The sequence below is a fragment of the Budorcas taxicolor genome, chromosome 5 (assembly GCF_023091745.1).
Source record: "Budorcas taxicolor isolate Tak-1 chromosome 5, Takin1.1, whole genome shotgun sequence".
NCBI classification, from domain to species: domain Eukaryota; kingdom Metazoa; phylum Chordata; class Mammalia; order Artiodactyla; family Bovidae; genus Budorcas; species Budorcas taxicolor.
In genome coordinates this window covers 47,864,659-47,936,747 of record NC_068914.1, presented here as the reverse complement: position 1 = coordinate 47,936,747, position 72,089 = coordinate 47,864,659, and positions in this window count along the sequence as shown.

Below are 72,089 nucleotides of genomic sequence, written 5' to 3'. Positions count from 1 at the left end.
TTAACTATCTTCATATAGTCCAAGAAACAATAAAATAGAAGACAATATAAGAACCAGACTGGTACTAAGGCATACCTTAAGATACTTGCAAAATTGGAAATAATGTCTCTCAATACTAGGTTTTTGTTTTCAAAAGTACACTTGTTTCTCATAAAAATGCTATTTCACAAGCTTTGTATTGATTAGTCACTGAATCATACCATCTAGTCTTACTCTAACAAAAAAAAATGTGTATGTTTAAGAAAAACACTAATAATAATAGTAATTGTGGGCAGCAATAATATACTGAATATTGTAATAAACAACATATAGTTTATTACTTCTAAAACAGGGATTCAAATTTTTTAAATAAATTTATTTATTTTAATTGGAGGCTAATTACTTTACAATATTGTATTGGTTTTGCCATACATCAACATGTATCCGCCACAGGTATACACGTTTTCCCCATCCTGTACCCGCCTCCCTCACCACTCCCCATACCATCCCTCTGAGTCATCCCAGTGCACCAGCCCCAAGATCCAGTATCATGCATTGAACCTGGCTGGTGACTCATTTCATATATGATAGTATACATGTTTCAATGCCATTCTCCCAAATCATTCCACCCTCTCCCTCTCCCACAGAGTCCAAAAGACTATTCTATACACCTGTGTCTCTTTTGCTGTCTCTCACAATACGTTTACACTATTAAATTTTGACCTGAGAAAAGATATATCAAAACTGGGGGGGGGGGGGGGGAGGGAGCATTAAAACTCTATAATATTGTCAAGCAATATTGTGAATAACTTGCAAATGTGCAAGACTACTCACTAGAGTCCTGTCCAGAGTGCTCTTCTGAGTTATTTCCACTTTCCATTGATTTTTAAGCTATTTTCAGTCTTACATACTATAGAAATGCCATACAAATTATCCTTATCTATAGAAATACAAATAGATTTTATTGTCTCTGGTAGAGATGCAACTGATCATTGCCTTGTGGATATTAACTACTTTTGCATATACTTATAAACTCATTTCAGCATTCTGTATTGCCCAAACATGTGTGTTCTTTAAGTGCTCAATTGAATTGGTTTCAGCATTCTATTGGCCTCCTCACTACTTAATCAATTAAATTGTTGGCAACGGTTATTTTATATGCTTATTTATTTTATGTTTGTGAAAGCCATTATATTATGTTTTTTAAAACTATATTTTCAAATGATATTTTGCCAAACATATACTTCCTTCAAATAAGTCAACAATAGAAAATCTTATAAAATGATACTGAAAAAACAAGTGGTTCTTAGACATGCACAGAAATTGTATCTTCCATGTATTTCATAGTTTAAAACTCAGGATACAAATGCACTTTGGTCAAGGGGGAATGTTAGTAGAAAGGGGAGAGTGAAAGTTAAAGATGTTCAAAAGCAAACAAAGTTGGTTTATGACCTCATCATTTCATGAAAGGACATATTAACAGCAAAAAAATAGAAGATATAAATTTAAAATAAAAATAGGTCTTTAATACACATAGCTTACATTTGTGAGAGCTTATTTCATCACTTTTATTTTCATTACCTCACTGCACACTGGTGAAAACATTATCAAAGTTTAACATTGGGCCAGCACCAAATTTAGAGAAATTGAGATTTAATAAGACACTTTGATGATTCAGGCTGTTTCTGACCTTCTTTAATTAGCAGGTACATATAATTGTATTAGTTGTTTCACACTGCATCATAATATGATTCTCCTCCAGCAGACAGTGAGTTTCAGAAGGCTATTTATTAAAGACTGCTAGCTGTCAAACAAAATCCCTTTTCCCTATCTTCCTTGAAAATAGGTAGAAACTTGGCTGTCTATCTATATTACATTTTCAGTCTCCCTTGCAATTAGAGTTGTCATGTTTACTAAGTTTTCACAGATGCAGGTAAGAAGATACAAAATGTGCTCTTCACTCCAGGCCTCTTCCGTGATCTCTTTTTACTTCTGAACAACTTCAATCTAGTGGTGACTACCTAGCTGTGACAATGTAGTCAGGGATGGTGAGAAGAGGTGAAAAGAACCTGGTTTCTGAAAAGCTATGTTGAACAGATCTTTCTGCTTCTAATTATTACACAAGAGAGGAATAAGTTTTCATCTACTTTAAGCTTCAAGCGGGCTCTCTGAATTATGATCATCTAGTCTTATGGATGTGAGAGTTGGACTATAAAGAAAGCCTAGTGTCAAAGAACTGATGCTTTTGAACTGTGGTGTTGGAGAAGACTCTTCAGAGTCCCTTGGACTGCAAGGAGATCCAACCAGTCCATCCTAAGGAAATCAGTCCTGAATATTCTTTGGAAGGACTGATGCTGAAGCTGAAACTCCAATACTTTGGCCACCTTATGCAAAGAGATGACTCATTGGAAAAGACCCTGATACTGTGAAAGATTGAAGGCAGGAGGAGAAGGGGACGACAGAGGATGAGATGGTTGGATGGCATCACCAACTCAATGGACATGAGTTTGAGTAAGCTCTGGGAGTTGGTGAGGGACAGGGACACCTCATGTGGTGCAGTCCATGGGGTCACAAGAGTCGGACACAACTAAGTGACTGAACTGAACTGAGGTTTATGTTAAATAATAAAAGATGGAACTATATTTTTATCTATTTTAATATCTCAATATGCTGGGGTGATGTTTGGCATATGAATCTACAATTGATGCTTTTCAGATTAATAAATAAATGAAATAATAAGTCACAACTACATGATAAATACATTGGTATGGTTATTTAAGTGAGGTTTTTTTACACAATTTTAAAAATGTTTATGAAAAGATAATGTTCGGTGTAACAGCATTACATGGTCTTGTTATAACTACTAAATAGTATAATGATTATAACCATCCTTTGCCTTAGAAATTATGATGATTATTATTATCATGTTCATTTACAAAAGTAGAAATTGAGGCTTAATATCTCAATTAGTGACTTTGAGAAATTAAGTTAAGTGACTTTCCAAAACTTGAACAGATAGCTATCATGGATATTGAATTTGAACCCCACTATATTAATATTACTATGGGCAGAAATACCTTAGAAGAAATGGAGTAGCCATCATAGTCAACAAAAGAGTCTGAAATGCAGTACTTGGATGCAGTCTCAAAAACGACAGAATGATCTCTGTTCGTTTCCAAGGCAAACCATTCAATATCATGGAAATCCAAGTCTATGCCCTGGTCAGTAATCCTGAAGAAGCTGAAGTTGGACAGTTCTATGAAGACCTATAAGACCTTCTAGAACTAACACTCAAAAAAGATAGGGGACTGCAATGCAAAAGTAAGAACTCAAGAAACACCTGGAGTAACAGTCAAATTTGGCCTTGGAGTACAGAATGAAACAGAGGAAAGTCTAATAAAGTATTACCAAGAGAACACACTGGTCACAGCAAACACCCTCTTCCATCAACACAAGAGAAGACTATACATGAACATCACCAGATGGTAGATACCAAAATCAGATTGATTATATTCTTTGCAGCCAAAGAGGGAGACACTCTATATAGTCAGCAAAAATAAGACCGGGAGCTGACCGTGGCTCAGATCATGAACTCCTTATTGCCAAATTCAGACTGAAATTGAAGAAAGTGGAGAAAACCACTAGACCATTCAGGTACGACCAACATCAAATCCATTATGACTATACAGTAGAAATGAGAAATAGATTTAAGGGAAAATTTTTTTTTTTTTTTTTTTTTAACATAAAGGAGTTTTTTTTTAATTATCTTGACATATTAAGGCACAGTCGAATAGTATATTTTGCTTCTCCTTTCTGAAAGTTTCACAAATTCAAAAGGATGTATTCATTTTTATAAGGATTTTAGCTGGACATCAGTTCAGTTCAGTTCAGTTCAGTTCAGTCGCTCAGTCGTGTCTTTGTGACCCCATGAATCACAGCACGCCACCCTCCCTGTCCATCACCAACTCCCGGAGTTCACTCAGACTCAAGTCCATCAAGTCAGTTAAGGGAAAATTTTAAAATCTGATAGACAGTGCCTGATGAGCTATGGATGGGGGTACTTCACATTGTACAGGAGACAAGAATCAAGAAGATTCCCAAGAAAAAGAAATGCAAAAAAGCAAAATGGCTGTCTGAGGAGGCCTTAGAAATAGCTGTGAAAAGAAGGGAAATGAAAAGCAAAGGAGAAAAGGAAGGATATACCCATTTGAACGCAAAGTTCCAAAGAATAGCAAGAAGAGATAAGAAAGCCTTCCTCAGAAATCAATGCAAAGAAATAGAAGAAAACAATAGAATGGGAAAGACTAGAGATCTCTTTAAGAAAATTAGAGATACCTAGGGAACATTTCATGCAAAGATGGGCTCAATAAAGGACAGAAATGGTAAGGACCTAACAGAAGCAGGAGATATTAAGAAGAGGTGGCAAGAATACACAGAAGAACTGTGCAAAACAGATCTTCATGACCCAGATAATCATGATGATCTGATCACTAATCTAGAGCCAGACATCTTGGAAAGTGACGTCAAGTGGGCCTTAGGAAGCATTACTATGAACAAAGCTAGTGGAGGTGATGGAATTCCAGTTGAGCTTTTTCAAATCCTGAAAGATGATACTGGGAAAGTGCTGCACGCAATATGCCAGCACATTTTGAAAACTCGGCAGTGGCCACAGGACTGGAAAAGGTCAGTTTTCATTCCAATGCCAAAGAAAGCTCAAACTACCACACAATTGCACTCATCTCACATGCTAGTAAAGTAATGCTTAAAATTCTCCAAGCCAGGCTTCAGCAATATGTGAACCATGAACTTCTAGATGGTGAAGCTAGTTTTAGACAAGGCAGAGGAACCACAGATCAAATTGCGAACATCTGCTGGATCTTCAAAAAAGCAAGAGAGTTCTAGAAAAACATCTATTTCTGCTTTATTGACTATGCCAAAGCCTTTGACTGTGTGGATTACAATGAACTGTGGAAAATTCGGAAAGAGATGGGAATGCCAGACCACCTGACCTGCCTCTTGAGAAACCTATATGCAGGTCAGGAAGCAACAGTTAGAACTGGACCTGGAAACACAGACTCTTTCCAAATAGGAAAAGGAGTACCTCAAGGCTGTATATTGTCAACCTGCTTATTTAACTTATATGCAGAGTACATCATGAGAAATGCTGGGCTGAAAGAAACACAAGCTAGAATTAAGATTGCTGGGAGAAATATCAATAACCTCAGATATGCAGATGACATCACCCTCATGGCAGAAAGTGAAGAGGAACTAAAAAGCCTCTTGATGAAAGTGAAAGAGGAGAGTGAAAAAGTTGGCTTAAAGATCAACATTCAGAAAAGATCATGGCATCTGGTCCCATCTCTTCATGGCAAATAGATGGGGAAACAGTGGAAACAGTGGCAGACTTTATTTTTCTGTGCTCCAAAATCACTGCAGATGGTGACTGTAGCCATGAAATTAAAAGACTCTTGCTCTTGGAAGGAAAGTTATGACCAACTTAGACAGCATATTAAAAAGCAGAGACATTACTTTGCCAACAAATGTCCGTCTAATCAAGGCTATGATTTTTCCAGTGGTCATGTATCGTTGTGAGAGTTGGACTATAAAGAAGGCTGAGCACTGAAGAATTGATGCTTTTGAACTGTAGTGTTGGAGAAGACTCTTGAGAGTCCATTGGACTGCAACAAGATCCAACCAGTCCATCCTAAAGGAGATCAGTCCTGGATGTTCATTGGAGGGACTGATGTTGAAGCTGAAACTCCAATACTTTGGCTACCTGATGAGAAGAGCTGACTCATTTGAAAAAACCCTGATGCTGCGAAGGATTGGAGGTAGGATGAGAAGGGGACAACGGAGGATGAGATGGTTGGATGGCATCACTGACTCGATAGACATGGATTTGGGTGGACTCCGGGAGTTGGTGATGGACAGGGAGGCCTGGCATGCTGTGTTCATGGGGTCACAAAGAGTCGGACATGACTAAACCTCTGAATTGAAGTGAACTGAACTGATATTAATATTAATTCATTCAGATGATAATATTTAAGTAGCATATCATATTTACATAAGTGGTTGTTTTAAAATAAGGATTTATATAGAAGCTTAGTCAATCCCAATGTACGTTTCTCTGAAAGGCTGCATTTTTGAGACAAAGAAATTATCAAGATAACTTTTATAATCCAATCTGCTCAAAGTTTTATAAATCGATCTACTCTCCTTCTAGCCCAATTCCCATAGACAATTATTTCAAATCTGTAGCACAGTATAAAATAAAGTACTTTCATCTGGAAACATTTCTGATCCCTTCTTTATGTAATTGTGAAATTTGAGCTTGAATATATGAGGGTCAAAAATGCATCAACTGTTGACAGAGTTAACTTCTTGATAGAGTCTAATTCTCTTATTTCTATGACCAAAGCATTCCAAACCATCACACTGACTCCTCTGCCCACATACTCTTTGGACAATGCTATTCTTTTTTTTGAAATGTATTGGGAATATCTCATGTAGTTTTCTTCTTAGTAACACAGAGCCTGGCTGTTTCACTTCTTTATAAGGGAAATGAAATAAATATCCATCTAACCAGAGACTGTGTATTTAACATTGTTATGCATTGTTTTCACAATGTTTGGAATATACTAGGCATGTTTCTTTGTGCATGTATTCTGTTTTATCTATTGATTATCTTTTTCTTTACTTGCTTGTATATAAGATGTTATATCATGAGTTGAAATAGGCTTTCATTATTTTTCCTGTAAATTATTTTACCTTTATACACTTACCTTCATCATTGCAACATGCATTTGCATATTTTAACTTTCCATGTGAAAGCTTAAGAATATGATTTTAGCACCCTCCATTTGAATCACAGTTTCAGCCGGATTCAGGAGGCTGATTTTGGTTGAGAGCATCCTCAACCAGACAAGTACACAATGGCAAAGGATCACTCCCAAGCTTGTAGAGCCAAGGAGACTTCTATATTTTTCTTGGCTTTAATTATCACTCCCGTAAGCTGTAATATTCTTTACTTTTGGTTGAAACAGCACTCTACAGAGTGTGAAATTCTTTTCTGTTTGAAAATATCCAATAAATGAAATGAATCACTTCCAATCTGCTGTAACAACTGAACACCCACTGATAAGTATAAGCAAGGACCAAATTTATCATCACCAATAGAAAATAGGCTTTTTGAAAGTGAGATTTGAGACATCTAGCCAGTTGCTTACTACCAGCAGTGATCAGCAAAACCAAATCCACTTTCATTTTAAACTCACCGGCATTTTATCTTCCTTGATTGGTATTCAGGTCAATAAAAAAGTATAGTCCTTTTTCTATGTTTGTACTTTATTTATCGCTATAAAATTTAAACACTAAAATATCAAAATAAATTGTTCTCATAGTTATAGTTGTTAATTTCCAGTCCTACTCTCATCTACAATGTCTGATTTTTTTCCCTTCTGTCATATGCTTCCAGTACAAATCAGATCTGAAGATTTGAATAGATTCCAGTTAGTTTCTCCTCCAAAGGCCCAACTCACACAGTCCTGATTTATTTGCCTCATAAGGTAAGACTTATAACAAACAAACTGCACAAAGATATATGCCATACAGGCTGAAATCAGTGCCCAGTGTTTCACTTCTCGATATTACCCCTGGGTTTCAGCAAGTAAGTCCTTTGATTCTCATAACAAGACCACAGTGAATTGCTTTCTGGTTCCATGCTCTGAATTTCAGATCTAAAGAGAAAAGACTATTAAAGAAAGATAATAGGAAGAAGAGAAGAAACTGTATCTCAAAAACTGCTACATATACATTTAGAGTTTTGAGATTTATAGTAAAACTTTTTCATTCTTTACTTTAGCTATCTAAATCATATGACAGAATTTTGTTATAAACAGAGAGATTAAAAAATATTTTTGTTTAGGTCAGTAAATTTACTTTCAAAATACATTTAGCATAGCTGTTTAGCCTAAAAATCAACATTGACCAGGATATCAGATTTCCTCATTTTTTATTAATTCTTATTGAAGGGGCTGGAAGGTTTTTTCCAGCATGATGTTTTCATTTCAAAGTCCAAAAGAAATGATTGACTTATTACTATATTAAAAATAAAGCTATGGTTGACTTATTACTATATTAAAAATTCTGCAATTGTCTGTAATATAGCAGGTAGCCAGCGATATGGCAAAAATGTATGAACACAAGACTGTCATTTACTGATGTTCGATGTTACATTTCTTGTGTGTGCCTGCAATTTTTAAATCTGTAGTTTTCAAAATTATAGGTGTGAAAACCACAAACGAAATCAAATCAGAGAAAAACAACTGTGAAATCAGTTTCTTTTGGTTTGGCTGTCTTGTTTCTACTGATGTTGGAAATGAAAGAAGTTGTGGTGGTTTTATAAATGATAGAATAGCTTATATCTTAAAAACTGAGGTTTTAAAGCTTTTCTTCTTACAGAAAATTTTTTTTAAATTTTCTCCTGTGAGTGGACTTCGCTGTAGAGCAAATCAGCAATCAGAATACTTACAGCAAGCTCTACACATTTTAATGTCATAGGTATTCATAGAGATCATTTCAATAATCATATGTTTTTCATACTATTGTATATTTCTTGTCCTCTGTATTTTTGGAAACAACTGTTTTAACATGGTATATGAAATGGCACAGTATTGCATTTCAGATAGTGTATGAATTTCTAGGGGTAAAGAAAAATGAGGAAAAGATAAATATAAACATTACTAAATGACACCAAAGGGAATGATTTTGTTTTAAACAAGTATATCAAGTGAATATGTAGAACATTTCCATAATAACACTTTCTGATTTCTTAGAATGATAATTCAACCATATATTAGATCAAGTAATTCAATATCAAGAACATTTCAGAGTGGGCAATCCTCTTGCCAGCTAGCTGAGCTGTGTTCTAACAATGGCAGGTACCTTGTTTCCCACCATGTAAGCTTAAATATGCAGATATTCTCTGTATTATGGCCCTTTAGGGTACATGGAGACTTGCCAATTGTGCTATTATGAGAAGAGCCGGGAGCCAATTTCCTTCACACCATATTTTTTAAGATAGAGAGCATTAGACAGAAGCAGTCAAAATGACAAGGCACTAAGTATATGAACAGAATGAACATCCGGTAAAGAAGTGTAAAGGACTGCGACTGCAATAAAAACTGGTGAAAACTGCCAAGTGATTTAGGTGGTGAACTATCTTCGAGTTTTAAACACTTTGAGAGAGGAAGTGTGAATTACTGTTCCAATTCCATGGTATTTTTTGAAAGAAATAAGAATATGACTAAACTGCATTTGCTCTCGAACTACTTTCAAATTTGGTCTGGGTGGAATAAAAATGACATGAAAATGTCAGCTGAGCCTTTGAAGATTTAGGGTATGCTACTCTGAGATTTAGGTGATGGCAGGTATCAGTAACCTAAGCAGTTCATTTTATTCTTCAATTTTATCTTCAAGGGAAACTTCTTTAGACATAACCCATAAGAAGAAGAATTAAGAGCCCTTCTCCTAATAATCATTTTGTCAAAGACCAATTTAGGTAGAAATGCTTATGTAGAATTTCTAAGAGAAGAAGATTTTAGGGAATCAGTTCAAAAACAAAACTCAAGTCCATATCCACAATGCATTCTTCTTTAGCTCATCCATCCAATAAACATTCTGTTATTGTTGGTCATTTTTAGTACAACTGGCACATTTAAACACAGCTGTTTTCTTGAACTCTAACTAATTTTGGAGTTATAGCAAGATGAATTTTCACTTATTGTGATTACTAATTTACAGCAAAGAAGATCAATGGAATTGAGTGACTAATAGAAGTTTCATTGATCTTCTTTGGAAGATCTGATGCTGAAGCTGAAGCTCCAATACTTTGGGCACCTGATGCAAAGATCTGTCTCATTAGAAAAGATGCTGATGCTGGAAAAGATTGAAGGCAGGAGGAGTAGGGGATGACAGAGAATGAGATAATTGGATGACATCACCAACTCAATGGAGATGAGTTTAAGTAAACTCCAGGAGATGAAGAAAAATGATGCCTGGTGTGCTGCAGTCCATGGGGTCATAAAGAGTTGGACACGACTGAGCAACTGAGCAACAACAATAACGCTGGATGAGATGATGTTTTGTAAAAAACAAATTATCACTACTTAGGGTCTCTTTCACCTTTTGGGTCCCTCAGTAGCAAATAAAAATTCAAGGTAAGAGAATAAGACTTGTAGAATGCATAGTCCTTGGATATGAGGACTGTGTTCCTATCCTGTCGCTCAGGCTGGCAAGTAGTGGGAGACCCTGCAGCAATTTTTCAAAGAACATATATAAAGCAAAATAAGATGATACCAAGACGTTAGAAGAGTTGTGTAGAGTTAGTTGATACTGAAAAGTGGCCATTTGGAGTTTGGTATATGAAAAATTTGAAATTAGATTAAGTTGGCTTCCTTGTTACTTTTAAAAATCCTCTTCTCTGTATGCAAGGTCCTCATCATTAAAGTTCTCCCTGAATGCCATACTTCATGGAAAGTGCCTCAGATCCCATAGTCTGCAACTATGTTTACCTCAGTTCCCATAGTCTGTTATTTGTACCTCTCCTGTAAAACTCTCACAGTCTATTGAGCCCTTGAGCCATTTTATTGTTGTTGCTCAGTAGCTCAATACTGTCTGACTCTTTGTGACCCCATGGACTGCAGCACATGAGGTGTCCCTGTCCATCACCATCTGCTAGAGTTTGCTCAAACTCACATCTGTTGAATTGGTGATGCCATCCAAACATCTCATCCTCTGTCGTCCCCTTCTACTTCTACCCTCAACTTTCCCAGCATCAGGGTCTTTTCCAGTGAGTGGGCTCTTCACATCAGGTGGCCATTCACATCTTTCTTTGAGTTCCTAGAGAACAGAGGCCATATCTTGCTACTATTTAATCCACAGTACAGTTTGTACATATATCAACTTCTCAACAATTGTTTAATAAATTTAAATATTGTGTACTTGATCTTTTGCATAAAAATAAATACACTTAGAAAACAAAATAGATTCTATCCTTAAACAATCAAATAAGTATTTTCTAATAATTTTGAAAAAGCAGAATTAATCTCAAGACTTAATCAACTAAAGACAAAAATGTTTCAGCTCTGAAAATAAAAATTAAGATTTAAAAAGAAAAATAACCATTTTTTCAATAACATATTCAGAAAGTATATTTTAATGTATTTTCTTTCAGCCTTTTCTGTTATGCTTATTTCTAAAGAGTAGTCATTATACTTTATGCAATAATATAATATGCATGCTTCCCATGCTACTAGATATTCTTCATAAATATCTTAACAATAGCAGTCTAATCCACCCTATTGGCATAACACAATTGACTTAGCTACATTTCTTGTTAATACTGAGTCTCACTTTCCCTATTATGAAGAACAGTGCTACACACACTGTTATATTAAAAAGTTAAAAACACTATTTTAAATCTTAAGTTTTAGAAACAGGACCTTCAGTTTTTGCTGAAGTGGCAATTAATGGGATAACACTGATGACCTAACAAGACAGAAAAACGGTGGCTAAAGCAGGAGGATGATTTTAAAAAATATTTTGCAGATATATTTACATTGTTGAAATTTTACCTAGAATTCAGAGGCAGGGGAAAATGTCCAAAAAGGAAACACACCCTCAGTTGGCTTAAGCAGGGTATATATTCTACAAGGCTAAGAAACCTGACTGTACACAGCTTTCATACTCAGTACTTGAAGTGGAGTAGGAAACTGGAAAGCAATTTGTGAAGCCTAAGGACAATACCTAATTCGAGTTTGTATACTGAAAAATTACTCAATGTAGGAAAGACTTTTAACAAACCTTTAGTAGGGAACTGGCATTTCAGATTATGGACTAGACCCAGACTTATGGGTCACATCACATGTCTTCTGCTGGTTTGTTGTGTCATTTGAGGGAAGGATTTTTTAACTATTCTGAAGCTATTATTGTAGCACCATATAATAACTATGATTGTCATCTAAGATTGTTGTACATATAAAATAAGCTTGGTACAGGGAGGGGGGAGAGAGGGGGGTTCAGGATGGGGAACATGTGTATACATGTGGCGGATTCCTGTTGATGTATGGCAGAACCAATCCAGTATTGTGAAGTAATTAACCTCCAATTAAAATAAATAAATTTATATTAAAAAAACCTACCAGTAAAAAGTAAATAAATAAAATAAAATAAGCTTATAATTATAATATGAAGTTTGTACAATTCTATTCTAAATATTTTATTCACAGTGATGTGTATGTATATACACATATGTGTGTATATGTCTATTTGTGAATATATTGTATATATTTGAAATATATACTATGGCTCTTCAGGCCATGAAATTTCCCAAGTGAGAATACTGTTGTGGGTCACCGTTCACTTCTCCAGGGGATCGTCCTGGCTCAGGGATCCAAGTGCTGGAGAAACAGCATAGCTTGCTGTTTAAAAGTATGGACTGTGAAGCTAGACTATCTGGGTTTGAAGGCAGCTATCCAACTTATTGTCTGAATAGCTTTGGACAACTTATTTAATTTCTTCGTGCCTTTATTGCATCACTGATAAAATTAAATAGTAATAATACCTATACCTCGTGTTTTATTATAAAGATTAAATAAATTAATGTTTACAAAGTACCTACAACATCTGTCACATAAAAACTCTACATTCATTGTTAAATTGATATAATTTAGTAAAATATTATCCAATAAAATAGACAAAGAATGATCTACACAAATGATGAGTCTGCTACCAATACTCCTCCATTTTAGAAAACCCCTAATCCTTCAGAAATTAAAAGAAAAAAATGGTAATAGTAACAGTAGATTTACCACATAAGCATTGGTCTTCATTTTTGTTTCTGTCACTTGAAATGTTGCCATTACTTAAGATTACATACTTCAAATATATAAGCAAATTGCCCAACATTTCAGAAAACTACAAGAAAAATCTTGAAAGGTAAAATATAATTACTCAGTTGGAATATGGCCAGCATTTTGGGGAAAGTAAGGTATCACTGTCACTAATAGGAAAACTGAATTGTAAAAATCGAACTTAAAAGCAGGACAGTCAGGACAAATAAGGAACACAGGCCAAGTAAGGCATAAAGGAGAAAAAATATGATACAAAGTGAAACTCAAAATTTGGGTATAAATTAGAAAATGTGAGAAACTTCACTGTCTTACAAAAGCAGTAAGTTGAGAGTATATGTTTTTAAATTGACATTTACGAGACTTAAGTATCCCATAAACAGGGAATAGGTTATATTTTACTAGATGGAAACCGTTATTAATTTAGCTTTAGTATTTACGAATATTGCCATATTCACATTTTTAACTGGATAGTTCTTTGTTGTGGAACACCATCTTGCACAATGTAAGATATCTAACAGCATCCTTAGTCGGCACCCACTAGCACCACCCTACTTGTGACAATCAAAAATGTATTCTAGCCTTGCCAGATGTTCTCCTGGAGGGGATAAACTACCCCCAGTTGAGATTCACTGCTTCAACCAATTAGTGAATGAAATAATCTCAGATTTGAATGACAACTGAGAAATCACATAGTTCAGTTCTAACACATTTCCTCCTTTTCACTAGATAAATCAATGTTCATCTAATGCCCCCTTGAATTGTATCTGTGATTAATAACTCACTTTCTCATGCTCAGATTTTACAGTATTGTTAGTAGTTCTTTCTTATATACATTTCACAGGGGAAAATTTTATCTTTTATAGTTCTGTTTTATTTTTGCTATGTCTTCTTTTTTTTTTTCTTAGTATTTATTTATTTATTTAATAACTCAAAGTTTGTACCTTTTGACCATCTTCCTCACCTTAGAAAGTAATTACATTATTATTGAATATATTCTCCATGCTGTACATTTTGTCCTATGACTCATTATTTTGTAACTGCAAGTTGACACCTATCTTCTTATTCCTTTTTCCTCCCCTAGTGGCTCAGACGGTAAAGAAACCACCTGCAATGCAGGAGACCTGGCTTAGATCCCGAGGTTTGGAAGATCCCCTGGAGAATGGAACAGCAACCCACTCTAATATTCTTGCCTGGAGAATTCCACAGACCGAGGAGCCTGGAGGCTACAGTCCATGGGGTCACAGAATCGGACACAACTGAGCAACTAATGCTTTCCTTCCTGAATACCCAAATACTTGTATGTCATAGCTTTTAGCCCCTCCCAGTGTGTCAATAGAGATACTTGTAAACAATTTTCCAGATTAAATATGAGCTGGGGAAAACACACTTAGAAGCATGATTGCACTTTCATCGTTTTTGTTCCAGATTCTACTGTTGTTGTTCAGTTGCTCAGTCCTGTCTGACTCTGTGACACCTTGCACTGCAGCATGCCAGGCTTCCTGGCCCTTCATCATCTCCCAAAGCTTGTTCAAACTCATGTCCAGTGAGCCTGAGCAACTCATGTTCATTGAATTGAAATCATATGACCTTTTTTAGAAGCTTTTATCTAACTGTTCAGTCATATATAATTGGAAGACGAGAATATATACATTCATTCCATTTGCTCTGATACTATATTTACTGTTTATTGTTGTTGCTGTTATTCAGTCACTAAGTCATGTCTGACTCTTCTTGACCCCTGAAATACAGCATGCCAGGCTTCGCTATCCTTCACTACCTCCTACAGTTTGCTCAAACTCCTGTCCATTGAGTTGATGATGCCATCCAACCATCTTGTCCTCTGTTGCCCCCTTCTCCACCTGCCCTCAATCTTTCCCAGTATCAGATTGCTGGGAGATTTTCTAATGAGTTGGCTCTTCACATCAGGTGGCCAAAGTACTGGAGCTTCAGCTTCAGCATCAGTCCTTCCAGTGAGTATTCAGGGTTGATTTCATTTAGGATTGACTGGTTTTATCTCCTCGTTGTCCAAAGGACTCTCAAGAGTCTTCTCCAGCATTCGAACGTATCAATTCTTTGGCACTCAGCCTTCTTTACAGTCCACCTCTCACATCCATACATGACTACTGGAAAAAGCATACCTTTGAATATATTGACATTTGTTGGCAAGTGATGTCCCTGCTTTTTAATACTATGTCTAGGTTTGTCATAGCTTTTCTTCCAAGGAGCAAGTGTGTTTTAATTTTGTGGCTGCAGTCACCCTCCACAGTGATTTTGGAGCCTAAGAATTGTATGTACTCTATATTTTTGGAGCTCTTAAAGGAGAATGAGTTCCAGAGATGACCAATAATTTTATAATAATTAGGAATCTTCATTTATACTTCCCAGCAAAGAAGATAGTCAAAATATTTAACAGTGGGTAGGTCAGAAGCATTGATCAATCAAAACATTGCTTACATTAAATAATGGTCAGGATCGAAAGAGTCTGGATAGACTGAGCGACTTCACTTTCACTTTTCACTCTCGTGCATTGGAGAAGGAAATGGCAACTACTCCAGTGTTCTTGCCTGGAGAATCCCAGGGATGGGGGAGCCTGGTGGGCTACCGTCAGTGGGGTCGCACAGAGTCAGACACGACTGAGGCGACTTAGCAGTAGCAACAGCAACCAATGAAACTGCTATCTGTCATGGAGAACCAGTACAAAAGAACTGTACCAGGCAACTCTCACATGTCGTTTTTAAGACTGATTTCAGGATTCCATATTCAGTTCAGTTCAGTCGCTCAGTCGTGTCCGACTCTATGCGACCCCATGAATCGCAGCACGCCAGGCCTCCCTGTCATCACCAACTCCCAGAGTTCACTCAGACTCATGTCCATTGAGTCAGTGATGCCATCCAGCCATCTCATCCTCTGTGATCCCCTTCTCCTCCTGCCCCCAATCCCTCCCAGCATCAGAGTCTTTTCCAATGAGTCAACTCTTTGCATGAGGTGGCCAAAGTACTGGAGTTTCAGCTTTAGCATCATTCCTTCCAAAGAAATCCCAGGGCTGATCTCCTTCAGAATGGACTGGTTGGATCTCCTTGCAGTCCAAGGGATTCTCAAGAGTCTTCTCCAACACCACAGTTCAAACACGTCAATTCTTCAGCGCTCGGCCTTCTTCACAGTCCAACTCTCACATCCATACATGACCACTGGAAAAACCATAGCCTTGACTAGACAGACCTTAGTCGGCAAAGTAATGTCTCTGCTTTTGAATATACTATCTAGGTGGGTCATAAATTTTCTTCCAAGAAATAAGCGTCTTTTAATTTCATGGCTGCAATCACCATCTGCAGTGATTTTGGAGTCCCCCAAAATAAAGTCTGACACTGTTTCCACTGTTTCCCCATCTATTTCCCATGAAGTGATGGGACCGGATGCCATGATCTTAGTTTTCTGAATGTTGAGCTTTAGGCCAACTTTTTCACTCTCCACTTTTACTTTCATCAAGAGGCTTCTTAGCTCCTCTTCACTTTCTGCCATAAGGGTGGTGTCATCTGCATATCTGAGGTTATTGATATTTCTCCCAGCAATCTTGATTCTAGCTTGTGCTTCTTCCAGCCCAGCGTTTCTCATGATGTACTCTGCATATAAGTTAAATAAGCAGGGTGACAATATACAGCCTTGACAGACTCCGTATTAAGTTTTACCAGTTCTCATTTACTCTTCCAGTCTATCCAGACTCTTTCGATCCTGACCATTATTTAATGCAAGCAATGTAAACCAACTCTTTTAATAGTAACAGATAATTCTTTATCTGACTTTTCCCAGAATGAGGAACCTAGAAACACGCATCTGAAATGTATTAGTTTATATTGCACCATAAATTCCAATCACATGGAAATGCATCATCCTTGTTCTTCTAACTCCAAAGAAAACTATGAACTGCTATGTCAACTATGTGTTTTTCTTAGTGATTTTCCTCTCATGCAGGCCCCTCTGATATAAGACTTCTCAGCAATCTTGGTATCTTCCAACATTTGTCTTCCTATGGTGGTGCAAGTGGTAGACTTTATTAGTCGGAGCTTTGCAGGCTCTCACATTTATCCTTCAACTCATTTTTTTTTAATCTTGTCAGTTTATAGTGCCATAAAATTTATTTTATGCCAGGCTTTCCACAAAATTGATCAACATACTTTTTATAAACAAATCACTACACCGTCTGCTCAAGCAGCACAAATAATGAATTAACAATTAAATATAGAAATTTATATGCTAAGCATTTGATTTTGTAATCTATAACCCTTTAAAGCATTTTATTGCACTTTATATCCTTCCCCCCCAAAAAAAGTGTGTGGATTTTTGTTGGGATTTTTGGGGAAATGCCTACCATAAAATATACTAAAAAAAATTAGTAACATATAAATAGAAAATAAGATCATACAGACAAATTTTAAAGATGAAGGCAAATTTGCTAATCTGAAATCTCCTAAATCTATAAAAAAAATTAATTTTCTTTGTATTTCCAGTGCCTAGCTGGAATAAGTATTTGGTATCTAGAAATGACAAATAAATGTCTACTATATAAAAAATGAGCAATATAATTCTTAATGCCAGAAATACTGATAGCATATCCAACTTTTACTATAAATTTTATTACCTGGAATTTTCATATTTTAGGAAATAAATCCTTAGGAATTTATTTAGAAAGTGCATTTTATAAAATTTGTTCTTAGCAAAATAAATTATTAGTGAATTATGGACTTATAAAACAAATAGATGGTATTAATTTCTCTCAATGATAATATAATTAATTCTAATACTTTGATTAAAATGATAAACTCCATTAAATTAAGGGAATTGTTTGCTATAGATGATCTAGAGGATTGTTCTCCAAACACTGACTGAACAACCCCAGTTTTTAGCAATGTATTTTGTTAGAGTTCAGACATAGTATAAAGAACCTACTTCTTTATATTTTTGCTAGAAAATTTTCTTTCTGTTTTTTCTCTAGAGTTCAAGTTTAATCTGTTAACATGTAACATCTTCTCTAGTTTTATTTTCCTGGGAAGCACAGAATAAGTTCTTATCTCTATTTGCCAAATCTAGCTTATACTCAGAAATACTAGGAGGTAGTGTTGGTGGATACATTTTAAAGATATATATTCAGTCTTAAATCATATCCCTTGAGAATTCTGATATAGCAAACTCGACTTTAGAGCTCTGAAATGTGTATTTGTAAAGGTCACCTTGCTTATACTGATCATCAACCTGGCAATGACTGGTCCATGCTATCAACTTTATATCTTAAGGGTGAGAACAATATATTACTTGGGAAGCGCATTTGGTATTGAAATTAGAAAACTGAAACCATCCTAAGTATACGTAGACCATTTTTGAAAGAGTGGCCAAGATAGAGATTTTAATTGTGGAAATATCTTAAGAAATAAACATTGTTTTTTATTGTAAGCCTGTTGATGAGGTCTTGCTTTCTGAAGAATGAGAAGAGAATGAAATGTAATTTTCATTAATGTTGATTCAACTCAACATGTATTGCTAAAATAAAGTACTCTTCTTCAACAGATGGTTTTTAAGACCTTATTAGAAACTCTATAGGAAAGACCTTTTGGTGACCAAATCTGTATCTAGTTCTTGATGAAAATTTATTTGATAAATAAACCATTACATAGTTGAGTTGTAAAACTCCAGTGGCCTGTTGGAATTCCTCTTTTGAGTCTTGTCTGAGCCGGTGCACACTAAATATACCACAAACATATTAAGTGAAGAATTTGGGTGCATACCGCAGGGAATACCAAACAGTATTTCTTATAGCTAAGATGTATAATTAGTATATATGAGTCCTCCTCTCTTCCCTGACACCAACTGGCTTTACAGAATCAGGCAAGTTACCTTATCACATATATGTTCTTAGCTGCTTTTTATCTGAAAAAGGAAGGAATTTTTAAAAACACATTGATTTATTAAACATATTTTTAAAGTTCTTTGTTAGGCATTCAGTAGATGTGAAATAATTTACAACTAAATAAAAATAGAACCTCTAGAGCAGGATTGTAGTAGAAATTATATGTCATATGTTCAATATTTACAATTGAGGATAAAAAGAAATATATGAAATATAAAGGTATGAAAAAATGCTGTGAAAGTTCTAACAAGAAAGATATTATTTTTGTCTTGGGTTCCAAAGAAGATTTCTTTGTACTACTGCTTGAAGAATAAGTAATATTATCATATGCAAAGTTGAGTGAGATGATTTATGAAGAAGGAATGTTTAAACAAAGAGATAGAATAGAATATCATTTGTTTAGGAAAAAAATTTTTTGGGTAAGCTAAGGCTTACAGAGAGATTATAACCATCTTTGGAGACTTAATATAATAAGGGAGCCCATTAATATATGGCAACCTCATCATCTGGCACTGGGAGACAGTTCCGAAAAACTTTACTTTTTCCAGTAAAAGTAACATGAGTTTAAAAGCCCTGAGATGTTGATTGTGCATGAGAGGAAGGTTGTGTTAATAAATGATTAAGAATGGCTTCAAGAATTTTCAAATACATCAGTGGTTGTCAGGTTTATTCTACTGATTGTTTTATTGACAAATAAAATTTCATCCAGAAACTTTATAAACTATGTATAAATAAAAATTCAGCTACTCTGGTTGAAAGAGAGGAGGAAAGTGAGACCCAGAGCCCCACACGTACCCCATGCTTACTCAGACCATAGAGTGAAAACTATGAGCAGAATGACTGGGAACAGGATGGAGCTATGGAGAGATAACAGATCAGTAAGAGAAGCATGCTCAGGACAAAGGTTAGTGAATTTGCTGGTCACACTGAGGGACCAAATTAACACTCAATTATCAGTGTCTAAGAGGAGACAGTTGGAGTGAGAGCTAAGGGAGAACCTGAGGCAAAGCCCATCATTTGAAAGGGTTGCTGACATCCTAGTGAGAGACACTATTGCCAGAAAAAGTGCACAAAGAGAAGACAAATGGGCAAGGACCAAGTCTTAGGGAATGCAACAATTCAAGTTGTAGGAAGCAGAAAAGAAACAGAGCAGAACAGGAAGAGAATAAGGACAAAGCAGACAAATGTCAGGTCAAAGATGCTTCAATGCAGCTGATGATGCTTATAGAAAATAGAGAATAGCATTTTGTTTGTTGACTGATTTTGTTTGTAAGTTTTTGATAAAAGCATATTCAAAATTGATAGCATTCTTTAAAGTGTAATATGAATAGACACAAAATGGCCTGGTAAAAAGAGATGTATTTAAGAAACAGTCTTGTTTACTAGATTATTCATGAATGAATGGGAATATTCCTTCTGGTTTAAATTTAATGGAAGGAAGCCAGACTATACACTCACCAGTGAAGGCAAAGAGAAGAAAATTGAAAACAGGAGAACAACATTACCATCTTGGTTTGAATCGGATTTATTGAAGTCAAAACCTTTTTTCCCCCATGAGCCTTTTGGAGAGTCTAAAGCGTTGTATCATATATTTAAGGAAATAAAATCAATTTATTAATGGTATTATTACCTGGAAAACTTGCATCACATATTTAACAAAAATATGTTTAAAATAATTTCCAAAGAAGGCCACGACTAAGTGCTGTAAAGAAGAAGAGGAAGAAAAAAAAAGGAAGACTACGAAATGATACCAGATTGGATTAGACCAATGCTGATTACCAGGGTTAAATGATCCCCCAAAGCTTCTAATAGTTATAGGATTATTCCTCACTGTATATTTATATATTGGCAAAGCAAATATTTTCTTTTTATATGTAAAGTATTCCTGTGCATCTACCACTAGACACATACATACACACTCACATGCTCACAAATGCTTGATTTCTATGCCAAATGGCATGCACATTGATTATCATTGTGCACATAATATTTTCTGATAGTTTTATGAATTTTAAGTGTTTCTTTGATGATACACTTTACTAGAGTAGTGATAAAATTGCAGATTGTGAGGAATGTGGGATAATTTCTCTGTATTAGCCAAAGATTTAAAAACTTTGTTGATATTAACTCTTTGTAGTCTTGGTAATAAAACACTGTATGACCACACTTATTAAAGTGGAGATGAGACATATATCTCACACAGCATTTCTAAAATTTAAGTTTGGTAATTTTGAAAGTGCATTTAAATACTTCTGTTGTCAAGAGTGAGAATGTTACATTGCACATCAGTTCTCTCTTAGATCTTTTCTCCCTCAGTTGGAAAATGTGCCATATGATGTATTTCAAAATTAGTTTTATGCCTCCCTTAATAGATGCTGTGTTTATGGAGTAAGTCTTAGTGTTCTGCATTATTCCATGTTGTCCTCAGTGAGTACTTAAACTGCTTTTTCTTAGCACAGTCTACCCATATTAAAGCTATTATAACTAAATGTTTGTCAGTTAATTTTCTTTCCAAAGCAGATTAATACATAGAAGGGACCATAGGGCAGTTTTAGAGAAGAGAATAAAATTATCAAAGAAACCACATATGAAAAGGATTATATAGAAATTACAGACAAATTACCCATATCATAAAAGTTATAGAAATCACTTACTTAAATTATAAAAATATAAGGATGAACGGCAGCTTAATGTTATTAACTCAAATTGGTCTTAAGTTTTACTGATCAGTTAAGAGTATTTAGATATTTCAGAATAAAAATGCTTTCCCTGCGAACTAATTTCACTTCCCTCCATGGCAACAGCTATTTCTTTGTGAGGCAGTGTCTCCTGACCTTGCCTCAGCTCCACCAACCACATCAAGTGTGTGAATGCACTTGGCAACTGCCTAGCTCCACTCTTGGGGACTTTGCATACGTGGCTGCTATAGGTGTTTGTGTTTATGATACTGAACTTTATATATTGAGAACCTATTTGGGAATTGTAATTAATTGTCAAAATATAAGCAAATACAATCAAAAGAGAAATACAATATGTTTTGCTATATGCTTTATCTATGACATAGCAGCTGCATCTGTAAGCTGAGATGTAACACAAGTTGTGTACCATAAGAAAGAACATGTATTAAGTACTCACAAACTCCTTCAGTATAGGCTAGAAAATGAAAGATGGCAGCGTTGATATAACACTAAAAGATACACCTTTTTCTAATTCTTAAAAAAATTATTGTAGTAGAGTTTATGTACAATGTTATATTAGCTTCTGCTGTACAGCAAGGTGGATCAGTTATACATGTATCCATTCTTTTTTTAGAGCATTTTCTCATATAGGTCATTACAAAGTATTAAATAGAGCTCCTTTTGCTATACAGTAGCTCCTTATTAGTTATCTATTTTATATATAGTCAGTGAGTGAAAATCACTCAGCCATATCTGACTCTTTGCAGCCCCCCTGCCAGGCTCCTCTGTTCATTAAATTCTCCAGGCAAGAATACTGGGGTGGGTTGCCATTTCCTTCACCAGGAGATCTTCCCAAACTACGGATTGAACCTGGGTCACCTGTATTACCATCTGAGCCTCCGTTGCTTGAAGAAAATGCAAAAACCACTGCCCACTTGTGTATATATTTTATATATAATGGTTTGTATATGTCGATCCCAATCTCCCAATTTATCCCTCTAACCCTCTAATTTCCTTGATTATCTTATGTGAAACTAATAGAGGTGAAGCATGAAAAGACAACCAGGGAATCATGGGAAATAAAAATTTTTATGAGGTAAGCCCATACAAATATTATGTGTCCCTCCACAGATACTGAACTATTTCCTATCCCATGTTTTTGCACATACTTCGCATCCCTCAACCTGTAATGTTCTTCCTTCATTCTGAGGCCTGACTCTCCTACTTAGTCTTCCAAGCATGAAACAATTATCACACTCTCTGAAAAATAGTTCCTAATTGTGCCCTATTTATTTTACCAAAATAGCAATGGCCTACAACCTAGCTTTATCCTTGAACATGACTCTCTTACGTCTATCAAGCTGTGTCATCATTACCTGTAAATCTCCTGTTCCAATACTGAGTATCTTAGGAGTAAAACAAGGGTTGTTATGCAAAACAACCGATCAAGTTCTTGAAATACAGTAGAAGCCAAGTAAACATTCAGTGAATGATTAAAATAAATTTCCATTAATTTTTCAGTTTCTCATCTGAGCATGATGTGATGGTCTAGTTGATATCTAAGGTGCTTCCGAACTCAAAAATATAGACCAAAAATACAGGTCAAAAATTCTAACCTCAATATCTCCATTAACACTGCTGCTGCTGCTACTGCTGCTAAGTCGCTTCAGTCATGTCTGACTCTGTGCGACCCCATAGATGGCAGCCCACCAGGCTCCCCCATCCCTGGGATTCTCCAGGCAAGAACACTGGAGTGGGTTGCCATTTCCATTAACACCATAGATGACCTTTTCTGAAAATTTTATCATTTTGCTCTGAGACTACTCTTCTTTTTTGTCCCTCAAAAGGGATCCTTTTTTGCTTTTTCACATTGAATTCCAGTATCCAATTTCTTAAAAAAAAAAAAAAAAAGAAAGAAAGAAAAGAAAAGCTTAATTTGCAGTTGCTTCCTGCTCTCTCCCTATCTTTCAACTACAAATTCTTTATCCATTATCTCAATCCTATATTCCCAGTCCTTGATACAGATTGTCAGCAAGAAGTTACGTTTCGGTAGTGCAGTTTTGGAATCCTGTCCTGCTTTTGAATTCTGACTCTAAGTAGGGATCATGTTTAGTGGCTACCTCAGAGTTTTTATGAAAATCAAATGAGATCATGCACATAAAGTGCATAGCGTGGGGTCTAGTATAAAATGAGAGTTCAAGAAAAGAATATGAATGTCTGCTTCTACCTGGCATGCACTTTTTAAACTGTTTTAGATAGAACCCACAGTTGTAAATGAACTTTAGTGTTATCTACTGGAGAAGTAAATGGCAACCCACTCCAATATTCTTACATGGAAAACCCCATGCACAGAAGGGCTTGGTGGGCTATAGTCCATGCAGTCACAAAAAGTCTGACACAACTTAGCTGCTGAACAACAACAACAAAATAGTTGTGGCAGTTGAGTCTGGAAATAATCTTAGGCACTCTCTTAACTGTTCTTAATGTTTCTTCAAAGGGTCACCTGATTAATGGTTCAGTTCAAGTAATCTGGTAAAAGGAAAAACAAAATCTATTAGCTGACTTGATTTATCTAAAGCTCATTTTAGAAAGGAAGCAATATTTGTGTGACATGATCTCAAAAGACACAGTCTATTTTTAAGTATACTTTCTTAAACTGATAATAGTTTGAGTAGCTTGAACTTCAGAGTAATAGTTTGAATTCAGAGGAGATGGGCAGTATTTTTTTTTTTAAGTCTTGAAGATTAATAGTTGATGGGAAGACATAATATCTAAAACCTAGGGCAGAGCTTCTTTAGTCAACTTAAGATTCATGTTTGGAATGAGCGATATTTCTTTAAATGAAAGTTTATTAACCTATCTTCATTGCAAATAAGAAGAAATTATAAAAATAACACCCTGAAAAAGACTTCCAAATCCTTTAAAGCTATATCTTCCCTTTTTATTAAAAAATTCATGATGGAATTATACTAAATACATTTTAATGTATCACTTCAGAAACATATTTCAGTATATCACTTGAGAAATGGCAAGAGAATTTATAACTTAATCCATTATGCCAGCACAGGCTCAACTTTCCTAAAATTTGAACATGAAAAACTATGTTTTGTCAAACACAAAATACAATAAAAACATCCTGCAGAGTTGAGCACTAGGGAATAATGTCTATTCAGTGCAGGTTTTCACTTTCATTTTAAACATATTCTCCATTCCTCCCTGCAACTCTAGTACTTCTTTTCCATGTTGTCAAACATAGAGGCAGATATAGTATAGCTGTAATGTTTCAGAACTTTTATAATAAAATATGTTATATTAGACATTTTTCTCCAAAATATCATTAAATTTGATGCAGAATTGCTATGGGCTTAATACAAATTCAGAAAGCAAAAGGAAAACATATTACTCCATGTACTGCTCCATCAACTGTCAACTATGGGCAAGAAAGCTAATGGCAAAATGCCTTTTTCTTTCCGAACTAAACTCACTTCACTTAGAAAAATATTCTGACTCTCTCAATACTTTAAACTTTTTTCGTGTGTTTATTAGAATGCTTCAATAGTGAACATTAGTTTTTTCCTATCCTATTGAGATTTTCATAATTCAAAATAAATTAGAATGCTTACTTAAATTTATTTTGAATTATGAAAATCTCAATCTCAATAGGATAGGAAAAAACTAACGTTCACTATTGAATGTTCAAAAAAGCTATAGTTAAGAGAGATGTTAATAGATAACTATTTAGAAAACAAATGATATAGAACAGTCTTTTGGACTCTGTGGGAGAGGGAGAGGGTGGGATGATTTGAGAGAATGGCATTGAAACATGTATAATATCATATAAGAAATGAATCGCCAGTCTAGGTTTGAGGCAGGATACAGGATGCTTGGGGCTGGTGCACTGGGATGACCCAGAGGGATGGTATGGGGAGGGAGGTGGGAGGGGGGTTCAGGACTGGGAACATGTGTACACCCGTGGCAGATTCATGTTGATGTATGGCAAAACCAATACAATATTGTTAAGTAAAAAAAAATAAATAAAAAGCAAATGAAAACAAACGTTTCATGTTCAAAAAGGTTTTGGAAACTCTGGGTCAAAGCAACTTCTCAAAGAAGCTTTTTTTCTGTACAGCTAGTTTCCATTTATTTGTTCATGAACCAAATAACTATTGATTGAGTGTTTATTGCATTTTCTCTTCAGCTTACATTCTTATATGGCCAAGAGACAGCAGTAGACCAAGAAATTATGTTAAATGTTGAGTGAAAGGCAGATGATATAATGGGAAAGGAAGTGGGGAATTTTGTAGTCACAGGATCTCTATGGTGATGTGACTTAGGAGTTAAGACTTGAGTGATGTTAGTGACCCAGCCAGGAAAACAGTTGAGAAAAAACCTCTACTAAAGGAAGCAGAGGCAAGAAACGGGAAGTGCATCTGTGTTGTAGAAATAGAATGGCGAGTACTACTGTTAGAGAAGAACAGCACAGAGGGAGTAAAAGATGACATTGCAGAAGGACACAGATCATTTAAGACATTATAGGCCATGATAAGATGCTTAGATTTTATTAGAAAAGCAACACAAGGGGACTTCCCTCACAGTCCAGTGGCTGAGACTCTGGGCTTCCACTGCAAGGGTGATGGCTTTCATTTCTGGTGTGGAACTAAGATCCTGTATGCAGCACATCCAATAAATAAATACTAAAAGCAGTACAAAGCAAATGGCTAGTGACGATAATGGATAATAATGAAGGTAAGCTCTGTTAGGGCAAGCGAGTTAGCCACAGAGCCTAGAAGGAGACCTAGCCCTTAGTAAGAACACTATAATTTTTCTTGAATTAAGACCCAAAAAGAGATGATTCTTAACTAGAAAATAGAGATTTAATATAAAACAAAAACAGGAATATCCAATTTGTCAGTGGTTCATCACTTACAAACAATTCATGAACTATTAAAATTTAAAAAGAAATATAGAAAATGGTTTCAGTGAGGACTTATTCTGAATATATTGGTACAGTTTATAGGTGACTTTAGTCCTGGGTTTATAAAATTATTAAGGGTCTACAGAGGTTGCTTTTACATTTCAGATTTATTTCACTACATTTTATTGGTGAGTTAAATTTTATGATGCATTTTTACGTACTTAGTAAGTCTCAAAATTCTTAGGATATTTACTTTGTATATGACAAGGGTCTACTCCATTTGCAGATGGGTATTCAAGTAAATGAGACATTCTCAAGAACACAAGCGGTCCCTAAAAGAGAATTTCTTAGGAAAGATATGTTTTATTTTAAGTCAAACTTTCCCAAGTTACTTCATTATAACATCTTTTATATCAACTACATAGTTTGCTGTAAAATATTTTTGAAAATGTACATATTTATATGGCAATTTTCATGAAAGCAATTTACTATGTAAATATGTAAAATGGAGGTAAAGAAAATATCTAATTGCACATTAATACCCTTCCATATTTGGTTTAAACATCTTTAGCTAAAATTACAATATAATCACATATACATAAATGTTTCATTAACCACCAATTATAGCATAACTATTATGTTTATGATGAAAGTGATATATGAAAGTATAATATATTTTAACTCCTAATATAATTTTAACAAGTATAATTTTAACTCATAACTTCATATGTTTAATGTTTATTCAGGAGACACAGTAATTTTTTAACCAATAAGAAATATATGTTTAGTGAAAACATTTAAGTGTTTAGAGAGGCAAAATTAATATTTATTTTTTATACATGCTCTGGTTTTGATAGATAAATATCATATCGATTCTATTAATTTCTAACCACCAGCATCTGCCTTAAAAAAATTAGATTAAAAATTACATAAATGTTGACCATGTTAGACTTAAATAGTTTAACCTTTGGATTAGTGTTAGTCCACTAATCAGGACTATAAACTGCAATTATCAATTTTAATTACCTGAAACTTTTTCAAGAACTGAGATAAACAATAAGGTTGCCATGTTCACTGAATTCAGAAGGTCCATTATGAAGTCAAAATCCTAGAAAGAAAAGAAAGAAAGTAAAGTTGCTCAGTCATGTCCAACTCTTCGTGATCCCATGGACAGCATATCAAGCTCCTCTGTCCATGGGATTTTCCAGGCAAGAGTACTGGAGTGGGTTGCCATTTCCTTCTCCACAAGATGCTAAAGCATTATTAAAATAATCATGAACCTAATGACACAAAATTTTAATCCCGAATATTTGAGTTCCATTTAATATCCTTAGAGTTTCATTGGTAGGAAACACCAGGTAGGTCTTTTACCTACCAATACTGCTTAAACTTTTTTTATAGCTAGCTGTGTCATTTGAACACAGCAGATAATTGTAACACTGATGGATCCTGAAAGTGAGTGACATAAAGTCTTGGAAATATGAAAAGTAATCCCTACTTTACTTTACAGTACACTAAACTTTACTATTATAAAGTTTAAAATAAAATGTCTTACGTGCTTTGCATATTCTAGATGCTCAATTTATTTCATATTATTAAATAAAACAACTAGCTAACAGAACTTAAGATTTTCTTAAATAGTTTCTTGAGTGTTGAAGAGCACACCTCTTTGTGATGCTTCCTATGGAATCATTCCTGGGGAAAATGGAATTTTTATAGAGTTTCTAGTGCTTACTCTCACTCTTTTACATACATACATCAGTTCAGTGACTCAGTCATGTCCGACTCTTTGCAACCCCATGAATCGCAGAACGCCAGGCCTCCCTGTCCATCACCATCTCCTGGAGTTCACTCAAACTCATGTCCATTGAGTCAGTGATGCCATCCAGCCATCTCATCCTCTATCGTCCCCTTCTCCTCCTGCCCCCAATCCCTCCCAGCATCAGAGTCTTTATCAATGAGTCAACTCTTCACATGAGGTGGCCAAAGTATTGGAGTTTCAGCTTTAGCATCATTCGTTCCAGAGAACACCCAGGGCTGATCTCCTTTAGAATGGACTGGTTGGATCTCCTTGCAGTCCAAGGGACTCTCAAGAGTCTTCTCCAACACCACAGTTCAAAAGCATCAATTCTTTGGTGCTCAGCTTTCTTCACAGTTCAACTCTCACATCCATACATGACCACTGGAAAAACAAGAGCCTTGACTAGATGGACCTTTGTTGGCAAAGTAATGTCTCTGCTTTTGAATATACTATGAGGTTGGTCATAACTTTTCTTCCAAGGAGTAAGGGTCTTTTAATTTCATGGCTGCAATCACCATCTGCAGTGATTTTGGAACCCCCCAAAAATAAAGTCTGACACTGTTTTCCCTGTTTCCCCATCTATTTCCCATGAAGTGATGGGACCAGATGCCATGATCTTCTTTTCCTGAATGTTGAACTTTAAACCAACTTTTTCACTCTCCTCTTTTACTTTCATCAAGAGGCTTTTTAGCTCCTCTTCACTTTCTGCCATAAGGGTGGTGTCATCTGCATATCTGAGGTTATTGATATTTCTCCCAACAGTCTTGATTCCAGCTTGTGTTTCTTCCAGCCCAGCATTTCTCATGATGTACTCTGCATAGAAGTTAAATAAGCAGGGTGGCAATATACAGCCTTGACGTAATCTGTTCCCTATTTGGAACCAGTCTGTTGTTCCATGTCTAGTTCTAAGTGTTGCTTCCTGACCTGCATACAGATTTTTCAAGAGGCAGGTCAGGTGGTCTGGTATTCCCATCTCTTTCAGAATTTTCCACAGTTTCTTGTGATCCACACAGTCAAAGGCTTTGTCATAGTCAATAAAGCAGAAATAGATGTTTTTCTGGAACTCTCTTGCTTTTTCGATGATCCAGTGGATGTTTGCAATTTGATCTCTGGTTCCTCTGCCTTTTCTAAAACCAGCTTGAACATCTGGAATGTCACAGTTCACGTATTGCTGAAGCCTGGCTTGGAGAATTTTGAGCTTTACTTTATTAGCGTGTGAGATGAGTGCAATTGTGCGGTAGTTTGAGCATTCTTTAGCACATACATACATATATGTACGAGCAAACACATTTATCTATATAATATATCCACATAATTGTGTCTATCATATCTATTATATATAGATAGATATGTGCTTAGTCACTTAGTCATGTCTGACTTAGCAACCCTATGGACCCTAACCTGCCTCGCTCCTCTGTCCATGAAATTCTCCAGGCAAGAGTACTAGAGTGGGTTGTCATGCCCTTCTCCAATAGATAGATATAGCTCTCTCTATATATATAAAGTGAACTGAAGTCACTCAGTCATGTCCGACTCTTTGCAACCCCATGGACTGTAGCCTACCAGGCTATATATATAATATGTGTTATATATATATATATATATATATATATATATAATCTAGTGTATCATATATATCCATTATATCCATATATCCATATATGTTATGTGCATACACACACAAACATACATACATACATATATATATATATATATGTTAGGTAGTTAGAATAGGAAAATGAGTCCAAAATGGCAGTGGCTAAAAGACAAAGAAAGAAAAAATCCCGTAAAAACAGAGCAGAAGAAAATCCACGTGCCAGAGTGAGAACTTCAGGTGAAACAAACATGCCTGCCCTCTTCTTGGCTAGCCCAGTTTGCATAGGGTAGGCTCAATGAGGGAAGGAGACAAATGTATACAAGAGGAAGCCAAGACAGACTGAAGCCTCTACTCTGGGGCCGGCCTGCCCTCATACCTCAAGGCTGTGCTTTCCCTTGCTTGCTGAATAAAGCTGAGTTGTAACCAAGCTGTAACACTGCTCCAGCATTTCAAATCTTTGCTGCAGTGAGACAGAACCAAGGATATTACACACTCCCGCAACATACCTGGTGCCATATCCCAAATGTAACCTGGCTGAAACAACCTCAGCTCGGGCCAAGTGAGGCAGAAACCAAGCATAGAAGAAGTCCAACTTGGTGAAAGCTCCGTGGTGGAAGCTGAATTTGAAGGAACCCCAGCACAGTGGAAGGGATAAGAACCTAGTGGGATGGAATCGGGACAACAGAAACAAACTCAGCAGAATGCTCATGCGGCTCAGTCTCGGATTCCAGAAGACCTCCAGTTAAGGTATGAGCTTCTTGTGCCTATAGCCCTATGGAACATGGCCAACAAAATCTTAATTCCTTTTCAATCTCGTATTTCTTGTTTCCTTGCACCCCCTGCAAACAGGCAAGGGGCCGTGGGTGCATTGCGGGACCCTGACAGGGGCTTCTCCCCAGGGTGTCCTGAAGTCTCCACTGTCACCTGCGCCTTAGTAGCTGTTGCCCAAGTGGCTGAGGATTCTTCTGTCCTTAACCTCCTTTGTGGCAAGGATCAGCCCAATGAAAATTGTAGGCACAGGTCAGGCATTTAGCAGTTTTTCCAGCAAGTTATGAAAGAAATTCCTCGGTACATTTTTCTCACTGCTTTTTCCTCCATCCTTCAGCTCCCTTCTCCATCTATGCCACTGTTTATAAAGTATTGCCAAAACAATCTTGAGAAAGAAGAATGGAACTAGAGGAATCAACCTATCTCACTTCAGGCTCTACTATACAAAGCTACAGTCATCAAGACAGTATGGTACTGTCAAAAAGACAGAAATGTAGATCAATGGAACAAAATAGAAAGCCCAGAGATAAATCCATGCACCTATGGACACCTTCGGAGAAGGCAATGGCACCCCACTCCAGTACTCTTGCCTGGAAAATCCCATGGGTGGAGGAGCCTGGAAGGATGCAGTCCATGGGGTCGCTGAGGGTCGGACACGACTAAGCGACTTCACTTTCACTTTTCACTTTCACGCATTGGAGAAGGAAACGGCAACCCACTCCAGTGTTCTTGCCCGGAGAATCCCAGGGACGGGGGAGCCTGGTGGGCTGCCGTCTATGGGGTCGCACAGAGTCGGACACGACTGAAGCGACTTAGCAGCAGCATGGACACCTTATCTTTGACAAAGAAGGCAAGAATATACAATGGAGAAAAGACAATTTCTTTAACAAGTGGTGCTGCGAAAACTGGTCAACCATGTGTAAAAGAATGAAACTGGAATACTTTCTAATATCATACACAAAAACAAGCTGAAAATGGATTAAAGATCTAAAAACAAGACCAGAAACTATAAAACTCTTAGAGGAAAACATAGGCAGAACTCTCCCTGACATAAATCACAGCAGGATTCTCTATGGCCCACCTCTCAGAGTAATGGAAATAAAAGCAAAAATAAACAAATGGGACCTAAACAAAGTTAAAAGCTTTTGCACAATGAAGGAAACTATAAGCAAGGTGAAAAGACAGCCTTCAGAATGGGAGAAAATAATAGCAAATAAAACAGCTGAAAAGAATTTCCAAAATATACAAGCAACGCATGCCACTCAATACCAGGAAAACAAACAACCTGATCAAAAAATGGACCAAAGAACTAAACAGACATTTCTCTGAAGAAGACATACAGAAGGCTAACAAACACATGAAAAGATGCTCAACATCACTCATTATTAGAGAAAAATGCAAATCAAAACCACAATGAGGTATCATCTCACACTGGTCAGAACAGCCACCATCAAAAAGTCTACAAACAATAAATGCTGGAGAGGGTGTGGAGAAAAGGGAACCCTCTTACACCGTTGGTGGGAATGCAAACTGGTGCAGCCACTATGGAGAACAGTGTGGTGATTCCTTAAAAAACTGGAAATAGAACTGCCATAGCGAGCCAGCAATCCCACTGCTGGGCATACACACTGAGGAAACCAGAATTGAAAGAGACACATGTACCCCAATGTTCATTGCAGCACTGTTTACAATAGCTAGGACATGGAAGCAACCTAGATGTCCATCAGCAGATGAATGGATAAGAAAGCTGTGGTACATATACACAATGGAATATTATTCAGCCATTAAAAAGAATTAATCTCAGTTAGTTCTAAAGAGGTGGGTGAAACTGGAGCCTATTATACAAAGTGAAGTAAGTCAGAAAGAGAAACACCAATACAGTATATTAATGAATATATATGGAATTTAGAAAGCTGGTAATGATGACCCTATATGAAAGGTAGCAAAAGAGACACAGAGATAAAGAACAGACTTTTGGACTGTGTGGGAGAAGGTGAGGGTGGGACGACTTGAGAGAATAGCATTGAAACATGTATATTACCATATGTAGAACAGATGTACAGTGCAAGTTTGATGCATGAAGCAGAGCACTCAAAAGCTGGTGCTCTAGGACAACCCAGAGGGATGGGGTAGTGAGGGGGGTTCAGGATGGGGGGACTCATGTTCACCCATGGCTGGTTCATGTCAATGTATGGCAAAAACCACCACAATATTGTAAAATAATTATCATCCAATGAAAATAAATTAATTAATTATTTTTAAAAACCCAAAAAACAGTGACTATGCCCTCTTCTGGGATGAGGGGGTAATAGTTAACCAGTACCATTTTCTTAATTGCTCCGTTGCCTTTGAAAATACTCACATACCCTAAAATTTGTGTTCTTCAAACTTCAGTGAAGCAAAGAAGCCAAACAAAAGCCCCAGAGCAAAAAAAAAAAATTTCTTCTTTCTGTAGAGGAACTCCAAAAAAAATTTATTTAAGTAATTGCTTTGAACGATAAATAATCATCTTAAAAATCAATTACTGGTAGAAATGATTAAATGTATTTATTATGGGGTATTAAAAACTAAAAGCTTAAATAGTAGTCTATTTGAACAAATAAATACATTCAATGGCACCCCACTCCAGTACTCTTGGCTGGAAAATCCCATGGGCAGAGGAGCCTGGTGGGCTGCAGTCCATGGGGTCGCTGAGGGTCGGACACGACTGAGCGACTTCATTTTCACTTTTCACTTTCATGCATTGGAGCAGGAAATGGCAACCCACTCCAGTGTTCTTGCCTGGAGAATCCCAGGGATGGGGGAGTCTGGTGGGCTGCCGTCTATGGGGTCGCACAGAGTCGGACCTGACTGAATCGACTTAGCAGCAGCAGCAGCAGAGTGAGTGTAATCCTAAGAAGTAAAACTGGAAAGTGAGTAGTCAAAAGTGTTTATTTTCAAAAGTGAAGTATCCTTTTAGGAACTTATTGTTATGTACTTAGTGACAGAAAGAGAGATGAAACACTGCGCTGTTCCTTTCAAATCCAATAACTCTGCCTTTGGAACTCTTTTTGAATGAAATAAACAGTATCAATAAACTGAAACAATATGTTGAAAGAAATCACATTCTGAAAGAGAACATACACTGGACCTGGAAATATGAAATAACAAAAACCTTTTTTAATGAATATGAATTTTTTTCAGAAAGCAGATACAGGAGAATCCAGTAAATGTGTTTAGACATTACAGATCTTTTAAAACATAATAGAAGACAGAAGGAAGAAAATCACTTTCGGAAGCATGGTTATGTCTAAAAAGCAAACAAGTAAAGATATCCTCCTTTCAATAACTGTATAACTAAATGCCTTGCCACAGTTATTAAAGCTCCACAAATTCAAACTAAATAAATAAATAGAAACAATTTTAAGCACCTTGATCAATGTTTCCCTCATTTCAAATATTGGAAAATAAATAATTTAACTGAAAACAAACTGATGGATGAGGAATTATTAAAAATTTTGGAAACTTTTTAAGAAAAAAATTTGAAAAAAATCAAATATCTGTGTCTTTCACATTGGGAAAATCACAGGTAAAATATTAGACACATTAATCCTGAAAAGCTCATAGATTTTACCTTTCAGATGAGTGAGCGTAAGCTGTAGGTAGGATGGATGACAGGCTTTTGATTTCACACAAGTCCACACATTCACTCTTGCTCAATAAGGGAAAGCATAGTAGATAAGGATTGGTTTTGGATACCCAAATTATCTCCATCTGCATCTTGATTTCCCTCTATGAAAATCCAATTTCAATATTCTATTTGAATAACATATTCAGAATGATTAACAATAGTTGTACTACAAGCCCATATGCTCGGGGCGGGTTGGGGCGGGGGGGAGGCCATCTGCAGTTATCTATTATGGCCAAATAGATACTATAATCAGAGAAGGCAATGGCACCCGACTCCAGTACTCCTGCCTGGAAAATCCCATGGACGGAGGAGCCTGGTGGGCTGCAATCCATGGGGTCGCTAAGAGTCGGACACGACTGAGCGACTTCACTTTCACTTTTCACTTTCATGCACTGGAGAAGGAAATGGCAACCCACTCCAGTGTTCTTGCCTGGATAATCCCAGGGATGGCGGAGCCTGGTGGGCTGCCGTCCATGGGGTCGCACAGAGTCGGACACGACTGAAGTGACTTAGCAGCAGCAGCAGCAGATACTATAATAACTGAATATCAGCTTTTCTTCTACTAAAATATAGAAGGAAATTATTACCAAGGTTATCTTACTTCCAGAAAGGTTTCAAGGTTCATGTATTTAACTTCCTCCTGAACATGACAATTTTATTTTCTAAAATGCCAACACATACCAAACATGCATAAAAATCATTGCATATCTAATCCACAAAGCTCATGCTCTTATTCCTGTTTTGTTTTTTTTTAGGTAATAATACTACCATCCAGTTTTATTAGATATTTGAACTATTGAACAGGTTATTCTTGATATTGTGGAGATGGAGAGGACAGGGAGCCAAATACAAAAAAGAAGCAGAATATATGCAGAAATTTTCTGGAGGCAGTTTGCTGAGGATTTGTAAACCACTTTAAAGTGTTTTTTTTTTTTTTAACTGTAAACAAAATCGATAGTTCTGTACCTTTAAAGCTACAATATAAGATATGCCAAGATCAAGTTCTGCATTCTGAATTTTTCAACATTATTCGAAGTTGCTAATGTGCAATTTGCTTCAATATCCAAATGGTATTTTCAATCTATTTTTTTCTAGACCTGATCATTTGAATGTTTATATAATGAATTCTTTTTCATCATATTTTGCATGTATTTGTAAGTTTCTTTTATACAATTTCATTATTTGCTCTCCATGGATTTTGAAATACCTTAGTTTCAGCAATGACTAAAAATGTTGTGAATTCTCCATCTCTTTCCTAGCTTTAAAATTATTAAGTGGAATAAAGCATACTATCTTCTATGGGGCTTCCCTGGTGGCTCAGGTAGTAAAGAATCTGCTTACAATGCAGGAGACCTGGGTTCAATACCTGGATTGGGAAGATTTCCAGCAGAAAGGAATGGCAATCCATTCCAGTGTTCTTGCCTAGGAAATCCCACAGACAGAGAAGCTTGGTGGGCTGCAGTCCATGGGGACACAAAGAATCAGACATGACTGAGCAACTAACACTTTTTACTTTCACTTTTTCATACTATCTTTTCCTTCAGTACCTTAGTTCTCATAAGCTTATTACTTTCAAGCAAGACTTTCACCACATTAGATTCCCAGAAAAATCATACTTGTCAGTATGACAATCATACTTGTCAGAAATTTTATCAGATATATATGAAATACTTCAGTGAATTTTTCTTATGTACATGTCATAGCATTTTTAGACAATATACAAAAAGTATTTTATGCTTTCAATAAATTCTAAAACTTTACTTTGCTTATTTGAAATGTAAGACCAAGTTGTATGAATATTTTTGAAATTTATTCAGAAGATGATGAAATAAACAACTTTCATTTTCAATCAAAATTTTGATCAGTAAAAAAAAAAAAATTTTTTTTAAAGACATCCATTAAGGGATACCTACAAGTAAAGTGGAGTGAAACAAGATAAAGTCTTGGTGATTGGAAAGGAGATGAGATTATCAGTACCAAATTAAGCAAACCAAGAAGAAATTGCATCTTAAACAAATAATTGAAAACACACATACACACAAAAAAAGAATTTCCAGAACAATTTTTCTTTGTAAAGAGGCATTTATAAGACAAATATATCACCCAGCCATGTATCCCTTTGCTTATTCACATAGTAACTATTTTAATTGCTTGTTATGTTACTGCTGTGGTGAATAAAAAATTGAAACAAACTGGAACTTGGTCTTCCAAGAGCTAGAATTCTTTGTATCAAGTAAAAGATGTCAGACAGTTAAAATGATGAGTGTTTTTATTGTTTATTTGATTACTGAATTTGAAAAAGTCTATTTGTAAAAAAAGAAAGTTAATAAAGAAATTTCTTCAATTAAAGGAAATGAAAATTTAAGTGTACATAATTCCCATAAAAATAAACATTAATATATAATATATATAATATGTATAATTAACATTAATATATAATATATAAAACCTCACCAAATGAAGATGGGTAAATTACATGAAAAAGAAATTCACAAAATAGCAAATATAATTTGTTTAAAATAATGTTAGACATTTTTGTCCTTTTCAATGAGGGTTCAAAATTCTCTGATGATTTGAATAAAAAGTAAAATAAAGCTTTTAGACAGCAAAATGGCAGTAAATTTTTAAAAAATCAAACTTCATTACCTCCAATTAATCCTTAGAAAAATATCAAAATCTACAAAAAAAACTTACATAAAATTTTATTGTTGATTTTATTTTAAAATTATAAAACAATCTATTAAATGTTTAGAAAGTGATGAAATAAAATGCATACTGAAGATGGACATTCATACAGTGTAAAATTATATTCCATGTAAAGATAAAAGAATAGTCTAAAAATTATATTGTGATAAAAATACTATATTCCATATATCTCTGTTTTATTGTGTACACATTTATCTATGTGTACACAGTGACAAAAGCAGAGAAATGGACAAAGATAACTTGGGGAGTGTGTGTGCTCAGCCGCTCAGTCCTGTCTATGCAACCCCAGGTACCATAGCCCGGTAGCTTCTTCTTTCCATAGGATTTCTCAGACAAGAAGGATAAAATGGGTTGCCATTTCCTCCTCCAGGGGATCTTCCCCACCCGAGGACTAAACCCACATCTCTTGCTTCTCCTGCATTGCAGTTGGATTCTTTACCTCTAGCACCACTTGGGAAGCCCAGGGGGAGGGTAGATATAAGTAATGTTTCAAGCATTATACAGTGAAATTTAGAAAGCATTATGTAATAAGAAGGAAATTTAACAGTGAATTTGGCCCATGCTATAAACATTTAAGAACTATGTGGTATATAAGGTAAGGATTTGCAAGACAAAATGAAATTAGTGTTATAATAAAATATTGAGCAGAATTTAAGGATTCTAAAATAGAATACTTATTTCCATTAAAATAATTCATCAACAAAGTTTTTATGTAGAAATTTAGAATAGTGTAGAATTTTAACTGAAGCTTAGGAAAGGACTGAGGCATACCATAATCAAAAGCAACAAGATATAAACGTGTATTTTTGAGTAAAAGAAATAGTCATTTTTGTGCAGCCTGAACAGAGGTTGCATGCAGGAAGCAATTCTAAGGTATCTGAAATTTTCCTAACCAGCTACAGGAACAAAGAGAGAGAAAAGAGAGAGGGAGGGAAGGAAGGAAAGGAAGAAGGGAAAGAGTGACAGAAAGAAAGAAAGATAGTTGAGACTATATCCTATTCAGTTCAGTTCAGTTCAGTTGCTCAGTCGTGTCCAACTCTTTGCGAGCCCATGAATCGCAGCACGCCAGGCCTCCCTGTCCATCACCAACTCCCGGAGTTCACTCAGACGCGTCCATCGAGTCAGTGATGCCATCCAGCCATCTCGTCCACTGTCGTCCCCTTCTTCTCCTGCCCCCAATCCCTTCCAGCAGCAGAGTCTTTTCCAATGAGTCAACTTTTCGCATGAGGTGGCCAGAGTACTGGAATTTCAGCTTTAGCATCATTCCTTCCAAAGAAATCCCAGGGTTGATCTTCAGAATGGATTGGTTGGATCTCCTTGCAGTCCAAGGGACTCTCAGAGTCTTCTCCAATACCACAGTTCAAAAGCATCAATTCTTCAGCGCTCAGCCTTATTCATAGTCCAACTCTCAAATCCATACGCGACCACAGGAAAAACCATAGCCTTGACTAGACGAACCTTAGTCAACAAAGTAATGTCTTTCTTTTTGAATATGTTATCTAGGTTGGTCATAACTTTTCTTCCAAGGAGTAAGGGTCTTTTAATTTCATGGCTGCAATCACCATCTGCAATGATTTTGGAGCCCAAAAAAATAAAGTCTGACACTGTTCCCACTGTTTCCCCGTCTATTTCCCATGAAGTGATGGGACCAGATGCCATGATCTTTGTTTTCTGAATATTGAGCTTTAAGCCAACTTTTTCACTCTCCACTTGCACTTTCATCAAGAGGCTTCTTAGCTCCTCTTCACTTTCTGCCATAAGGGTGGTGTCATCTGCATATCTGAGGTTGTTGATATTTCTCCCAACAGTCTTGATTCCAGCTTGTGTTTCTTCCAGCCCAGTGATTCTCATGATGTACTCTGCATATAAGTTAAATAAGCAGGGTGACAATATACAAACTCGATGTACTCCTTTTCCTATTTGGAACCAGTCTGTTGTTCCATGTCCAGTTCTAACTGTTGCTTCCTGACCTGCATACAGATTTCTCAAGAGGCAGGTCAGATGGTCTGGTATTCCCGTCTCTTTCAGAATTTTCCACAGTTTACTGTGATCCACACAGTCAAAGGCTTTGGTATAGTCAATAAAACAGAAATAGATGTTTTTCTGGAACTCTCTTGCTTTTTCCATGATCCAGCGGATGTTGGCCCAGGGGTAAATGTAAACTCATTCTCCTTAAGTTGCACAAGTTAACTACTCACTCAGTGATTAGTCAAGTGAGTCATTGTCCAAATTCTTCTTCATAAAAGAAAGTTATATTCCATGATTATAAATAAAAATAAGTGATTTTTCAAATTGCAAAATTTTTTTAGATTAATTTGATTTTGCTTTTGGAAAATAGTAAAGCTGAAAACACTTCACAAACTTTCTCCAGAGCCAAATACCTTTTTTTCAGATATCTCAGGTGATTTCTTTGACAAATATGACTCTAGACTATTTTATAAAATTTTTCAAAGTTACATGTACGCTTAACTCTAAGAAAGTGTTTAAAATGTTTTTCTGTAAGATGATAATTAGTTTCCTTTCTATCAACTTCTGTATCAGAAGTTTAGAAGGTCTAACTTGGATACATTTCATAATGATCATTTTTTTTAAATGCACTAGTAATATTCTAAACTCTTTTAGTTTTGCAATTTGGCACAACCTATAAGAAAATATCTTCTAAAATCAAATAAGCTTCTGAATACACTTTTTCAGAATAAAACATTGAAATCATTTTTATAACACCATAAATTCAGTTCCCAAATTTCTGAGTTATATTGATTTATCAACAACCTTGGATCCAAAATAGCAGCACTCGACTGCTAAATTGATACATTGCAGATATCTATTATTTTGTAACTCTGGACATAGTTATAAAATTCAAGCAATATGCAAATAATTAAATCCTTTGTCTAATGAGTTTTCTAAATTTAGAAATTTCACTTCTGTTCAGTCACTCAATGACGTCCCCAAGTCTTTACGACCCCATGAACTGCAGCACACCAGCCCTCCCTGTCCATCACTAACTCCCGGAGTTTACCCAAACTCATCTCCATTGAGTTGGTGATGCCAATCAACCATCTCATCCACCGTCTCCCCTTTCCTCCCACCTTCAATCTTTCCCACCATCAGGGTCTTTTCCAATGAGTCAGTTCGCATCAGGTGGCCCAAGTATTGGAGTTTCATCTTCACCATAAATCCTTCCAATGAATATTCAGGAATAATTTCCTTTAGGAAAGACTGGTTGGATCTCCTTGCTGTCCAAGGGACTCTCAAGAGTCTTCTCCAACATCACAGTTCAAAAGCATCAATTTGGCACTCAGCTTTTTTTATAGTCCAACTCTCACATCCATACATGACTACTGGTAAAATGATAGCTTTGACTAGATGGACCTTTGTTGGCAAAGTAATGTCTCTGATTTTAATATGCTGTCAAGGTTGGTCATAGCTTCTCTATCAAGGAGCTAATGTCTTTTAATTTCATGGCTGTGGTCACCACCTGCAGTGACTTTTGAGCCCAAAAAAATAAAGTCTGACACTGTTTCCAATGTTCCCCTATCTATTTCCCATGAAGTGATGGAACCAGATGCCATGACCTTCGTTTTCTGAATGCTGAGCTTTAAGCCAACTTTTTCACTCTCCTCTTTTACTTTCATCAGGAGGCTCTTTAATTCTTCTTCACTTTCTGCCATAAGAGTGGTGTCATCTACATATCTAAGGTTGTTGATATTTCTCCCAGCAATCTTGATTCCAGCTTGTGATTCTTCCAGCCCAGCATTTCTCATGATGTACTCTGCATAGAAGTTAAATAAGCAGGGTGACAATATACAGCCTTGACGTACTCCTTTCCCTATTTGGAACCAGTCTGTTGTTCCATGTCCAATTCTAACTGTTGCTTCCTGACCTGCATATAGGTTTCTCAAAAGTCAGGTCAGGTGGTCTGGTATTCCCGTCTCTTTCAGAATTTTCCACAGTTTACTGTGATCCACACAGTCAAAGGCTTTGGCATAGTTAATAAAGAAGAAATGGATGTTTTTCTGGAACTCTCTTGCTTTTTCCATGATCAAGCAGATGTTGGCAATTTGATCTCTGGTTCCTCTGCCTTTTCTAAAACCAGCTGGAACATCTCGAAGTTCAGAGTTCACTTATTGCTGAAGCCTGGCTTGGAGAATTTTGAGCATTACTTTACTAGCATGTGAGATGAGTGCAATTGTGTGGTAGTTTGAGCATTCTTTGGCATTGCCTTTCTTTGGGATTGGAATGAAAACTGACTTTTTCCAGTCCTTTGGCCAACACTGAGTTTTCCAAATTTGCTAGCATATTGAGTGCAGCATTTTTCCAGCATCATCTTTCAGGATTTGAAATAGCTCAACTGGAATTCCATCACTTCCACTAGCTTTGCTTATAGTGATGCTTCCTAAGGCCCACTTCTCTTCACATTCCAGGATGTCTAGCTCTAGAGGAGTGATCACACCATTGTAATTATCTGGGTCGTGAAGATCTTTTTTGTACAGTTCTTCTTTGTATTCTTGCCACCTCTTCTTAATATCTTCTGCTTCTGTTAGGTCCTTACCATTTCTTTTCTTTATTGAGCCTATTGACTTCCCTGGTGGCTCAGATGGTAAAGCGTCTGCCTACAATGTGGGAGACCCGGGTTCAATCCCTGGGTTGGGGAGATCTCCTGGAGAAGGAAATGGTAACCCACTGCAGTATTCTTGCCTGGAAAATCCCGTGAATGGAGAAACCTGGTAGGCTACAGTCCATAGGGTCGCAAAGAGTCGGACACGACTGAGCAACTCCACTTTCACTTTGCATGAAATGTTCCCTTGATATCTCTAATTTTCTTGAAGAGAAAAATTTTCCTAATCTACTGTTTTCCTCTATTCCTTTGCACTGATCACTGAGGAAAGCTTTTTTATCTCTCCTTGCTATTATTTGGAACTCTGTAAATTTAGAAATTTACAGAAGAGTTAAATTATTGAAGTCACAATCATCATTTTAGAATGACAGTTCACCTGTGACAGCTGGGGAAACTAACGTGAAGGCCTTCAGGATGCTTACACAGTAATCAGTGACAGGACTGAAATGAAAACTCACAGAAGTTAGGAACCCGGCTCTGGAATCCCACTGATGACATTTACTGTGCATGCATGTTCAGTCATGTCCAACTCTTTGTGACCCTCTGTTGCAGCCTGCCAAGCTCTGCTACCTATGGGATTTTCAAGGTAAGAATACTGGGGTGGGTTGCCGTTTCCCCTTCCAGAGAATCTTCCTAACTCAGCGATCGAGCCTGTGTCTCCACTGGCTCCTGCATTGCAGGCAGATTCTTTACCCACTGAGCCATTGAAGAAGCGTGTCTGTCAGTAAGTTTTCTGTGACTTTAGGCAAACGGTTTAATCTCTTTTTAATATTATTTTCTAATCAGTAAAATGAAGATATCAATATAGGTTTTTTGCTGATGTTTAATTCAAAAATTTTGAGAGTTCAATAACATGCTGGCACTCAAACACCAAAAAACGTATTTGACAGAAAAAAATGCCCAGTAAGTGCATGCTGTACATTCTTTTAAATATGTGTAATAAAAATACAGAAAATAGTATGTCTAATTCTGTTGTTTTAAAGGAGCATATATCTAAATGTTGAGTAATTTCTCATGAGACCTAAGGATATATTACATCTTTCCCCCCTATTGTTTCCTCTGGAGTTATTCAGAAATGCATTTCCTTTAAGCAACTTCTAATGGCTGTCACTATGATTTAAAGCTTTCTTCAGAATCTTTCACATAGGGTATGGCTGCCTAAATTACTTTGCACCTAATTTTAGATAAACTGCCATAGCAAGTATTGAATAAATGCATGAGTAAGCAAAGTAAAGCCAAACAGATATTTAACATTTGTGACTGGTATTATCTTTCTGAAGTGCTTGAATAAAAGTAGTTTAAGTTTGTTAATTAGGTTCCCCCCACCCTACCCCGCACACACAAAACTTCATGTTCAGAAACATTACATTACATTCATCATCTCTCTAAAAGGCTTGTCACTAAATTCCCTCAGAAAGAGTGAGAGAACGAGAGAGAGAGAATGAATCAGATCAATTCAAGTTACATTTTGCTGAGACACCATCTCATCTTTTAACATAATAATATTGAAGTATAAGGTGGAAATCTGATATTAAAATACATTTAGGTTAACGGCATTTTCAGCAGAAAACTTCTATGATGCCAATAATGTTGTTTTGGTAAAATTAAATTCCATTCTATTGATAAAATATATATTGATTATATGTATATGGATTATATGGGCTTCCCCGGTGCCTCAGCACTAAAGACTCTGCCTGCAATGCAGGAGCCACAGGAGACATGGGCTGAGCTGCTGGGTCGGGGAGATCCTCTGGAGGAGGGCATGGCAACCCACTCCAGTATTCTTGCCTGGAGAATCCTCAGTGATAGAGGAGCCTGGCAGTCCATAGGGTTTCAAAGAGTCAGACCCAACTGAAGTTACCTAGCATGCCTGCACACATTGATTATATATATTAGTTATTAACTGGATGAACATATTAAAAATGAAATAAATTTAATACAATTAATTTGACAATGTTAAAAATTGGAAGGAATGGCAAAATTCTACAGCCTGTGGTTGAATTTTAAATACAGGTGCATGTGAAATGGCAATATGGACTACTTATAGAGAAAGACTGATACCCCTCCTCCTGAACCTCATCTCCCCTGACCACTCATAATAAACAGAGGTCTTACAGAGCTATGACTAGAAATATATTACAAAATAACTTCATTTTAGCAGTATTATGTTTAAAATCATTATTTTAACCTTTAATTAGAGTATGTGAATAATTTCCTCTTCATCCACTAGGATTTGCTTCAGCCAACCTTAGCAGATAACTAGAACTTAGTCTCTGAAATTCTTTGTTAATATCCAATATTACATCTACCGAACTGAATGCAAACTTTGAATGCAAATTGACCACAAGGTGAAATCAATAAAGTGTATCCAAATGCTAAATGAGATCAAAGAAAAAAGCCATAAGAACACAGACAAATCGATATGGTAATGAAAGATGGCTAACAGGAAGAGAAGTTCTGCAAAAATTATTGCTATCAATCATAAGCACCAAGCTCACTTTAATAATGTCAAGAGGAAAGCTGAGCATTTAAAGGAAGAGAAAAGAGGTACTTTATTTATTGAATAAAGCACAGTTCTCTTGCCCGGAAAATCGAATGCTGGCAATGTTAACGCTATTCTTATAATTACAAAAAGATCTTTATTGATAGTTGAATTATTTAAAATGCTTCCCAGGTCTATTTAGTTGATATTCTATCATTTTGGATTTAGTTGACTTCCAACATAGTATTTTTCACACAATTTGGTGAAAATGCTGTTCTGACCCCTCAGAAACACAAAGGCTATGCAAAAGTACATTTACTGACTAAGAGCCAAGTTTGGTATTAAACCACACCTATCAGATAAGGTTTTAAAAAGTTATTTTAAATTTGGAGCTTTGGCTTTCAACCACAAATTTTCAATACCAAACCATCAGAGCCAGTTTCTTCTAGACAATTGAACTAATTCAGAAGGATGCTTTTTGCCAACACTATGCTTTACAGTTTGCTAAGATTTTATTGTTTCTCTACATTGGCTATCCATCTCTCTCCAAACTTGATGACTGACTGCAGCTTCAGCAGATGAGCTACAGATATTCTGCATAAGCATGAACAGCAGTTTCTTCCAAGGTGTTCTCCCATCACAGTTTCTGCTCTATCACTTTTAATTTCTTTCTCCCTGGCTCTCCTTAACTCCTCGATTCTCTATATTCATATGTATTCCATTATTCAAGAACAGCTTTTCTTTTTTCACTCAACAGACAGGATCTATCACAGTTTCCTTAACAATCATAGGTGGATCAAGGGTCATTGCTTCAGTTAAAATAAAACATGATTTTGTTTTTTAGCTCCTTGCTCCATGAGAGTTTGTTAGAAATGCAGGCTATATCCCACCTAGATTTATTAAGTCAGAATTTGTCATTGTAAAAGATCTCCAAGGGATTTAAATACACATTAAAATTTGCAAAACACTGAAGCCAACAGAGTTCATTCAGCTGAGAAGGTAAGATGATTTTCTTTCTTTATTGCCCCAAGTTGGTATAGTTGGAAGTGGGTAGATGGAGAGAGCATGGGTAAATCAGGGAAGACCATGCTCTTCCCACTGTCCAGGATACAGATAAAAAGTGTCCATGAACACACGCTAATCATCAAACAATCCAGCTCACCAGAATAGAGGTGTTCCATACACACTCTTTTATCACCTATGAGCCATAGTATGTTACTATAATACATAAACATTTGAAGCAGACATTATACTGTTTTTTTGACAAAAATTTGTGGTAACCATTTTCAAAAACAAGCTTCATTTTGTGAGAACCTATCAAATAATATTTTCCTATGAATAGTACAGAAAACATGCTGTCGGAAGACACAAGAAAGGAAAGACAAACATATATTTTTTAGAAACTGAAAAACTGGAAATGGACATACTTTTTTTAAAAATAAGGAAATATCTACTCTTCCATCGTGTGTGTGTGTGTGTGTGTGTGTGTGTTATTCTTACAACTGTCTCATTCACAGCACTTTCAACATGCATGCAATATTTAGGGAGGACACTATTTTGAAATATAGTTCAGACTCAGAGGCTGAAATATTGAAGTCTGTTCCCCTCTGCACCACTGATTCCATCTCCAAAGCAATAACAGCTACACAAGTATGGTGCGCAAACACTGTATAAGATGTGTACAAGACAAGTCTACCACAATGAAGTAAAAAGGCTGTAATTCAAAGCATGACATTCCATTTTAGTAAAGGTGTACACTGCCATTTTAAAAATAAACACTTTGGGCTCCTGATTCACCTATCATATGCATAGAGTACATGTCTATTCTGTTAGAATAATATTATTTTTTACTGTTGGCTCACAATGTACATCTACTATATAGTTTCATATTTATATAAAATGCAATACTTGAACTACTTTCTGGTAAAATGCAATGAAGGAAATTTAAGTTGTAAAAGTAATAAAAATCAATCCAAATTTTTTCTTTATAGGCATATGCCAGAATTATTGTTAACATGTTTAAAATTTATTCATTATAGCTCCTTCAGAAACTTTCTATGAACAATTATCATTTAAAATTACAGTTTTCCCCCCTGAACTCTCTTTTGATATGAAAAATAAATAGTTGGTAGTGTTTCCATATTCATGGAATTTAATCTTTTCTTTATCTGGGCAGTACATTTCTATCTTAATTCCTAGAAGATAGTTAACTAAATTGTTAGAATTATGGCCAACTCCTTTTCAACACACACGCAAGCTAAAACTAAAGTAGGTCAATTTTGACTTTATGAAATGAATGGATCCTTTAAAGCCTTTTTTGATTTTTGAGGGGATGAAAGAAGTTCTCCTTTTCAAATTGAAGTATAGTTGACTTGCAAAGTTTCAGTATACAGCAAAGTGATTCACATATATATTAATATAGTCTTTTTCAGACTTTTTTTCATTATAGGTCATTACAAGATATTGAACATAGTCCCCTGTGCTATACAGTAGGAACTTGTTTATCAATTTTATATATAGTAATGTGTATCTATTAAGCCCAAATTCCCAGTGGATTCTTCCTCCTACTTCCCCCTTTGTAACCATAAGCTTGTTCCTATAAGCCTATTTCTGTTTTCTAAATAAGTCTATTTCTACCATCTTTTTAGATCCCATATGTAAGTGATATCATATGATGCTTGTCTTTTTCTGTCTGATTTACTTTGCTTTGATAATCTCTATGTCTATCCATGTTGCTGCAAATGTCATTATTTTATTCTTTTTGTGACTGAGTAATATTCCATTGTGTGTATTTTTGCATGTGTGTACATCTTCATCCACTCATCTGTTGATGGATATTTAAGTTGCTTCCATCCCCTGGCTACTGTAAACGGTGATGTTACGAACACTGAGGTGCATGTCTCTCTCTGAGTTAGAGTTTTGCATCTTTTCTGGATGTAGTCTCAGGAGTGGGATTGCTAGGTCATATGGTAACTGTTGTTAGTGTTTTAAGAAACCTCCTTAGCTGTTTCCCATAATGTCTGTACCAATTTACATTCCCACTAATAGTGTAGGAGATTTTCTTTTCTCCACATCCTCTACAGCATTTATTATTTATAGACTTTAAGATGACGGTCATTCTGGTCAGTATGAGGTGATACCTCATTGCAGTTTTGATTTTCATTTCTCTAACAATTAGTAATGTTGAGCATCTTTTCATGTGTTTTTTACCATCTATATGTCTTCTTTGGAGCAATGTCTAGTCAAGACTTCTGCTCATTTTTTTTTGTTGGATTATTTTTGCTCTATAAGGTGTTTGTATATTTTGGAACATTAATCCCTTATTGGTTGCATCACTTGCAAATATTTTTTAAAGTCTTCATTTTAAATTAAGTAATATTCTTAATTTTTTTCAGAATTTCTTTAAACATGTGGTTGATACCAAAATGGGTTCAGAAATTTATAAACAGATAAATAAGTAGACTATAAATGGTAGTTATAACCAGACATTTTCTAAATAAGTGCTGAAATAAATAATTCCCCTTTCTTAATCTATATTGCAAAACACTGGTAAAATATTACTAACTCATGTTATATGTAAGGTTATGTATGCTAAAGTTATTTGTCTAGTGATACAAATAATCACTAATATTTTTGGTCTAGATTATCAGGACCAGAAGAAGAGATCCTGATACCAGATATAGCAGATGATTGAGTCTCTCCTATATCATTTTGTTTCTCTGAAATAAAATCTGTGATTATGGGCCAATCACCAATATGAATTGATCAATTCCTACAGCTTTAGAGAAGGAAGGTACTACCAGACATGGTCTATAATCAGTTTTACTCATGTCTAATAACTCTGACACTTGAAAAATTATGAAGAAAGTATTTTGTCTCAGATCTTATAAGACCTAGAAAAGTGGAAGTTTAGAGCACTTGAAAAGAAATGAAGTGTCATTTGACAAGCAAGAACAGGCTGGAACTTTACTTCTCCGTGTAACTAAAGAAAAGAATGTAAGGTTCAGTGTCTTACAATGGAAGCAATATAAAAAGAGTGTTCCTATGAGGAAAGCTCCTGAAAGCCCCACCTAATGATGTTGTGCTGGGTGCACATGCTTCATGTGCCCACACTCCAAGATAGGAGGCACCAAGGCCTTCTACCTTAAAGCCTCTCCATAGGAAGGACAGCAATGAGATAGCTGCTGCTGCTGCTGCTGCTAAGTTGACAGCAATGAGATAGCTCCTGCTGCTGCTGCTAAGCTGCTTCAGTGGTGTCCAACGCCATGCAACCCAATAGACGGCAGCTCACCAGATTCCACCGTACTTGGGATTCTCCAGGCAAGAACACTGGAGGGGGTTGCCATTTCCTTCTCCAATGCATGGAAGTGAAAAGTGAAAATGAAGTCACTCAGTCATGTCCGACTCTTAGCGACCCCATGGATTGCAGCCTACCAGGCTCCTCTGTCAATGGGATTTTCTAGGCAAGAGTACTGGAGCGGGGTGCCATTGCCTTCTCTGAATGAGATAGCTGCTGCTGCTAAGTCACTTCAGTCGTGTCCGACTCTGTGCAACCTCATAGATGGCAGCCCACCAGGTTTCCCCTTCCCTGGGATTCTCTAGGCAAAAATAGTGGAGTGGGTTGCCATTTCCTTCTCCAATGCATGAAAGTGAAAAGTGAAAGTGAAGTCGTTCAGTCATGCCCGACTCTTATCCACCTCATGGACTGCAGCCTACCAGGCTCCTCTGTCCATGGGATTTTCCAGGCAAGAGTACTGGAGTGGGGTGCCATTAAACCCAAAATTGAGATTATGGAAGATTTTATAGGTCTTTGGGGATTAATCTACTTTATTACATGCAAATATTAGCTATTTGACTTTAAAATGTATTTCTGACATTTATTGAAAGAAGAAGAATGCTAAATTCCAAATTGGAGAAACATACCCCAAAATCCATTCCCATAATTTGCCCATATATCTGCTTTTACTTCTACGCAATAATAATAGATAACTTTCTCAAATTATTAAAACTGATGAGCACTTGTAGTCTTTCTGATAGTGAATGGACCACATAACTACCAATTTGTTCATTTTTCCTCTTATATTTGCAAATTGCAAAAGTATGATCATTGTATGTTTTAGTCCAATTCTGTATTGTATAATAAGATACAACGTGGCAGTGTTATAATAATTACCACTGCAAAGTCAGACTATTAGGAAAGTATACTGGATAGGAAATGTTCATGTCTTGCTGCAGTGATCAAAACTGCCAGGAGCAATACATATATTTGAGTTTCAGCACCTGACATTTTGACATGTTGATGGATCCAAGGAGCAACTGCTGGAACCTAGTGACAAAACAAGGTTTTAAGAAGCATGGGGTGTTTTGTATCAAGTGCAGTCAAATGCAAATAGAGATAAGGGTAGAGATGAAGTGAAGTGAAGTCGCTCAGTCATGTCCGACTCTTTGTGACCCCATGGACTGCAGCCCACCAGGCTCCTCCACCCATGGGATTCTCCAGGCAAGAATACTGGAGTGGGTTGCCATTTCCTTCTCCAGGGGATCTTCCTGACCCAGGGATTGAACCCGGGTCTCCCGCATTGCAGACAGACGCTTTAACCTCTGAGCCACCAGGGAAGCCCACCAATGTAGAGATAGGGCAGGGATAATGCTAATGAAAAATGAAGATTTGTGTTAAGTACTTAACCCACAGTCCAGAATACAGAGCTGTAACAATAGAAAAGGGCACAGTGGTAAAGAATCTACCTGCCAGTGCAGGAGACACAAGAGACATGGGTTCAACCCCTGGGCTGGGAAGACCCCCTGGAGTAGGAAATGGTAACCCATGGTGCTATTTTTGCCTGGGAAACATCATGGACAGAGGAGCCTGGCAGGCTCTAGTCCATGGGGTGGCAAGGAGTCAAACATGACTGACTGACTGAGCGCACACAGGACAGTGACAGGAGATCACAGAGACCTCTTGGTGCAGGGATAACACAAAGTTTGAAGCTGGGATAAAAATCCACAGCACTCTTCTCCATGCAGTGTTCCACTTGTTACTTGAAAACAATTGTTTAAATTTTCCTTCGTTATCTTTTTTTCCCCTGTACTTTAAGAATTCTTTCTATTTCTCATTCTCCTGCCCTGTTCTTTTGCCCTCTTATAGCTGTTATATTATTGCCTTCCTGTCTCACATCTAACCGTTCAGTCAGGCATCATTTTCTATAGGCCTTGCTCATCCCCAAGAGTAATGCTTAGGGATAAAGGGATTTCTCTTTACGATCCGTCAGGAGTAGGATTGGAGCTGAGAAATTATCCCTTACAAATAAAAGCTTTCCACAAATCACTTCATAATCTAATCTGATGATGTAGACAGTGTATAGGAATCATTCCAGAAAAAAATGGAAAAAAAACCAAATGTTCCTATTAAAATTATAAAGCAGAGCTAAAATACAATATGAAATACAGTGAACCATCAAGAAATAGAAAGTAAAAAATATTATATTTGAGAAAATATAAATTTAATTATGTAAGACATTGTAAGTGAATTAAAACAACAAAACAAAATTACACCAAGGAAGGGGAAACCATGGACAAATCAATGCTGAAAGTACCACTAGAAACCAATAATATTGAACATGACAATGAATACCTCTTAATAGCCCTTAGAGAACTTAGTAATTTGAAGAATTCACTTCAGGAAGTGTATTGTGATTTCTTAGTTCTAAAATCTATGAGGATATCAAATGTGCCCCAGAGGAGATATAAATAAAGGCAAAGATAACAGAGCTGCTACCCAATCCTGAACAGCATTAATAGTCACTCGGGAGGATTCCAAAGTGACTTCATAACATAAAGAATGAGAATGTGAAAGGTGTTCAAAAGGACGGACAGGAAACAGCAAGAATTTGATAATGCAAGGGGAGAAAAAGTCAGTCTCTCCTATTTCCAGTGTTATAGATGTAGGTGTGGCTACTTGTTATTAATCCTCAATTTTTCTGCTCTTTGACAGTGTAATATATAGAGGAATTTAGAAAGAAGGGAATAAAATGTCTCCCTATGGCTGAAGACTCCCCTTCATGCAACTGAGCTTTATGTGATTTGATGGCTCCAAAGGCTACTTTAGAATTATCATAGTCATGCTCAGTATCTAAACTTTGGAGGACTTGCTGGTGGCCTAAAAACACTAAGCACAGTGTATTATATTCTGCCCTTACCCATGCTGTGATCTGTCACCCTGGCATTTGTTGGAAAAGAAATAAAAATACAAAAAGCATTGCTATATATGACAAGCATCACTTTTCAGACAATAGTGTTAACCATATACCACATCTTGTCTAGTCAATGCTTTAGGTGATATGTAGATCAATAAACACTGTTACATTCTTTGTTTTAAAATCCAGCTGGCTTATTTGTTACACTAGACATATAAATCCCAGCTACTTCAAGGTTCTCAACCTCTCTGAGCCTTAATTTAGCCGTGTATGATAAAAAGATAATAGCTATCCCTATAGGTTAAATAAAGATTAAATAAGATTCTTTAACCACACCAAGTTTAACCCATTGCAGAAGTGCAATAAATGGTAAGGTTTGCTATTACAGCTATTGTTGTGGTTGATATTCTTAAATTTTATCCCAGAGAGAGTACACATTCATATGAATATGCGTGTGCATTCAAGACTTGGAAGGAAACATTTTAAATCATAATAGCCTAAGAAAATCATATTTTGATTTAGGGAAAAAGATATAACAATAGTATATGGACTTGATAACTTTCCCTAGGTACTTATCTTGTATAAATTTTATAACTATAAACTTTGCATTGTGTTTGAATTCCATTAATTTAAAATCACTACTCTCTTCCTTTCTTACTGAATGTGGAAGGGAAAAAGAAAATCATGGGAAATCTTATTTAGGTCTCTTATTAAAGTAAAATATGTAAACTAATTTATTTCTTGGTTATAAAAGCACTTTCACATTAATGTGTATGTGTGTACACATACACACACACAGAGCTTGCCTTAATAAAATGCTGCTTTTGTGACCTTAGAAAAGTCTTTTAATGTTTAAGTCTTAGTGTTTGACCTATTAAATTGGGTCAAATAAGTTATTTTGGTGATATTGTTTTGAAACTCAAATGAGATAATTTATAGAAAAGTTCTGTATAATTTAAAAAGTTCAGTGCAAATATAGCCCTTTCCCAATAACTGAAGAGGAGGAAATAGAGTCCCTTCAAAATATCTGACCTGGTTCCTCAGATTTGTTCCTCTTTTGTAAGGAAATCTTATTTATATATAAGTAATGAGTTTATTTGTTTAATAAGTACATTAAAATGACACGGTGTAAGTTCAGGTTTTCAGCTGAAGTCTTGCCAGTCACAAAATATAGGAATGAGACATTTGCTATCAGAAAGACCATCAGAAAAGGGGGCAGACCATGAGAGAGACAGAGCTCAGCTCCCTCTTTGTTCCCTTTCAGGATTTTCTCTCCCTCTGCTCCCTCCATCTTCCAGCCTACCCTCTGGTATTTGGTCAGATCACTTCCCAGACACTCAAACTCTGCTATGATCTACTCCTTCCAATTGTTTCTACAACCCAGACTGTGCCAGAGGAAGCAAAAAGTGTCCTCAGTCAATCCTAGGTGAAAATCTCACCTTATTTCACTTTATTTGATCCTTATGTCCTAAAGATTATTTGACATAGCACTATATTATATGAAAAACATGTTTCTACATGAGACAATTTAAACAAAGATCTGTTGTGCCTTCAGCTCAGTTCAGTTCAGTCACTCAATCATGTCCGACTCTTTGTGACCCCACAGACCACAGCACCCCAGGCCTCCCTGTCCATCACCAACTCCCAGAGTTTACCCAAACTCATGTCCATTGAGTTGGTGATGCCATGCAACCATCTCATCCTCTGTCGTCCCCTTCTCCTCCTGCCCTCAATCTTCCCCAGCACCAAGGTCTCTTCAAATGAGACAGCTCTTTGCATCAGGTCGTCAAAATTTGGAGCTTCAGCTTCAGCATCAGTCCTTCCAGTGAATACCCAGGACTGATCTCCTTTAGGATGGACTGGTTGGATCTCCTTGCAGAAGACGCTCAAGAGTCTTCTCCAACACCACAGTTCAAAAGCATCAATTCTTTGGTGCTCAGCTTTCTTTACAGTCCAATTCTCACATCCATACATGACTACTGGAAAAACCATAGCCTTGACTAGACAAACATTTATTGGCAAAGTAATGTCTCTGCTTTTTAATATGCTGTCTAGATTGGTCATATCGTTCTTTCAAGGAGTGTCTTTTAATTTCATGGCTGCAATCAGCATCTGCAGTGATTTTAGAGCCCTAAAAAATAAAGTCAGCCACTGTTTCCATTGTTTCCCCATCTATTGCCATGAAGTGATGGGACTGGATGCCGTGATCTTACTTTTCTGAATGTTGAGTTTTAGCCAACTTTTTCACTCTCCTCTTTTACTTTCATCATGAGGCTCTTTAGCTCTTCTTCACTTTCTGCCATAAGAGTGGTGTCATCTACATATCTAAGGTTGTTGATATTTCTCCCAGCAATCTTGATTCCAGCTTGTGTTTCATCCAGCCCAGCATTTCTCATCACGTGCTCTGCATATAAGTTAAATAAGCAAGGTGACAATATGCAGCCTTGAAATACTCCTTTCCCGATTTGGAACCAGTCTGTTGTTCCATGTCCAATTCTAACTGTTGCTTCCTGACCTGCATACAGATTTCTCAAGAGGCAGGTCAGATGGTCTGGTATTCCCATATCTTTCAGAATTTTCCACAGTTCATTGTGATCCACACAGTCAAAGGCTTTGGCGTAGTCAATAAAACAGAAATATATGTTTTCCTGGAATTCTCTTCTTTTTTCAATGATCCAGTGGATGTTGGCAATTTGATATCTGGTTTCTCTGCCTTTTCTAAAACTAGCTTGAACATCTGGAAGTTCATTGTTCATGTATTGCTGAAGCCTGGCTTGGACAATGTTGAGCATTACTTTACAAGCATGTGAGATGAGTGCAATTGTGCAGTAGTTTGAGCAATCAGGAGAGATGGCCGAGGGGAGATACCCCACGTCCAAGGTAAGAGAAACCCCACTAGGACAGTAGGCGCTGAGGGATGGCATTACAGGGCAGGCAGGCTGAAACTGCAATCCCAGAAAACTAATGAATCTAATCACATGGACCACGGCTTTGTCAGACTCAGTGAAACTGTTGTGCCTACATATTCTCAAAACATTATTTTACTTCTGAAAGTACATAAGTTGAAACTCATGCAGTTACAAAGTGTGACCTATATGCTTGTATCACCCCAAAATTGTTCTGTATCCATTCAGATTATTTGAATACTTCAGAGTAGTTCAGGATTTTTTTTTTTCCTTTTCTGTGTATAAACAATCTCAGTATTGAGTTTTGTTTTTTTTAATTAAAACAGAATAATGCTTTGTTTTTGTTCTTACTTGTATAGGGCTATGACATGAATTTTCTGAAGTTTTAAGATAAATATGATTCCCTGGTAGCTCAAAGGTAAATAATCTGCCTGCCCGTGCAGAAGATGGGGGTTCAATTCCTTGGTTGGGAAGATCCTCTGGAGAAGAAAATGGCAACCCATTCCAGTATTTTTGCCTGGGAAATCCAATGGAGAGAGTAACCTGGCAGGCTGCAGTCCATGGCCTAAAACAAATAGTGTTTCATTTATAGCCTACATCTCTGGACATGTGAAAACACACTTTCCTGTTTGAATATTTTTTGTTGTTGTTGTTTAGTCACTACATCATGTCCAATTCTTTGGGACCCTGTGGACTGTAGCCTCCCAGGCTCCTCTGTCCATGGAATATTCCAGGCAAGAATATTGGAATGGGTAGCCATTTCTTTCTCCAGGGTAGCTTCTCGACCCAGGGATCAAATCCACATCTCCTGCACTGGCAGGCAGATTCTTTACCTCTGAGCCACAGAATACTTTTAGTAACTCTTAAAGAATGCAAAGCACAACTTCTGCAAACTCTACTTGGACAACCTTGGCAAGTTTAACTTCTATACTCAAGAATATGTGCAAACCCCCAAGGAATATTAATACCCCATTATCAAATCATTTCACCTAAAAATTGGCAGCTATTGACATTATAATTCCTTGTAAGAATGTTTGTAGTTTTGCATGGTGACCATTATTAACATAGATAAGTTCAATTAATGATGAGTTGCCTAGGTGAAAAAGGAAAGATCTGGAATCATTCCAAAATATCATGTGAGTCAGAATGGTCAGAATTAAAACAGAGTGTAATTCTGCTTAATAAAAATCGGTTTTGAGAGATGCAACAGATTATAGAACAGCTAATTATTACCAGACCCTATTCTAGTAAGAATCAGTATTTCAAATGTACCCAGTGGCACGTACAGTCATCAGCCAAAAATTGATTATTCACAGGTGGATTGCCCACACTACAGTCTCTAGCTATAGCAGATCTCATTGCTCAGCTGCCTCATATCACCTCAGGCAAACTCTGCTCTCCAAAGTAGCATTTCTGCTGCTCAGTCACACTGCCCTACCCTTTGCAAATTTTACAAGGTCTTGGGCAGCCCAATCCTCCTGCATCAGCTTTAAAAATCTCAATCAACCCTTCCTGGCCTTCCGCTGCCTTTGCATTCTCAGGTGATTCTTGCAGTCCTACAGGTAAGTGTGTGCCTCTGAAACATTTCCACTTTGGCTTCCATTAGGAGTCTCAACTGTTTCCTAAAAAGTCCTGCACAGAAACATAAATCTCTTTTGAATCCCCTCTGATCCTTATTTCCTTATACAGTATCTACTTCAGGGAATTAGGAGCATGCAAACTCACCCAAAGACATTTCTAGTTGTAAAAAGCAGTTTTAGAGGCTGTACTACAGACAGCTGGGAGCTCAAATATAGCAATTAAAAAAAAAAAATCAGAAAGCTTTCAAGTCACTCAAATTAGGACCAGGAAACACTGAAGGGATATCTATCTTCGAGGTTTCCTAATATTTAGAAAAGGTTGTCTGAGGAGGCCTTACAAATAGCTGTGAAAAGAAGAGAAGCAAAAGGCAAAGGAGAAAAGAAAAGATAAACCCATCTCTTCCAAAGAATAGCAAGGAGAGATAAGAAAGCCTTCCTCAGTGATCAGTGCAAAGAAATAGAGGAAAACAATAGAATGGGAAAGACTAGAGATCTCTTCAAGAAAATTAGAGATACCAAGGGAACATTTCATACAAAGATGGACACAATAAAGGACAGAAATGGTATGGACTTAACAGAAGCAAAAGATATTAAGAAGAGGTGGCAAGAATACACAGAAGAACTGTACAAAAAAGATCTTCACTATCCAAATAACCATGATGGTATGATCACCCACCTAGAACCAGACATCCCAGAATGCAAAGTCAAGTGGGCCTTAGGAAGCATCACCACAAACAAAGCTAATGGAGCTGATGGGATTTCACTTGAGCTATTTCAAATCCTGAAAGATGATGCTGGGAAAGAGCTGCACTAAATATGCTAGAAAATTTGGAAAACTCAGCAGTGGCCACAGGACCTGAAAAGGTCAGTTTTCATTCCATTCCCAAAGAAAGGCAATGCCAAAGAATGCTCAAACTTCTGCACAATTGCACTCATCTCACATGCTAGTAAAGTAATGCTAAAAATTCTCTAAGCCAGGCTTCAGCAATACGTGAACCATGAACTTCCAGATGTTCAAGCTGGATTTACAAAAGGCAGAGGAACCAGACACCAAATTGCTGACATCCATTGGATCACTGAAAAAGCAAGAGAGTTCCAGAAAAACATCTACTTCTGCTTTATTGACTATGCCAAAGCCTTTGACTGTGTGGATCACAAAAAAAACTGGAAAATTCTTAAAGAGATGGGAATGCCAGACCACCTGACCTGTCTCCTGAGAAATCTTTATGTAGGTTAAGAAGCAACAGTTAGAACTGGACATGGAACAGCAGACTGGTTCCAAATTGGGAAAGGAGTATGTCAAGGCTGTATATTGTCACCCTGCTTATCTAACATATGCAGAGTACATCATGGGGAATGCTTGACTGGAAGAAGCACAAGCTGGAATCAAGATTGCTGGGAGAAATATCACTAGCCTCAAATATGCAGATGACACCACACATATGGCAGAAAGTGAAGAAGAACTAAAAAGCCTCTTGATGAAAGTGAAGAGGAGAGTGAAAAAGCTGGCTTAAAGCTCAACATTCAGAAAACGAAGATCATGGCATCTGGTCCCATTACTTCATGGCAAATAGATGGGGAAACAATGGAAATGGTGAGAAACTTTATTTTTTTGTGCTCCAAAATTACTTCAGATGGTAACTGCAGCCTTGAAATTAAAAGGTGCTTGCTCCTTGGAAGAAAAGTTATAACCAACCTGGACAGCATATTAAAAAGCAGAGACATTACTTTACCAACATAGATCAATCTAGTAAAAGCTATGGTTTTTCCAGTAGTCATGTATGGATGTGAGAGTTGGACTATAAAGAAAGCTGAGAGCCAAAGAATTGATGCTTTTGAACTGTGGTGTTGGAGAAGACTCTTAAGAGTCCCTTGGACTGCAAGGAGATCCAGCCAGTCAATCCTAAAGGAGATCAGTCATGAATATTTATTGGAAGGATTGATGCTGAAGCTGAAACTCCAATTCTTTGGCCACCTTATGTGAAGAACAGACTCATTTGAAAAAACCTTGATGCTGGGAAAGATTGAAGGCGGGAGGAGAAGGGAACCATAGACCATGAGATGGTTGGATGGCCTCACCAACTCAATGCACATGAGTTTGAGGAAACTCCGGTAGTTGGTGATGGACAGGGAGGGCTAACATCCTGCATTCCATGGGGTCACATAGAGTCAGACACAACTGAACATCTGAACTGAACTGAACATAAGTTATAAAACAAAATGGCCTTTAATGGAAATAAAAGAGATCATTAGATCCAAGATATTTTGGTAGATAAATAGGCTTCAGTAGACTAAGTGGGATAAGGAAGAAAGGTATGAAGAATAAATTCTAATCTTGGCACTATACTATGATATGAATAGTATTTTCATTCACTGTCATAGGAAATGTGGAAAGAGAACCATACTTTTAGGGACTGCACATGGGTGTTGTCAATTTGGCTGTATAATTTTCGGTACACCAATATAGAAAAGTCATTTTCACACCTGTCTGGCAGATTCTTAATATTTGATATTAATTAAAATGTCTCTTTGAATATTAGAATATCAATAAACAATATTTCTCTCTTCAATTCTCAAATTCAGAACCAACACATAGACTGAAGTGTCAGACAGACGGAAATGAAACATGACTTTTATTGTTATGTAGCTAAGTGGAAAAATGCTTTGAGACTGAAGTTTGGTTTGCCAGTTATGCATCCTAGAATTGAATTTACCCATTTAGACACAGAGTGCATAATTGCAGACACCTCAGTATGGGCTTGTCCTATAAAATGTCAAGGCATGGAGAAGTGAGGAATATCTACTTTTCTATGTGGATTTATACTGCCTAGTTCTTTCTCCCAAACTAAAATAAGTCAATCCTACTTCAGTGGGGACATTTGAGGGTGGAAATCTAGAAGGAAGCAAGGTCTCGAATATACAAGAGAACCTGAAGAAGTTCAGACTTTGTAGGAGCACCTGAGCAAGTGATGTAGAATAGGAGGCTGTGGCTGGATAGTTCATAACTGAATCACTCCTTTTGGAATTGGAGAAGTTCCATGTTTCTGATTGCTTCTTTGGGATGAAAGAGATTAGATAAAGCAAAATGTTACAGAAATTCATAAGAGTTGACATAGAAATGCTAAGAAACTACAGTTTATAAACAGAGGATGAGATGGTTGGATGGCATCACTGACTCGATGGACATGAATTTGAGTAAGCTCTGGAAGCTGGTTATAGACAGTGGTGCAGTCCATGGGGTCACCAAGAGTTGGACACAACTGAGCGACTGAATTGAACTGACAGTTTATAGATATATTGAAGTCATCCAGGATGAGGTATTTATAAAGGAGGGAGATATTTATAAAAGGAGGGAGAAGGCTTAAAAATTGTGCATGTACAACAACTACAGTTAGCCTTTTGATCTTAGATGCCACATCTGTGGATTCAATCCATTGTGGATCAAAACTATTTGGAAACAAATTCCAGAAAGTTCTAAATAGCAAAAGTTGAATTTTCCAAGTGTTTACGTAGCATTTACATTGCATTAGACTTTGTAAGTAATCTAGAGATTATTTAAAGTAAATGAGAGTATGTGTGCACATGTGCTATGTCACTTCAGACATGTCCAACTCTTTGCAACCCTATGGACTATAGCTCGCCAGGATCTTTTATCCATAGGGTTCTCCAAGTAGGAATACTGGAGTGGGTTGCTATGCCCTCCTCCAGGGAATCTTCCTGACTCAGGGATAGAACCCATATTTCTCATGTCTCCTGCATTGGCAAGTGGGTTCTTTACCATTAGTGCCACCTGGGATGCCCAAATGAGAGTGTGTGCATAGGTTAAATGCAAATATTGCACCATTTTATATAAGGGACTTGATAATTTTCAGATTTTGAGATGACCACTCCTATTCCAAGACACCATTTCTTTTCTGTTTTGCAATGCTTATTAAAAGAAAAAGAAATCTGTTTGAGGAGCAAATCATTTTTCAATATACTAATTATTTCACTTCCTTCTTAAAGATCTTCACATAATACTGAGAAGTCCTACATTTTTTTAAATTTCTGATTTATTTACATTTGGAGTCCATTTTTCACATCATATCTATTGAAATACTTAGCAAAACATTGCAACAGAATATCAACAGATAATTCATTTCATATTCATCATGGCTAGGTAAAGTGTTTTACACAATATTTCATCAAATCAGATAGTAAGTTATAAAGTAGGTACAATTTCTCTAATGTTATATGCTTAAAGGTCACTTATCCAAAATTGATGGAACCAGGATTCAAGCCCCAAATAGTCTCACTCCAAAATTATTTACTTATATATTATTAAGAACCCCCTACATAATCTGTAGGACCTATTGCAAAATATTAATAAGATGCAAGGCCTGTTGTTTGAAAGTTAAGAATTTCAAGATAGCAACAGCAGAGCATTAAAACAAACGTGGAGCCTCCTGAACATAGTGCCTCGTATGACTGCACAGATGGAACACCCACAAACCCAGCCTTATCATTATAAATAGTGCCTCCAAGTATGCTATAGTATCTATTAAAAAAAAAAAAAATACTCCCACTAGAGTGAGTACCATTATCATTTAAACCACTGTGTAAAACTCCCTGAATAAAATAACTTGGACACTTCCAGTTTAAGGAGTTGCATCCATTATTGTGAAGTCTAAACTCTGCCACTTAATAAGTATTAAGTACAATAAATAAGTGAAATATTAATTTGCCCTAAGTTTATTACCATTACCATTTTATGGTTCCAAAGTTATCATGGACCTGAATGACTTCTCTGTTCATGACCATAACTAACTATTCAGATACTGGAAACTTTTTTTTCTCCTTATAAATAATTGATGTTATTTTAATATTAAATGGCACAACATATTAATGGCAAATTAAATTTGAAAAGCGTTGCGTATAAACATACTTTTTGAAATGTAAAAATTTGAGAACAGTAGATATCTCTTTAGAGCAGTCACTGACTCAATAAACTTTTGGTGAACATCTACATTTCTCCAGACAAGTACTGAACATCTACTGCTTCTCAGAAGCAAGGGTGACCTGGCTGAAAACATCTGACATGCTAAGGATAATGAGATTTAATTAAGCATTACTGTGTTAAGCCCTATGAAGAATTCTGAACTAGGAAACCCAATATGAAAGATCATCATGTGAATATGAAGTCGCTCAGTCATGTCCAACTCTTTGCGACCCCATGGACTGTAGCCTACCAGGCCCCTCCATCCATGGGATTTTCCAGGCAAGAGTACTGGAGTGGGGTGCTGTTTCCTTCTCCAAAATTATCTTTTAGATAACCAAGAACTATTTCCATTTGGTCTGTTCATTGCTATGCTTTCCTATCGTGGTTTCTAATGTCCTTTCTTTTTCTGAAAAAATATGAATAATTTCCTAAAAAGGTGTTGATTGATTCATCACTGCTTTCTAGAGTTATTTATTACTGTTCCAGTTTCTTGAATAACTTAAGTTCGGTATATCTGATCATAGTAAATGAGGAATACACAGTAAATTCTGGGCAGACAAAAGATTGAATGTTGCAGTCAAACAAAATTTATAGTCAATTTAATCTGACATTTGCTTATTGCATAAACATTATTACCCTATTGGGTAATTAGGAATAAATGGTAGGGAGTTTGCCAAAAGGACTGTGATTAGTATTACTTTTACAAAATAAGGTATTTCTATAATCTACTCTGGTTAAGAAATTCTTATAGAAAATAGAAGCTTGCCTTTAGGTATTGAATCCTTACAATTGTATCTAAATGTTTAGTGTGATATATATGAAATGTAAAGAAATCTGGGAGGCAAATTACATCAAATATATACTGATGGACCAGAGGGTAAATATATTCATGTAACAGGTACCCTTTTCTCCAGAAGTTTATGGACATAATGTTAGTTTTCTTGCTTGTTTAGTCTGATGGATGTAACCACATAGTGATGCTGGGAAACCTACAGAGCAGACGCTGGGATCCTGCAAAAGTTAGATTTGCTGGGTTTGATATATCACCCAGTAACACGAGTGGCTTCCCAGGTGGCTCAGTTATAAAGAATCCACTTGCCAATGCAAGACACACAAAAGATCTGGATTTGAACAGTGAGATGGGAAGATCCCCTGGAGGAGGAAATGACAACCCACTCCACGATTCTTGCCTGGAAAATGTCATGGACAAAGAGCCTAGCAGGCTACAGTCCATGGGGTCTCAAGAGGCGGACACAACTAAGCGACTGAGCATGAACCACCGACGTGAGCTGAGCAGTTTAAAGCCAGCACCCTTTAGCAAAAGCTTGGCTTCAGAGACAGAGATGGGTAACAAGTCCCATAGACAAAAGATTGGGGTGGAATAGTGAAGAGGAGTCTGACTATAAATTAAGGCTTCTAAGGACTCAAAGCAAGAGGAAGTTAGGAACAAATGAAGTGGGTACTATGATTTCCCTCATTATCAGAAACCTGGCAGGTATGTAAACCATACATGCTGGGATAGAAAAGCTCTAAAATCAGTTCATCCAGTTGTACTGGAGTGATGTCAGAGCGTGCAGGGCAAGTTTTAACAAATTCATTTGAGTAAATATAGTTGGAATTAAGGAACAGGCTCACAAATGGAGATGCAGATTTGGCAATCTTTTGCATAGCAGTGATAGTGGGAAATCATGGAAATGGTTGAGAAGATATGAAGACTAAGGGTGAGAAGTGAAAATCATCTACATTAAAAAAAAAAAAAAACACCCAGCAGTAGTGACAATAGGGTTGTTAAATGAAAAGAACTTTGAAAATACTCAAGACTCCAAAGGAGAATACTTGTCGTAACTACTAGCAACCAAACCTTAGGCTGTCAATGACTTTGACTTCTCTTGCTAAATATTAAAATCGCGATCATTATAGAACGTGATTGGCTAATACAATTTCATATGTAGATGAAGTAGCCTGTTTGTTTCCTCTGCAATCATCGTGTTAAATGAGAGTTGGAAGAATCTCTGTATTTGTCAAAGTGCTGACTTGCTTTTGCTTCAATCAATATTAAAATTCTTGTTTCTCTTTGTATTTTCTCTCACCCAATTACATCTGTAGTAATATGTAAAATATGGTTCAGTTGGGAACATTAATTGTACTATTATTTGATTTCCTTTCCTTAATGATTCTCTGGTGAGTCTTGTTGGAAGGAATCTAACAACACTGTACATATTTCAAATATATTGCTTGTCTTATGTCTTTCCTTGGTGTCTCTGAAATTATAGCTCAAATGTTAATAGAAATCTCTGTATTTTAATAGGATGCTCTTGTCTACAAACTCAATATCGACTCAATTACATATTCTAAAAAGGTATTTACAGTTTTAAACCTAATGCAAATTAGGAAATTTAATTTAAAACCTGCAAGTTACTCAACAGTAATAAGAATTTCAAAAATAGAAGATGACATTTTTGTCTAATAGATATGAATTACCCATCATTTTAAGTTTATGCTAATTCTGATAACAGTATTATACTATGAAAATGAACTTGGAACTGATGAACATTATCATTGGAAGCATCAAGAAAATTGCAGTTAACTTCTTACACTGTTGAAATGCCTTTTATTATTGCCATATTCTGTTCCAACCAAAGAAAAAAGCATCCATATTCCAGCAATAAACCATGTTAATGATTTTATATAAAAATTCAACCAATGAACAAGATCATTCCTAAATGTAATCAGTCTCCATTCTAGAAATAGTCAATAGAAAATGAAAATGAAGATACCATAGAGGTACTTTCATTTTTATTATAAGAATCTCCTTTCTATAATTAAAAAAAAAAAGAATCTCCTTTCTAATTGGCAAAGAAATATATATATTATAAAGAGGCTGAGAAAAAGGACATTTTTAATACTGAGATTTTCTAGTAAAAATGAGAAAGTAATATTTTATTTTATTATTTTACAGAGAGAAAGTCATGCATATGTTTAAAGTGATTAACTTCTTTTCTAGTTCATTTCATTTTTCTGCCTGACTCTTTCCCTTTTATGTCTGTATGAATTCACACACATATACACAAATTTGATATATTTGCTCACTGAGATGGAGGTTTCCAAGCAAGGGTCCCTTGATCTGAGAAATCTGTACACACAGCCATTCCTAAGAGGATGCCATAGGAAAACAGAGAGTATACTCTGATGCCAGGTTTCTCCTGAAGCTCCCAGGTGATGCTAACAGGAGTAGGTTTTCTTTTCAGACCCTGATCCCAGGCAGAAAAAAGACTCTAAGCCAGAAAGATCAACAGCCTTTTCAGTTCTCTAATCTGTCATAGACACAAGCTTCAGAGATAATCTATGCTCCATGACGGGACACTGAGTGTCTATTTATTAACTCTTATCATCAAATCTGTAATGATTTGCGTATGTGTGTCACCATTTATAAGTTACACTTAAAGAAATTTCTAAAATGATCAATAGTATGCAATGCTAAAAATGGCTTCCAGGGCATTCAGTAAACCACATTTTTCCAGAACTTTTCTAGATAGCTAACAAAATCATAAAACCTTATATTCATAAAAAATCCTAGGGATGAACTCTTTCACTGTATAGAAAAGGAAATTAAAACCAAATGAAGGAAAGGCTGTCTCTCAGTGTTATGTATCTGAGGACTTTCAAGTAAGCCAAAGTTTCATTCACCTGTCATACTTTTAATGTAGGTTTAAAATAACAACCTTGAGGGCACACTAATATGTTAATGAAATGCACATATATTGGTAAATAAGCCACTCAAATATTTCAATGCCATTTCAAACAGTCTACAAAAATCAGCTCTTAAACAAACATCAAGTGCAGAAGGGGACTTCACTTCTGTTATTTTGTTAATAATATATGCCTTTTCTTAGGTTATAGTCATGATACTTTTGCTATGTACCATAGAATTCCATATAAATGCCTGAATATAACAGATGGTCTTTTAAACAAACATATTTCCCACTGTATCATCAGCATAAAGTTAGGTACAGATTGCTTATTTTTGCTCTGATGCAGCTTCAATGAACTCATCATTAGCACATCTTTGTTAAATCTTATTTTAATAATAACTCAACTGTATATTGAGAGTGTAATGTCAGAGGTAAAAATGTTGTGGCTAAAAAAGAAAGCATTAATAAGCCAATTATTTTTCTTCACTTTGTCAGATTTGAAATATAAATTCTATTTTGACTAATGCACCAATTAAATATGTTTAAATTGTAATCCAGATACAAAGGTGCATTAGCATAAATATGCTTCTCTTTGCTTACCCTGACAAAGAAAAGTACTAACCAGAAAGAGTGAATGTAACTCAGAATTCTGCTGACTGAGAATTCTCTAGCTCTTCAATTATTTGGGAATTCAACAGTATGCCCTCAAGCCTAACCCGTAGCACTTACAAACTGTAAATTCCAGTTTATTCATAACAGATTTTCTTTCTTTTTTTTTTTTTACTGAAAAGCATTTTTAAATTAGAAACAAACAAAAGATTCACTATGTCTAACCCATGGGATAATATTAGGAAATGAGACACAGACCATGATTTCTGAGATATGACTCAACAATAGGTATTTCCAAAGGATTCATTTTAAACTCAAAACTATTGGTGGGTAGAGTAAGTGAAAACAAAACTACCTACCACATCATTGTCTTGAAGTACATGGAGGAGTGAGAGGCTATACTTGTGAAAAAGGAGTACATAAGCTTACTAAATAATAGCATACATAAATTTATATTGCACAATATGAAATACAAGTATACAAAATATTAACATACTTGCAAACATGAACAGAAACACATAATAATGTACTTAAAGATTTTTTAATTTCTTAAGAATAATTAATGTATACATTTTAATGTTGACTCTTCATAATTTTATTCAATTAAATATATTTTTCCTGAGAATTTACTATGTTACAAGCACCCTGGTGGCTCAGATGGTAAAGCATCTGTCTACAATGTGGGAGACCCGGATTCAAGCCCTGGGTTGGGAAGATCCCCTGCAGAAGGAAATGGCAATCCACTCCAGTACTATTGCCTAGAAAATCCCATGGACAGAGGAACCTGGTAGGCTACAGTCTATGGGATCGCAAAGAGTCGGTCACGACTGAGCGACTTCACTTTAAGCACTGTTCTTTAACATAATATACAGCAATAAACAGAAGAGACAAGATCCTTGCTTCTATGGATTTTAGAGTTCTTAATGACATTTAGCTATTGTAAAAATCTATCTCCTAAAATAATGACAAAATTAACAAAGTGAAACTTGTGTTTCAGTATTTAAGAAATGCTCTATTTATTCTTTAGATAGCAAAAGCATTTTTTCTATCACTTTGTTTTTCTTATGGTAAAATAAACATAAAATTGAGCATCTTAATCATTTTTAGAAATGGCAGAGGAACCAGAGATCAAACTGCAAACATCCCCTGGATCATGGAAAAAGCAAGAGAGTTCCAGAAAAACATCTATTTCTTCTTTAATGACTATGCCAAAGCCTTTGACTGTGTGGATCACAATAAATTGTAGAAAATTCTGAGAGAGCTGGGAATACCAGACCACCTGACCTGCCTCTTGAGAAATCTGTATGCAGGTCAGGAAGCAACAGTTAGAACTGGACATGGAACAACAGACTGATTCCAAATGGGAAAAGGAGTATGTCAAGGCTATATATTGTCACCCTGCTTATTTAATTTCTATGCAGAGTACATCATGAGAAATGCTGGACTGGAAGAAACACAAGCTGGAATCAAGATTGCTGGGAGAAATATCAATAACCTTTGACTTCCCTGGTGGATCAGAGGTTAAAGCGTCTGCCCCCAATGCAGGAGACCCAGGTTAGATCCCTGGGTCGGGAAGATCCCCTGAGAAGGAAATGGCAACCCACTCCAGTACTCTTGCCTGGAGAATCACATGGAGAGAGGAACCTGGTAGGCTATAGTCCATGGGGTCGCAAAGACTCGGACAGGACTGAACGACTTCACTTTCACTTTTCTGCCATAAGGTGGGGTCATTTGCATATCTGAAAGTGAAAGTGAAGTCGCTCAGTCCGGTTCGACTCTCTGGGACCCCGTGGACTGTAGACTACCAGGCTCCTCTGTCCATGAGATTCTCCAGGCAAGAATACTGGACTGGGTTGCCATTTCCTTCTCCAGGGAATCTGCCTGACCCGGGGATCAAACCTGGGTCTCCGGCATTCCAGGCAGACGCTTTAAGGAAGCCTTAAGGCAGAAAGTCAAGAGGAACTAAAAAGCCTCTTGATGAAAATGAAAGAGGAGAGTGAAAAAGTTGGCTGAAAGCTCAACATTCAGAAAACGAAGATCATGGCATCCGGTCCCATCACTCCATGGGAAACAGATGGGGAAACAGTGGAAACAGTGTCAGACTTTATTTTGGGGGGCTCCAAAATCACTGCAGATGGTGACTGCAGCCATGAAATTAAAAGACGCTTACTCCTTGGAAGGAAAGTTATGACCAATCTAGACAGCATATTCAAAAGCAGGGACACTACTTTGCCGCCTAAGGTCCGTCTAGTCAAGGCTATGTTTTTTCCAGTGGTCATGTATGGATGTGAGAGTTGGACTGGGAAGAAGGCTGAGCGCCGAAGAATTGATGTGTTTGAACTGTGGTGTTGGAGAAGAGTCTTGAGAGTCCCTTGGACTGCAAGAAGATCCAACCAGTCCATTCTGAATGAGATCAGCCCTGGGATTTCTTTGGAAGGACTGATGCTAAACCTGAAACTCCAGTACTTTGGCCACCTCATGCGAAGAGTTGACTCATTGGAAAAGACTCTGATGCTGGGAGGGATTGAGGGCAGGAGGAGAAGGGGACAACAGAGGATGACATGGCTGGATGGCATCACTGACTGGATGGACGTGAGTCTGAGTGAACTCCGGGAGTTGGTGATGGACAGGGAGGCCTGGCGGGATGCGATTCATGGGGTTGCAAAGAGTTGGACATGACTGAGTGACTGAACTGAACTGAATTGAATCATTTTTAAACATGAAATTCAGTGGTATTAAGTAGATTCACACCATTATGTATCTATTACTATTATCTATCTCCAGAACTCTTTTCCTCCTCAAAACTAAAACTCTATACCCATTAAATAATAATTCCCCACTTCCCCTCAACCCCAGTCCCTGACAACCACCATTGAATTTTCAGTGATTTTCACTACTCTCTCTCTGTCTCTCTGTCTCTCTGTCTCTCTCTCTGTCTCTCTCTCTCTTTATATATATATATATATATATATATATGAAGAGTAATTAGGCATCATTTTCTTTCACCATATTAGTTTATTTTAACTCACCATAATGTTCTCAGTGGTAAAGAATCTCCTGCCAGGGCAGGATACATAGGCGATGCAGGGGTCAGGAAGATCCTTTGGAGGAGGAAATGGCAACCCACTCCAGTACTCTTTGTCTGAAAAATTCCATGGATAGAGGATCCTGGTGTGCTGCAGTCTATGGGGTCACAAAAAGTTGGACATGACTGAGTGATTGAGCACCTAATGTCCTCAAGTTTTTTCCATGTTGTAATATATGTCAGGATTTCTTTCCTTGTTAAGGATGAATAATATTCCATTGTATGTACATGCCTTTTGTTTTTTTATCTTTTGATGGATGCTCAGTTTGCTTCTACAGTTTAGTTTTTGAGAATCATATTCCTATGAATATAGTTGTACACATATTTCTTTGAGACCCTACTTTTAATTCTTTGGGGTAGATACTCAGAAATGGAATTGCTGTATCATATGACAGTTCTATGTTTAAGTTTTTAGGAATTGTCATTTTATTTTCTGCAGTAACAGTTTATATTCCCACATAGCTTTCAACATGTTTTATCATCATGTTTTAGGTAGTTTCCTTCTATTCCTAGTTTGTTGAGTGTTTTTGTCATGAAAAGGTGTTGAATTTTGTCAAATTAATCTGTTGATAAATCCGCATCTGTCAAGATGACCATGTAGTTTTTTCTTCCTTTAAATGCAGTGTCACACTGATCGACTTTCATTTGTTAAACCAGCTTTGCATTTCAAGAATAGATCCAGTTTTACCATAGTTCATTATCCTTTCAGTATGCTGAACTCGATTTGCTAGTATTTCCTTGGGGATTTTTCCATCAGCATTCTTAAAGGACACTGGTCTGTGGTTTCATTGTAACATCTGTCTAGCTTTGGTATCAGGCCAATGCTGGCCTCACAGAATGGCCTAAGTGTTCCCTCTTCTTCTCGAAAAGCTTATGAAAGATTGGTCATAGTTCTTTAAGTCTAGTAGAATTCACTGGCAAAATCATAAGGCTCTGAGCTTTTCTTTCTTGGGAGATCTTTGGTTACATATTCAGTTTCCTTACTAGGCATGTCCATTCAGATTTTCAGTTTTGTCCATGATATTTAGTCTTTATAAGTTTAGTGTTTCTAGGAATGTGTCCAATTTATCCGTGTTATTCAATTTCTTGCTCATATTGTTTCATAATTATTTTTGGTTCTGTAGAATCAGTTTTAAAATCCTGCTTCAATTTCTGATTTCGTAATTTTAGTCTTTTCTTTTTTTCTTAGTCAATCTAGCTAAGATTTTCCCAATTTTATTGATCTGTTTGAAGAACCAACATTTTATTTCATTGATTTTTGCTACTATTTTTCTATTCTCTATTTCATTTACTCCTTCTCTAATTATTATTTCCTTTCTTCTGCTAGCTTCAGCTTAGTTTTTTCTTCTTTTTCTACTTTAATTTTTAAAGATTTATTGTTGATTTGAGACCTTGTTTTTTAACGTTGGTTTTTATAGCATTGGTTAGCATTGCTTTCACTGTGTCTCATAAATTTTCATATGCTGTCTTTTCATTTTTATTTGCTCTAGTGAGTGAGTGAGTGAAAGTTGCTCAGTCATGTCCAACTCTTTGCAACCCATGGGCTATACAGTCCATGGAATTCTCCAAGTAGAAATACCAGAGTGGGTAGCCTTTGCCTTCTCCAGGGGATCTTCCCAACCAAGGGATCGAACCCAGGTCTTCTGCATTGCAGACAGATTCTTTACCAGCTGAGCCACAACAGAAGCTCAAGAATACTGGAGTGGGTAGGCTATCCCTCCTCCAGAGGATCTTCCCAATCCAGGAAATGAACCAGGGTCTCCCGCATTGCAGGCAGATCCTTTACCAACTAAGCTATCAGGGAAGCCCCTTATTTGATCTAAGTATTTTCTAATTTATATTGTGATTTCTTCTTTGATCCATTGGTTATTTAAGTGTGTTTATTTTCAACAAATTAGTGAATGTTGTAGTGTTCCATTTGTGATGTCTAACTTCATTTCATCCCATTGTGACATAAGAAGATGGTTTGTATAATATTTATATTTTTTAATTTGTGTTTTAATTTCTGACCTGACATATGGTTTATCCTGGAAAATATCTCAAGTGTATTTGAGAAAAATGTGTGCTTTATTGTTATTTGGTAGAGTATTCCTTACATGTTTACTGTGACTAGTTATTTTATGATATTGTTAAAGTCCTCTGTGGCACTAATGATAAAGAATGTGCCTACAGTGCAGGAGACCTGGGTTCAGTTGCTGCGTTGTGAAGATCCCTTGGAGAAGGGAATGGCTACCAGTTCCAGTATTCTTGCCTGGAGAATTGCATGGACAGAGGAACCTGGAAGGCTACAGTCCATAGGCTGAGTCGGACATAACTGAGCAACTATTTCATAGTCAGCCACTTATGAGAAAAAGATCTGAAAACTTATTTGTTAGGGACAAAAAAAAGTTTTAAAGAACTTTCTCTTTCTTACTCCAGTAAACATAGTCATCAGTTATCCCCAATTATAAAACTGCTATGTAAAACATGTGTTAGTTGCTCAATCGTGTCCAACTCTTTGCAACCAAATGGACTGTGTAGTCCACCAGGCTCCTCTGTCCATGGGATTTTCCAGGCAAGAGTACTGGAATGGGTTGCTAGTGCCTTCTCCAGGATGTAAAGCATAGTAAAATAATTTATTCTATACCTGTCTCACTCTTCTACTTTCCACTGCATGTGTAGCAGGTTCTTTCTGCCCAAATTCCAACATTCTTCTTTTAAATATGAACTATTCAAAGCAAGGATGAAATGTAGATAATTTAAGAGCTCTTTCACTGGAAGTTTCAGCCCATAGTTTATATTCTGTTTGTCAGAATTAGATCCTAGCAAGCTTGCTTTGGAAATCCCTGGATGCATTCATTTTAGAACTGCACCAGAGTCTATAAGTTACAAGTGAAAAACAAAGACTAAAATATTGATTTCCTTTTTTATTTTTTTGAACCTGTCACTATGGTGGGATTTTCTTTCTTTATAAATAAAAGATTTATTAAGATTTTATTTTTTCCCTTCAGCACTCATAGACAATATGATAATATGATAAATTTTAGACATGAATGAAGCTGAGTTCTCCCTCCTCTTTGAGACAAACAAAATAATCCTGAAATTTCTTAAGGCGGTAAAATATGAGTATCCCCATAGTCCAGGAACCACTATCAAAAGCTGAAAAATTGTGAATTCTGCTTATATTCTAACCAAATTTGGAGTAGAATCATAAAGTATATATAGCCAATCTCAGCACATAATAAGTGTTTTTAAAAATGTAGGCATTAGTAGTAGCAGTGTTATAAATGAAAAAAATATAAATTAAAAACAAAAACAATCCCTAAGCTTATTGCTTAGAGAGACCTGTACAACGGAAAAAAAAAAAAAAGAAGAGAAAGTAAGGACATTATACTGTGAGGGTCAGTTTTAGTTTTACCAATCATTCATTCCTCTTTGCTAAGGCACTTTGCAGTTTCTTTAGATTTCCAGTGGATTATTTTGCCCTGACCAGAACAATTTTGCAGAAGCCAAGTAGTATCTTGATAATAGACAAGGCTGCCTCTGCTATATCCCTCAGGTGCTGACTAATTATTTTGATAATCTGAGAATCAGAAATACAATTATAAGTTTTCTGTTTTATCTGATGCTAATTACTGAGAAGAAATGTAAGCTCTAAAAGTATAAAATTACCTAAGATCACCCTGTATTCCACTTTCACTATGAATGCTTTCTTCCTGGCTTCCTTCCCTTCTAGTCAAATAAACTCTTCAATGTAGTTTAAATATATTTAGTTTTATCAACAGTCTTTTATCATGATTCAGAACCAAGCCAATGACTTCACCGAGTGATACAACTAAAAATTTTAGATTTGTAAAAATTCTCCTTTAAACCATCGAATTCCCTCATCTAGTCTCTGGGGAAGAACAGGTATTCAAGAAATGTTGAACAATTAATTAATTAATTCTATAAAGTCAGCTTCAGTTTCAAAACTAAGAATTTTTAAGTTTACTGTTAAAATGAAACTAGTGTGACTCATGTTTATAAACATAAAAAATTCCAGT